General features: G+C 42.1%; 2 protein-coding genes across 3 annotated transcripts in view; both read right to left on the minus strand.

The window, feature by feature from the left end:
* Positions 1 to 3,235: 3,235 nt before the first annotated feature.
* On the minus strand, positions 3,236 to 34,754 carry LOC128829370 (S-adenosylmethionine synthase). The gene is made up of 9 exons (XM_054014741.1): positions 34,438 to 34,754; positions 24,690 to 24,767; positions 20,130 to 20,252; positions 15,953 to 16,065; positions 12,218 to 12,361; positions 11,157 to 11,375; positions 6,369 to 6,551; positions 5,695 to 5,828; positions 3,236 to 5,138 (listed from the first exon to the last, which is right to left on the minus strand). The coding sequence occupies exons 1-9, from the start codon at positions 34,529 to 34,531 to the stop codon at positions 5,030 to 5,032; spliced, it is 1,197 nt and encodes a 398-aa protein (XP_053870716.1). The 5' UTR covers positions 34,532 to 34,754; the 3' UTR covers positions 3,236 to 5,029.
* Positions 34,755 to 68,958: 34,204 nt separating this feature from the next.
* LOC128829371 (DPY30 domain-containing protein 1-like) overlaps positions 68,959 to 72,089 on the minus strand; it is a 15,997-nt gene continuing 12,866 nt past the window's right edge. For both annotated transcript variants that reach the window (XM_054014744.1, XM_054014742.1), the window contains 2 exons: positions 71,867 to 71,968; positions 68,959 to 70,292 (listed from right to left, as the gene is read on the minus strand). In XM_054014744.1, coding sequence (XP_053870719.1) covers positions 70,227 to 70,292; positions 71,867 to 71,968 — 168 coding nt within the window. In that variant the 3' untranslated portion in view covers positions 68,959 to 70,226. The remainder of the gene's footprint in view (positions 70,293 to 71,866; positions 71,969 to 72,089) is intronic.

The following is a 72,089-nucleotide window of genomic DNA, read 5'->3' on the forward strand; positions in this document are numbered from 1 at the left end:
GGAGGGTGGGTAAAACACCTCCCTACTGAAAATGATTGAGGGGAGCCAGTTTTGAGCCCCTGTGTTAACACTCTTTGGCTGCCCCAGAGGAGGTGTAGCCATTACAGCACTTTTAGCTTTCAGATCTCAAACTGGTGGATGTGTGGAAACTAGAAGGCTGGTTGGTGGGATCATCTTAGTTGGTGGTGATGCAGTGACCCAGCAAGGTTGGGGCATCAGTCAGGTTAATGGGAGTTGGGTTGCTTGGTGAGGGGATGTATGTTGGGGATAACATTGGGGTGGGGCTCAGGTTAGGATGTTTGTTTGGGATGTAGCAGGAGAGTTTGGCAACTGAAGAGTGGGAGGCGGAGATGGGGGTGGAAGGATCAAATCTCTTCTGCAGGTGAAGTAGCGGTGTCAACCATTGGAAAAAATGGGGGGAGTTGGGTCAAAGTGCTGGGAATTGTGGGCAGGCTCAGCAGCTGGAAGTTAGGTGTTTGGGCATATGGAAGGGTTTAGCAACAGAGAAAGCAGGCTCGAGTTCGGACCTCGTGACAGGGATACATTATGGACAGTAATGCTTATCTGCCGTACTGGTTACAAGTAAACTCATCTGCAATGTTAATACTAGTATTTCTACAGCACCTTTTACCCACAGTTCTCAAACCACTTCCCAGTAACAAATTCACCCAGTCACCTCATAACACTTCTGTGAGGTAGGAACATATTATCCCATTGCACAGACAGGGAAACTGACACAACTCTGACTTACTAAGGATCACACAGGCAGAGCCAGGAATAGAACCCAGGATTCCTGATGCACACATTCCCCACTCTAACTACTAAACCAGTCAAGAGGAAAGTTTGCAAGATGGAACAAAGGAAAGGTAGATGAAAGAATCACGGTTTTCATGGTTAGTTGTTATTCCCATTCCACATTTAAATAACAGTAAAAAGAAGCATTGGCATACAAAGTAGCCACTATTATAAAGTTTAAGTTCCACAGACGGACAGGAAACCCAAAACTCAATCACAGTCTCCCATTGTGCTGGAAACAATTTTCCCCTGTCTGTACTAGCAGTTTAAACTGGTTTTCTCACTATTTCTGGTGGGACCCCCTGCTGACAAGTGACCTTAGCAACAGGTCAGTTTCCCACAGACTGGACTTCAGTGTGTTCTTGAATCACACATTTAAAAGCAGTAGTGATAGGATATGCAAAAGAACAAAAGGAAATTACTAAATGCAATATAAAATATAAAGACCCATTTTCTAACATGCTTATAAATTTTTTTCATGAAAACCCTGCTAGGTAAAATATATAATTGGCTCAGTGTTTTTATGTATCCAACATAAAATCCTTAGCAATTTTTATTTCTACCTGTAATGGGCTTCCCTGGCAGAGAACTGTTGCTACCATTTCCTATGAAGCAGCTTGAGTCGATCATGATAGGATCATGGCACTTTTATACGAGGATCAGCAATTTTTTTATGTATATTGAGTTCTTTCTAGGATTGGGTGCGGTGTTCTTTTTTGTTGGTGGCTTACTCCCTCTCCCAATAGTGATATAAATCGTTATGGTCCTAAGCCAATGCTCAATGAAGGCAGTGGAAAGATCACGACTGCAGGCGAGGCTGCCTGTGGACTCCTGGTGGAGTTCCTGGCTGAAGAATAGTTGTAGAACTGCAATCTATTTTTGCATAATAATCCTGAGGCAAATAGAACAGGTCACTTGCTTGTTATTAATAACCTCTATCTATTAGTAACTGTCTATCCTTGGGTGCAATATAGGCAGATAAAGGTTCATTAGGTAGTTTTTGAAAAACTATAGCACTTTTTTTTTTTGTAATAACTGAGCAGCAAAGCATGTCTTTTATTTACCAACGAAAGTTACTTTGCAACAATTGGCCTTGTGGGCTCCTGTGTTCCTTGTATGGAAATCAATGAGAGCAGGACCAGACTCTGTAATGCAGTGGATCACCTTGTATTGCACTGCTAGGGTAATCTAGCCTTACAATGGCAAAATCATCCAGGGAAGATCAACCCAGAGTAAAGATGGTCCCCCGTACAGCAGAACCTATGTAGGGGCTCTTATGCCACTCACCCTCAGTGCTCCCAGCATAGCAGGGAAGAGAGGAAGTGGCTGGAGGAAAAGGAACATGGCCAGGGTGCTCCCATGCTACTGTAACGCCAACAGACCCTGGTCGTCTGCAGGCAGGCTCCAACCTTGGGCCTCTGGAGCTTAGTGCATGAGCCTCTACCACATGAGCTAAAACCTCTATGGCTGCTAGCTAAGGCTGTAGAGCAGACGCATTAATCCGTCTCTCTCTAAGTGGTCCCAATGCCACTAGATGGGGCAGAACACCACACCCAGAAGGTGTGTTGGTTATATTACCACAATCCATAGCCTGTTTTTGGACCCTCAGGGCCATTTGCAGATAGCATAAGTTAAAGCAGCCCTTGGGCTGTTCCAACCCAGCACAGGGAGTGGACTTTACAGAGTTACAACATAACCAGCCCTGGCCCCTAACACTCAGTCTGAGTCCTTTTATCCTGGGCATCATACTTAGCCATAGGGCAGCTGAAACTCAAATTATGCCATCAAATTCACTTGTGTGAGCTCATGGTGTTCAAATGATGCCCTTAGGTATACGTACGTAGCCCCATTAGTCCTGAAAGGGTTTTCACAGGTGGCAGTTAGGGTGTAATATGAAGGCAATGGAGCAGCACAGGTGTATTCTAAGGTGTCATTTGGCCTCTATTACTAGTGATGATGATGCATGGGGTTGAAAGAAACCAGCTTGCCTCTCTGAGCCTAGGCAGAATTTTGTGGACTAGCAGTTACCAATAACAATTTAATTTACAAACTGTGCAAATCTGATCTGGAAATCAGTGAGTCAGAATGACTACAGAACCCCACAATGCCTTTTTTGGGCCAAATGACTCTTTTACGTGCAGCTGCACTTTGATATTTTCCTACCAAAGGGCAAGCATTTGTGTGGCTAGAGGACATGGATTAATGTTCCAATTTCTTTTTTCTGGCAATATGGGTTCCAAGCCACACACAGAGAAACAAATAGTTTTTGGTGGGTTTTTTTGTTTTTCATTCTAGCTGGTACACATTGCACAGTCTAGCACAGATGCTGAAGAGGAGAGACTTGTTCCTTGAATAGGAAGGAGGCATATTGAATTTGAGATGCACTGAAAGGGGAGAAGTTTGCACAATACCTGGCTAAATCATACCTACTGTTAGCCAGTGCTATTAGTTCTTTATTTTAATGATCACCAAACTTAAACACACAGCAATGAGTCAGGCATTAGATTATTCCAACTGCTCCCATTTTCAGAACAAGTCAGGAGACAGTGTGCAAAGAAATTGCATTCTCCTGGAGCAAAATTTCTCCAATGCAGAAATTCCATACAAGGGCCACCTTAACCCTTATGTGAACTTTGAGTGGCATTTTCAGTCAACCCCTGCAGCAGCATTAATTTCACTCTTGGTACCTACAACATCAACATGAAATGGTGACAGAAGCCCAGAGCCTGGTTTCATTGAAGTCAATGAGAAAACCTACCCATGTCTCCAATATAACCAAGACTGGCCTGAAGTCCTTTGCAGAAATGGACTAATCCCGTTTCCTTTCACTCACACTTTAAGACAACACAGTATGTGGGTACACAAATGACACGCTCTCCCTCAACCAGCTATTGCCTGGATCACAGAGATTCCCCATCTACAATTTGTAAGTAGAACTGCAAAAGTAAAAAGCAATTGGTTACTTTAAACTTTGGCAGTACCATGTACACAACTCAAGCTATTCTGGAACATTGCCTAGAGCCAAGTGTTTTCTACAGATGTTAGACATATAAACCTAGGGTGGGTAGTACTGCCATCTACAGGATTACTCAATCATTGACTTTCAGTTAAAGATGCTGTCAAATTTGGTAGATCCACATTTTAACATAAGGACCTTTTATTTCCAATGTGTTCTGGTTATTTTTGTGTGCCTATTTTGTCCCCGTATAGTGGTCAACATCAAAAATCAAAGCTTTGAGCCTACCACTAGTAAGCAATGCTCCAAAGCAAACCAGTGTGTGCATAAAAATAACAGATGGCATATTTCAACAAAGAAACAGATTTCAGTGTCATTCTCCCAAAGGGCTGTTGTTATAAACACCAGTGGGAGAAAAATAACTCCACAAATTGTGGATGATACCTTGACACCATGCCTTTAAAAATCTATTAAAATAGGATACTAACAGCACTCTGCTCTACAGTGTTTAAAAGCACTGTCGCTACTAGGCAGTGTTCATATTAGCACAATCCAAGAGACATCAATGGCGCTCTAATGCGCCATACACTTGGACGAGCCACTGACTCCAAAATTTGATGTGCTAATATATAAACACACAGAAAAGCAGCACTTATAAGTACATAGTAGCTAAAAGAAAAAGTTTGAGTCACCAAATCACAGCTGATTGGAACACTGTGGTAAGCAGAGATAACTAGTGAAGGAGGTCTAAGCACCTAACAACATCCTTTAAAGGAGCAGCTATGTTCCTTATCCTACGATAACGAATCCCCTCCAAGCAAAATTCCCCATAGGTGTATGCAATACCAGCTCCTATAAGAAAACTGTCCCCTGCAGATTTCCTAGTGTCCAGTCAGGGTGAAGAAACCTACTGCTCCTTAGCTAGAATGATGAGGGATACCTTTTCTTTTGAATGTAAGATCACACTGTAACAGAGTTAAGGCCCAAACGTTGGTTTGTATGTCCTAGTCAGATTTTGCCTTTGTCCGTGGAACCAACATAGCAGCAGTAAAATAAACTGTATTTTGTCTTCTTGTGATGATAAAAAGACTCTGCCTTTAGTGTTTTTGACAATGAAATAGGATAAGATTGAGAGTAAGAATTAATTCCCATGAGAATATCCTGTCCATTTAAAATCTGAAATTCCTTGAGCTGGATAAAGAGTAGTCAGTGCTGATTTCTGCCAACATCTTATTGACTAGTAGAATCTTCTTCACTTCTGCTTTGCGGATGGACCCATTATTGTTGAAACACAAGTTTCTTAGGCACCTCCCATGAAAATTCATTTCTTCCAAAGTGACCATAACAGGCAGTCTTCTGATAAATTGGCTTCTTTAAATCCAAATCCCTTAGTGTTCAAGAAAAAGAAAAGAAAATAGTTTAGTCTGAAGTGTAACACTATAAATCATTGTTTTAAGCTAGTTCCTCCTTTCAGTCCAGCAAGTGGGCTGAATTTTGGAAGTGCAAATGTACCAATGAACTTGTTTTATGGAATAATGACCATGAAAGTGTCTATAAGGATTAGTCTGAAGCCTTTTTGAGCCAGACTCAAAACCCATTGAAGTTCATGGAAATTTTGACCCAATTTTCAATCAAATATTTATGAAAAATAGTCTCAATTTCTCAAACAGCTCTAGTAAAAATGAGGTAACATTACTGTGAGCCAAAACTATTTCAATGCCACATACTACAGAACACACACATGTAGCTGTAGTAACCCCTATGCAGGGCCAAATTCTGAGAGGGGATGTACTATAGGGACTAATACTATATTAGGACAAGAGGTTGGTCAGGCTGATTTAATAGCTCTTTTTCTTCTGTAACGTCTATACTTCTTTGAGAGGAGTTCCAGGAAGTGTTCACTCTGACTGTTCCATATGCGTGTGCTCCTGCAACATGCTTACCTGACAATGACTCCAGGTCGAAGATCAAAGTTCTTGTGCACAATGTCCAGTAGCTCTTTCTCTGTTTTCTGGGAAGTTCCATAAGTGAACAGTGAAATGGAGAGAGGTTGAGCCACTCCAATGGCATAAGAAACCTTTGGCAGACAAACGCATTAGTTAGAAAACAAGGATGGAGCCTCATATGGCCAGCAGGGCATGTGACAGGACAATGAAGTATCAGAACACCCTCCGCCAGCACAGCAAGAAGAACCCCTAATGGGGATAGTCGATACCAGAAGAATGATGGATCCAGTAAATATCCAGAATAATCTCCAGTAAAATGTAAACTATCCAAAAAGTCCAGGCCTGAGGAAGCTACTATACTGAAAGCCCCCGTGACTCTGATCTTGAACTAAGCAGAACAAGATCTTTCTCCTGATCTTCCTTTTAAACTCAATCCAGCTCCAAGCTAAGCTTCCAGAATTCCATAAACTTCTGATTTCTCTCCACCTGTGCTATCACAGACATAATCAAGCCAAGGATAGCTTGATAAGTGCTGACCACCTCACCAGCTTTCTCCCTCACAAACCCATTTTTCTAAGGCACATTTTTCAGGGAAAAGGTAAAAATTAAGTGTTTTTTAAATAAATAAATTTCAAAAAGCAAAAATCAACAAGATTAAAAATGGAACATACTTGAACCAGAACACGATGACACAGCCCGGCTTTCACCAAAGACTTGGCCACCCAGCGGGCTGCATATGCTGCTGACCGGTCCACCTTTGTATAATCTTTGCCTGAAAAGGCACCACCTCCATGGGCTCCCCATCCTCCATAAGTGTCCACAATGATCTTTCGACCAGTAACGCCAGCATCACCCTGTAATATTCAAACAAGTGTCACTTCTTGTGCTTTTATTAGCTAATAGCTTTTTTGTGAAAAAAGAATTCCACTATTTCACTATCATTTTATTATACTGGCTCCAAGGAATGAACACTTAAAATGTCTGATGAATACAGTAATTGCCTCACAGACAAAGAGACTTCCAGAAAGCAAGATAGTGACTTGTGCACTCTTGAGGTGCAACTGTAGCAATTAACTTATCTAATTGAATTACCATAACAGTGGCTATGTAAGTTCTTTTAGGGCCAGATTCCAAGCACACTAGAATTAATGGAAAACTCCCACTGATTTCACTGCGCTTTGGATCAAGACATTAATGAGGAGCATTTAGCGGTCAGGCAAAGAGGTTGCAAGATGGCTATTTCTGCCAGCACTATTTCCTAATGCCTTTTTCAAAGGCAAATATTATATGCTTTCTTAGCTGCCATCAGATCCCAAGTATCTGCTTTAAAAAAAATGACTTTTATACTGGAACCATACTGAAAAAAGATGCATTTACTTGCAATGCAAAAAGTTCCATTGACATCAATAGGAGTTTTTTCTGTTGATTTAATGGAAGCAGGATCAGGCTCTATTGCTTTGGATAAGATCTAAAGCTGGGTGAATAATTCACAATAAATACTGTATTTGATTTCCTCACACATGTTCACAATTTAAAATGAACCAACTCACTTTCAGGTGGGTTTATTTTTACTCTAGGGATACGTTGATATTGTTAATAATAACACTGGTCTACAATTTTTGAGAAGTCGTCTGCTTCAGAGATAAAATGTGCCATTTATTATGTATTTTGATGTGCTGAATTCAAATATGACAATTAAAACAACTGATTGGCTACTGTTTCTAAGATATTTAAGTTTTTACATTTTATGTCTATGTATATTGTGTAGATAGTAGAGTTTTAATCATAAATTGTAAACCTAAGTCTTTTCATATGTTTATGGTTGCTTTACATGATAATATTTCACCTGTCCTGTTTATGTAACACTTTAAAAATCAGCAAAAGGGTTATATAATATAATTTATTATGAAACAAAAGGCAAAAAACTATTATGTACATAGTTTAGTCCTATTCAGTGTCTACTCGGCGCTTCTTGGCTTGTCTCTTGTATTCATTAAATGGAGCATCTCTTGTCGCTGTCCAGCAATAGTCTGCAAGCATTGATGGGCTCCATTTGCCCTGATAGCGTTTCTCCATTGTTGCAATGGCCTGGTGAAATCGCTCGCCGTGCTCGTCGCTCACTGCTCCGCAGTTCGGTGGAAAAAAATCTAGATGAGAGTGCAAAAAATGTATCTTTAGTGACATGTTGCAACCAAGGCTTGAGGAGGTTTTCCACCAACAACCTGTAGTTGTCTGCCTTGTTGTTTCCGAGAAAATTTATTGCCACTAACTGGAAGGCTTTCCATGCCGTCTTTTCCTTGCCACGCAGTGCATGGTCAAACGCATCATCTCGAAGAAGTTCACGAATCTGAGGACCAACAAAGACACCTTCCTTTATCTTAGCTTCACTTAACCTTGGAAATTTTCCATAGAGGTACTTGAAAGCTGCTTGTGTTTCGTCAATGGCCTTGACAAAGTTCTTCATCAGACCCAGCTTGATGTGTAAGGGTGATAATAAAATCTTCCTTGATTCAACAAGTGGTGGATGCTGAACACTTTTCCTCCCAGGCTCCAATGACTGTCGGAGTGGCCAATCTTTCTTGATGTAGTGGGAATCTCTTGTACGACTATCCCATTCGCAGAGAAAACAGCAGTACTTTGTGTATCCAGTCTGCAGACCAAGCAAGAGAGCAACAACCTTCAAATCGCCACAAAGCTGCCACTGATGTTGGTCATAGTTTATGCACCTCAAAAGTTGTTTCATGTTGTCATAGGTTTCTTTCATATGGACTGCATGACCAACTGGAATTGATGGCAAAACATTGCCATTATGCAGTAAAACAGCTTTAAGACTCGTCTTCGATAAATCAATGAACAGTCTCCACTCATCTGGATCGTGAACGATGTTAAGGGCTGCCATCACACCATCGATGTTGTTGCAGGCTACAAGATCACCTTCCATGAAGAAGAATGGGACAAGATCCTTTTGATGGTCACGGAACATGGAAACCCTAACATCACCTGCCAGGAGATTCCACTGCTGTAGTCTGGAGCCCAACAGCTCTGCCTTACTCTTGGGTAGTTCCAAATCCCTGACAAGGTCATTCAGTTCACCTTGTGTTATGAGGTGTGGTTCGGAGGAGGAGGATGGGAGAAAATGTGGGTCCTGTGACATTGATGGTTCAGGACCAGAAATTTCATCCTCTTCCTCTTCCTCATCTGACTCAAGTGAGAATGATTCTGGTGCATCAGGAACCGGCAGTCCTTCTCCGTGGGGTACTGGGCGTATAGCTGATGGAATGTTTGGATAATGCACAGTCCATTTTTTCTTCTTTGACACACCTTTCCCAACTGGAGGCACCATGCAGAAGTAACAATTGCTGGTATGATCTGTTGGCTCTCTCCAAATCATTGGCACTGCAAAAGGCATAGATTTCCTTTTCCTCTTCAACCACTGGCGAAGATTTGTTGCACAAGTGTTGCAGCATATGTGTGGGGCCCACCTCTTGTCCTGATCTCCAATTTTGCAGCCAAAATAAAGGTGATAGGCTTTCTTAACCATAGTGGGTATACTGCACTTTTGTGATGCAAAAGTCACTTCACCACAAACATAGCAGAAGTTATCTGCACTGTTCACACAAGTACGAGGCATCTCTGCTCACTTTGGCTAAACAGAAATATGTCCCTTTGCAATATCAAACACTGACAAATAAGAGAGCACGACACTGGATGATTTCTAGAGCTGATATAGGGCAATTTGTTCAGCAGAGTGATGTAAGCTTCGTTATGATTGCATCAGCCATGACTTCTAGGAATAACATGATGCAATTCATATCATGTATGACGCAATACCAGCTTCAGATTGCATCATTCATTGTTTTGCCTAAAAAGCAAGTACTGTCCAAACCCAGTCATAGATTTATTCATAGATCCAGTCAAAGATGTATTTTAGTCATTTCTGGTTTAAATTGAGATCCCTTCCCTTTATAACTCACTTATCCTCCGCCATTCCCAAGTCAAGGGTCGTATATACTGACCCAATAGCATATCTTGAAAACTAGAGCCAACCAACAATTTTAAGCATCATTTTCATTCTCAGTGACCCAGAATTAGTAAAGTTTGACTACATTTATTTCAGAAGCATTTTGGCTGTAGAGCAGTGTAATTTGTGCCATGGCAGCACCCATAGGTCTGTCAGGCCTGAGTTTACATTATCCTGGGTGCTGTACAGATATACAGGAAAACCCAGTCCTTGCCCCAAGGAGTTCACAGTCTAATTTAAGATGAGATGCAACAAATGGGTGTAACAGAAATAATTGGGGAAGGAGGAAGACGCTATCTAAACTAGTTATGCACATGACTTGAGGGTTCTTAGTCATTTTAAGTTTATGATTATTATGTATATTAATGACCAAATAAAACAGATATTCCCATTGGCCAATATTTGTCAGTACTGATGGTGCTTGTTAATAAAACAAGCTGTGCAGTATTAACTGACCACTTCTAGTCTACATTTCTAGTATAGGTTATAGTACAATGATGGACTAACTTTAACAACATGCCTTATACCATAATATCCAAGCACCAGTACATTAGGGTAACAGCCACCCTAGAAATACCTGAGATGAAATTCATTAGGTTTCAATAAAATTAACAATGAAGGATAAGTAGGTCTGACCATCTGTTTAGGATAGACAGAAAATTGGCCCTACAGTCAGGAGTGCTCCTGGTAAGAGGATATGGTGCTGGCCTAGTTATGTAAGGAAGCATTGTAGGGGGAAGCGGAACAAACAATGGCCAGGGAGGATGTTTTTCACAAAATCTGGACTAAAGGCCTGGTCCTGCAGCAGTGAAGTCAATGGGAATTTTGCCATTGACTTCGATCAATGCCACATCAAGCTCTAAATCCTGGCTCCTAAGCCTTAACCAGGCAAAACTCTCCCTCCCGTTCTCCTCTTGGACAAACCCGGCTATAGTCTGATTTTCAGAGGTGCTAAGCACCCACAGCTCTCATTGATTTCAACTAGCGTTGTGTGTGCTGAGCACCTCTGAAAAGCAACAGCTTTGAAATGTTTGGCTGTCCCATTTACTTCACTGAGTGTTTTGGCTGAGAAAAGATTGAGGGCCTGATCTTGTGAGATGCTAAACTCAATGGGATTTGAGGATGCCCAGCATCTTACAGAGCTGGACACTGAATATGCAAAGTAGGACTTGACCCAACTTGCTAATATCTATATGACATAACCATGCCTTCAGAGGTTTCTTTAGAATCCAGTGCATTAAGGCCTTGGTCTGGCTCCCATGGAAATTAGTGGTGATACTCCTATTGGCTCCAATGGTGCAGGACTGGTCTCTGAACAGGTGTTTAGTCTGTGCCCTTTTGTTAGAAATACAGGCTGAGGACACAAGTTAATCTGTAGCACACTATGATGGGAAAAGGAAAATTGGCAGAAGGATCAAAAGAATAACTAAACACACACCTGTGGCCCCCCAATGACAAAACGCCCACTGGGCTGAAGGTGGTAAATTGTTTTCTCATCCAAGTATTTGGCAGGAACGACAGGTTTAATCACACAGTCTCTCAGGGTTTTGCGCATGTACTCCAGCGAGATGGTTTCATCATGCTGCACAGATATCACAATGGTGTGAACACGGACTGGGATGACGGCTCCATTTTTCTGGGTATACTGAACAGTGACCTGAATATGAACGAGGGGGTAAAAGAAACAGCTGTATGATACATTACCGTATTGTATAGATACACCACACCAGGCAGTACAATAGCAGATGCACAGGAAGGTGCCTGCGGCAACAAAGTATGAGGAGATAACTGTTTAATGGGTGTGAGGAATGAAGTGTATGGTTTTCACGTTTGCTAAATACATTGGTGACCCAAATTCAGAAGGCTCATGTACAAAGCAAATATTTTACTTCTATGCACCATACACTCTCCAGTGACACCCTTAGCAATACATACTAAGACTGGGATTTTCAAAGGAGCCTAAATCAATTAGACTCTCAAATCCCATTGAAATTTAAATCCTTCAGTGAAAACTACAGCCTTAATTTGTAGGCACTGATGAATCAGATTTGCCCTTTAGATTTCCTAACACGTTTTCAGGCAGCAGGGAACACCCAGCTCCTGGTACTCAAGAGTTAAATATTTCTTCAGTGCTATGCAGTGTCATGTGTCAAACATCCAGGTGCATACTAACAGTTTTTGCGACACTCAGGAGATTGCATATAAAGCAGTTCCTCTGCTCAGCATTATTTAATTCCTAACTGATCAGTAGGAAGCTGAAGTCAGACTGTATGTTATAATGTGGAAATCCTGGATTATCCATTTAAAACGACATTCTGAACTGAACAAATAGTAGTAATTAAATATTGGAAAAAGAAATCCAGGATTTTCTGGGTAAAACAGTGGCTTTACCGAACCAGACAGATAGTTAATAGCCTGCAAGCGATCAGGACTTGAAAGGATTCTTTCCATAGCTCCTGTATTTAGCAGAGGGACACGCTGAGTGAAAGCAATATTTACCTGTGTCTTAGAGTCGGGTCTAAGCCAAGGGAGATCACCACTGTGTCTCAGCTCTGCTAACTTGCTGTTCAATTTGTGAGCGAGGACAATAGTGAGAGGCATACATTCTTCTGTCTCATCTGTTGCATAGCCAAACATCAACCCCTGTAATGGGAGAGGAGGGATAGATTTTAAATCACTGGGGCAAGCAAGGCTTTCAATCCTGTTAAATTATTAATATGAGCATTACAGAAGTGCCTAGAGACCACAAAAATCTCACCTGAGGCAAACAGTGCCCTACAATTACTTTTTATTATTGGTGTTACAGTAGCATCAGATGGTCTACACTGCCAATTTTTTTTTGCCAAAAGGCAACTTTTGGTGATGAAGCAGCAGAGGTGTACATACTGCAAAGCCACTTTTTGTGACGAAACTCCTCAGTTGCAGTGCTGTAATAAAACCACCGTGACAAGTGATAAGGCTTTTTGCGCAAATATTTTATCGCCAAAGTGCCAGTGTAAACACCTTGCTTGCTTTTATCGCTGTAAATGGCCTCCAGAGATGCCCAACAATGCCTCCAGTGACTGTGCCCCTCCCGTTTCAAAGCTCCATTCTGACAGCCTGCATGCTGTGCTGCTCTGAGAAACAGAGCAATCTTTAATGTGGCTGGAATGCTCCTGCTGTCTCCCACACTAAGAACACAGAGGCAGGCAGGGGTGGATGTATGTGTGTTAGAGAGAGAGAAACAGAGACAGAGAGACACAGACAGACAGACACTCTGTGCAGAGCCAGGGATGGAGGTGGGGGCTGATGTCAGGGTTTCCCCCTTCCCCAGGACAGGTTGCTTTCAGCTGGCTGGCTGAATTTAGGAGACAGCATGCCGACACACTCACTCTCCCCCCAACACACACTGTCTGTCTCTTCCCCTCACCCCATACACACACGTGCCCCGTCTCACACTCTCCCCCCTACACTTCAGCTGGAAAGTGGCTGGCAATCTAGTAGGATGCCCATGGAATGATGGGATGGAGAAACCTGCATCATGTGATGCCGTACCTGCCCTATGAGGCATTGCAAACCCTTCCCAAACCACCCTGCAGCCAGTTGCACAGTGGGATAGCTACCCACAGTGCACTGCTCTCGGTCGTTGCAAGAGCTGCTAGTGTGGATGCACTTCATCAACACAAGGAGCAGTGTGGACAGGCAACAGTGGTTTAATTAAAGTGCTTTAATAAAAGTGGTATAACTTTTGGCAAAAAAAAAAAAATTGGCAGTGTAGACATAGCCTTAGAGGCCTCAATTGAGATCAGGCCTCCACTGTGCTAGGCACGCCCTAAACACATAATCAGAGACAGTCCCTGCCCCAATAGTTTTCAGTTTTTATTAAAACATTTTCAATGTTTGGCTGAAAAGTCTGACAGAACCTCAAACTTTTCTGTGGCAATTTGTGTTTTATTGAACAGCTTGGATGGAAAATTTTCAACCCACCCTATTGGCAAGGACTATACCCAGATAATATGAGTGATTTATCTAAATGCAAAAGTGTCCAGGCATATTTTGAACCCAAGCCTTGCTTCTCTTAGGCAGAACTTCACAATGAGTAAGGTGGCCTGGATAGGGTTAGAAATAGGGCTTGGGGTTAGGGCTGACGCTTGTCTGTGTTTTCCCAAGATCACTCCTTTTTTGTGGTAGCGGTCCTCAGAAATCCATAACCGTGCTCAGTATACACTGCCAGCTGCCTGATTCATGGGCTCAGGATCATTCCAGATGTCCCAGTTTTTTGTATATCAGAGGTGACAACCCTGTCTGAAACTTTCATTAGTGAATGTTGTCACACTATGCATGACCAGGCCAATGCTGGGAGTTAGCAAGGATATTTCCTTGGTGTTACCGTTTCCTGTCAGGCAGTTCAGTGGAATGGCAGCTCATAAATGGAATTATTTAAATACTGCAGAGAGGAAGCAAGGCCAAGTGCTTAGGACTTGGGAGACCTGGTACTAGTCATTTTGTCTCTCAGTGCCTCAGTTCCGCACCTGTTACATGGGGACAATAGCACTGCCCTACCTCACAAGGGTGCTGCAAGGATAAATACCTTACAAATTTGTAAGGTGTTCCACTCCTGCAGTAATCAAAGCCATGTAAGATGCATAGATGCATTTCTATTTGGGCCATCTGCTGATAGAAATGCCTATTAATTTAGTCCTCAGGAGGATTTGGGGGTAATATTACTTTGGTTCCAAGGCTCTATGATGGTTCTATTACAATTCTCAACAACATTACCAAAAACTAGATATTACTGCTAATGAGAACTACTGTAAATGTTAAACACGCATTCATATTGGCTTCAGTTGGAGTTGCAGGATTTTTATGTTCTTGGGGAGAAACTGTAATCATCTCCATTTGCTATTCAGCTCACTGAAATAGGACTTGGACAGTCTTAATTATGCGGAACGCCAATTATACTAAAACCGATCCCTGCCCAAGTGAGTTACAAATGTTCAGGCAGAATTGCCTTCATTTTAAAAAACACTGCCATCCTGCTTGTACTTGACAGAACACCCCTTTACAACGTCAAAGCTCCAATGTTATGTAAACATGGCAGGATCTTATATGATTTTGTTTATTATTTATTTACTTAATCTTACTGGGCAAGTCCTGCTGCAAAAGGAAATAGCTGATTAATCTAACCCTACTAAGACAGAACTAGGAAGCATACTTGAAAAAAGCTAACTTTGCTAAGCTTTAGGGCCCAGATCCTTAGCTTCAACAGTCCTTGACTTCAACGAAGCTATGACAATTTAGATTAGCAGAGGATCTGCTGCATGGTCTCCTGTGTGGACAAAAACTGTCCTTGGTGTAACTCCACTGAAGTCAAAGAAGTTACACCAGTGATTAATTTTGCCCTGTGTGTCCCATGGGAGCTCCATCAATGTATTCACACAAATATGCATTTTATTCTGTGTTAGCAAAGGATGAGATTGGGCAAACTCATGAACTGTGACCATGCTGGTTTTCAGGGCCAGCTCCAGGCACCAGCCAACCAAGCACGTGCTTGGGGTGGCACCTTGGAAGGGGCGGCCAATCTTGGGGTGGCGGGGGCGCTCGGGGTTTTTTGGGGTTTTTTTTGGTTTGGTGGGGCGGTGCTCGAGGTTTTTTGTTTGTTTGTTTTCGTTTCAGCGGCGCGGGTGGGGCGGGGGCTTCGGCGGCGCAACGCTGGAGAAGCGAGGGTTTCGGCGATGCGGCGTGGCCCGGCGCTCAGGGTTTGGGTGCGGTGGGACGGGGTGGTCCTCAAGGGGGGGTTGGGGGTTTCAGCGGCCTGGCCCAACCCGACCCAGCGCAGTGCTCGGGGAGGGGCGGGGGTTTTGGCAGCCCGGCGCGGCGCTGGGGGGGGGGGGAGGTTGGCAGCGCAGCACTCGGGGGGCGGGGGGTTCGGCAGTGCAGCGCTGGGGGGGGGTGTTACGGCGGGGTGGTGCTCTTTTTTTTTGCCTGGGGTGGCAAAAAACTTAGAGCCGGCCCTGCTGGTTTTGATTTAGAAAATATGACAATGGGATGGGTAAACCCTCACTTTCTAACCCTGACCTTTTCAGAAGAAAATGTTTTCATTTTAAGGTGATACAGTGATCCTATCTCTCCTAGCACTGGGAGTAAACAGAGCTGGGAGTGTACTAGCGAGCTGCCCTAATGAGCTGATAGGATGATTGTAGAGTATGTTTTATTTTACTATTGTTTTTGTAAACAGGGATGACTTTTGATTACCTGGTCACCAGCACCAACATCCTCTTCATTCCTGTACAGATGAACACCTTGGGCAATATCAGGCGACTGTTGTTCCAGTGCCACCAGAACATTGCAAGTCTTGTAGTCGAAGCCTGTTTAGAAGAAGACACAGGGATAAATTAACTTCCTTTCACAGCGAAGCACAGCTACATGAAACCATATGCCAGAAATTCCAATCCTGGACAACAGTGCCTTCAAAACTCAGAATCTGCCTGCTCTTTGCTTTTACATTTTTGTCAATGCAACAATTCTAATGTGTTCTTCTCCGTTCAACCTCACAGCAAGGTCTCATCTCTCTTAATGCTTGGCCACAAGCATTTAGTCTAAAGCAGAGGTTCCCAAACTTATTTGGCCTACCGCCCCCCTTTCAAAAAAAAATTACTCCGCGCCCCCCTGGAAATCTACCTTCTTTAAAAAGCAACAGAGGGTCCTGTGGCACCTTTGAGACTAACAGAAGTACTGGGAGCATAGTCTCAAAGGTGCCACAGGACCCTCTGTTGCTTTTTACAGATTCAGACGAACACGGCTACCCCTCTGATACCTTCTTTAAGTGAACAAACAGAAAGATGCAGTGACAAATTTGTGTTCTTTTATGTATCTATATTTCTACCTACGTCCTACAATATAGTAAAGAAAGATGTTGTTGTAAATATGACACCTTGAAGCTTGAAATTATAAAATTATTTATTAAAATCAACCATAGTAACGTTCGCATTACACACAGAAAATTAAGATAACGAAGGATAATATTAAAATAAAAATTACGAATAACATTAAAAATAATCCTAATGAGAAGGATGAACCTGGTGCGCTGCTATCAATTTATTAATGTTCTGCTCTATTTTTGTCAGCAGGATTCTTAAATCACCGCGATTAGCTATTTGCAGTCGGTTTCTTTTTTTAGTTAACAGATTTGTGACCGCACTGAACCCACGTTCCACTAAACATGATGAAGGAAATGCAATTAAAAACTTTTGTACTATAGCCCATAATCCAGGATAAAGTGTAGGTATCTGCTTTTGCAGCCAGAACTGTTGGTAGCCGTCTTTGAATTTAAATTTAAATTCCTCATTTGTTGTTACTTCTATCAGTTCTTCTTGTAATTTTGGAGATTCTTCTGTGTTTGTACTTGAAAAAGGGTCCAAAACCCAATCAGGTATGTTCATTTTAAGAATATCTTCAAATCGTTGATTGAAGTCAGAATGGAGAGCCTCCAAGTGTTGACAATAGGTGAGCAAGTCTTCATCATGTTTTTCTACTGTTGATAAATTTGGAAACTGGCTGAATTCTCCTCATCCTAAATTTCGTTTGTACAGAAGAAGTTATTAAATAAATGTTAATAGTTAACAGTTTTTTTACGATTTCATTCCCCTGTTTTCGTTAATATTGTAATAAAAAATATGACAAATATATTGACTGTACACTTCAAATAGTACTGTACCGACACAAGCCTGCTACGATTTTATTATTAGTAAGCACTAGAGACACAGAAACATACGGTAGATATGTAAGAAAATGTATAAAAATATTCACGTGTAAATTGCTGTTTTACTGAAACAACAATAATACAATTTGCTTTGTATGTGATCCATAATCCGTAAAGATCGAAGGTATCGAATATGAATACAAATTTTTAAATACTTACTGCACTATTGTTAACTGCTTTTTACACAATTCAGAAACAATCTAAATTAGATTTCATACATGTCGCCTATTTATAGTATCGTATTGTAAACAAGTCTTTACACGTACATATTCCTGCCGATGCATGCTGGACTTCCCGACAATGCGCGACACGCTCGCCTGCCAACACTTGCTTGTTAAGAGCTGTTGGTGGACTTGACACCTGATCGGTTATAATTTGTGAATTTATTTGGAAAATAAAGTAATCACTTCAACTTTAACTCTATGTTGCACAACAGATGAAACATGTACGAACGGTTTTTCAAAATTTTCTTTTATTCTCTTCTTTCTTTATGCTTCCACCCCCCCCTTATTTTTATTCAACGCCCCCCCAATTGCACCCGAGGCTACTACTGCCCCCCGGATCGTTCCAGTGCCCCCCAGGGGGCGGTATCGCCCACTTTGGGAACCTCTGGTCTAAAGCAATGCTCAGGAAAGTCCCAAACAACATGAAAAATAGGAAATGACAAGAGAGAAAATGTATGACCACAGCTGCTATGGTCCTTGCAGAATTTCTCATTTTCTTCCCCAGTTGTGGTAGAAGATAATCAGCTTTTCTTTATGCTCGCCTCTCCCAAAATTCCAGCTACTGACAGCTGCTTACCAAGTCTAGGATCAAACACCTATACATCAAATATACACATCCAGACAAGTATCCACTTGAAGAACACTCCATGCCCTCTTTCCTTTAAGTAGGCTGTGATGGGAAAGAATTCCCTAAGGGAAAAAGTTGTATGCAATTCTGCCCCTTTTAGCTTTTCTCCTATAGTTTCTGTAGGGCAGGGTTTTTGACTGGGTTCACTACAGGGCCCACACTGCTTTGGTGGTAAGGAGGTAAAAAGAGGAGATTTCTACACTACTGGATCTGGCAGTATTATGTTAGATAATATTCTGCCTTTGGTGCCAACTAGCAGATGTGCTTTTACAGCATTCTCGCACCATTCTCTCTTCAGAAGTCTTGTACCAACAAGATTATATCAATCAGGAAATACCGCTTTAAAAAAAAAAAACTTTTGTAAAACAAACATACTTAATCTTCATGGCAACTGTAAAACATTTGCAATATGTAAAAAATATGATCCAGTTTGCAATCTGTATAAATGTATGTTGAAATGTATCTCGGATATAAAACACTTTTTTGCATCATTAATACACTCCACCGTGCTATGAAATTTACTTTGATTGTAAGCACCTCAGGGTAGGGACTGTCTTTTTGTTCTGTGTTTGTACAGTGCCTAGCACAAGGGGGAGCCTAAGCTATGATTGCAGTCCCTAGGTTCTACAGTAATACATAATAATCATTAAATAATCATAATAAATAATACAAATTCACAAAGTCTTCTATTTCCATTCCATCTGACCAATTTACATTAGTCTGGTTGGCCATTTGAACAACATGCAAGTTGCAAGGAGTTAAACTGAGAAGTAAATTCTATAGCACAAATTATCAGCTACTTTGCCTGTAGTGAAGTGAGACTCACCAGTGCAGCACCTCCTGCTGGTCATCTCAGGAATTAGCTCTTGTCCAGCTCAGAGCACCCTCTGTTGGCCAGTGGCTCACCAGCCTTAGGCCCCCGTGTCCCTCCCAGACTCCAGTGCCCTTTACCTCAGGGTTCTGCCCCAGCAGTACCCCACCATGCTCTGGGTCTCTCCAACCCCCAGCCCTCTCACCCTCAGTGGCTACTGCCAGTCGTCATCTAGCCCCCTCTCACTGGGGCAAACTGCAGTCTGTAAAAGCCACTCATCATTGGCAAGGGGGTCAGACCAGCTGCCTCTGCCTAAGCCCAGGCTGCAGCCTCTGCAGTACCTGTTTTAGCCTTTTAGCAAGGCCCGCAGCTTGGGGATTTACCAGGCTGGAGCTCCTCTTACCTTTCCCCAGTCCTGCTCTGTTTCCTGAGCTCCCAGGCAGCCAGGTCCTTCTTCCTCTAAGGCTGGAGAGAGATAGACTCAGCTCCTGACTCACAGCCCTTTTATAGGGCCAGCTGTGGCCTAATTGGGTGTGGCCCCAGCTGTGGCTGCCTTCCCCATCAGCCTATTCTTATTGGCTCTCAGCCCCAGCCCTCTCCAAGGGTTGGCTTTTAACTCTTTCAGGGCCAGAGCAGGGTGACTGCCCCACTACACAGCCAACAGTATTTGGTCCTGCCATGAGGGCAGGGGACTGGACTCGATGACCTCTCGAGGTCCCTTCCAGTCCTAGAATCTATGAATCTATGAAACATGCTCCAGTTCAAAAAAATATCCTAGCTGCCTTTTCCTGCTGTGTGTGTGTGTGCTTTAACCATACAGTGAATAGTTTCTCCTCGGTATGTGATGGAGTCAGAATGTTTCTCTCATGACAATGTTTGAGCAGCTCCTAGCCAAGAGCTTGCAGAAGCACAAATATGCAAGTGGAGACAGACCTGTTCTGCAGCTACTCACTGACCAGCACACCATGTTGGCAAGAAACAGGATTCCTGGAATTTTTTGCACCAACCTTTAGCTGAATCATCGTAGCCGATTTGCTTAATTGTGTCTCGAACTACTCGCTGATAGTCAACAACGGCGAGGGATGTGATCTCCCCACAGAGCAGCACCATCCCTGTTTTACACACTGTCTCTACAGAGAGCAGAAAGACAGAAAGAAGGAAAAGGGATAAGGGAGGGCTGGATAACTCAACATGCTTTGCAAATAACTCCACTTCTGGCAATGGTGAATTCTGAACAGCCCCTACTGAATACAAATAATATAGGTAGTTATCACTCCCATCTCCATAGTATTAGTTCCTCACACATATGAATCCATTTATCCTCATTACACTCCTTGAGGTGATTTGATGACTTGCTCAAGGTCATACAGGAAGTTTGGGGCAATGTAGGAACTGAACTGAGATTCCAGAGCATCATTCCAGTGCCTTAACCAGAAAAACATCCTTCTACTCTGCTTATGGAGTAAGTTTGGGCCCAACAATCCACACTAATGGCCCACTGGTTTGCAACCTTGCCTCCAGATCTTCAAAGACCCTGTCTCCTATTATTTCCAACAGGAGTTAAGCACCATGGTTGAGGAACTGGGCCAGAGAGACAAAAACTGGTGGCTGTTTTTTCATGAATGCACAAGGCCAAGTTTGCACGAGCCCCAATTAAACTCTGTTTTGAGATCTTAAGTGGGACTTACGTTGAACACAGGCCAAATGCCAAATATCAACCTCAGGTGTAAAGGTTGAGGGGAAAATGGGTCATTTCCATCTTGAAAATGATGGCATTGGCCATTTACAAATCTGAGAATTTGGAGACATTTTGCTGACTTGCTCACTGAGGGTCAAATTTCAGCAGTTTCAACATCTTAATAACAACAAATGGCAGACATAACCAAAACCGGTTAAAACATTTTTCTTTATGATGAGCTGTCAGGAAAACACTTAGAGTTAGCAATGAAAAATTTAAAGTATCTATAAAGCCAAATAAGTGTACTTTGCTACAAATGGTCACGGGTTCTTTGGACGATCGACGGTAGTGGAATTAAATCTCTTTTCCTCTGGAATACTAATTACATTTACAAAGTTATCTCTACCATTGGTTTGGTTATTTTAGGCTCTTGCTACAGTCCTCGAACACAATGTACTTTCAAAATTTCTTTGAGAAACAATGTAGTGACACTGTATAATTGTTTGTTCAGATCTTTTTCGTTTTGCTGTATAGTAACTCCTCGCTTAACGTTGTAGTTATGTTCCTGAAAAATGTGACTTTAAGCTAAACGAAGTTAAGCGAATCCAATTTCCCCATAAGAATTAATGTAAATGTGGGGTTAGGTTCCAGGGAAATTTTTTTCACCAGACAAAAAGACTATATATATATACACACACACACATACACACACACACACAAACAAACACACAGTATAAGTTTTAAACAAACAATGTATACCCCAAATTAAGAAACACACTAAAAGAACTAAAAAAGAGCCACCATGGCTTAACAATCATGTAAAAGAAGCAGTGAGAGATAAAAAGACTTCCTTTAAAAAGTGGAAGTCAAATCCTAGTGAGGCAAATAGAAAAGAGCATAAACGCTGCCAAATTAAGTACAAGAATGTAATAAGAAAAGCCAAAGAGGAGTTTGAAGAACGGCTAGCCAAAAACTCCAAAGGTAATAACAAAATGTTTCTTAAGTACATCAGAAGCAGGAAGCCTGCTAAATAACCAGTGGGGCCTCTTGATGATCAAGATACAAAAAGAGCGCTTAAAGACGATAAAGTCATTGCGGAGAAACTAAATGGATTCTTTGCTTCAGTCTTCACGGCTGAGGATGTTAGGGAGATTCCCAAACCTGAGCTGGCTTTTGTAGGTGACAAATCTGAGGAACTGTCACAGATTGAAGTGTCACTAGGGGAGGTTTTGGAATTAATTGATAAACTTAACATTAACAAGTCACCGGGACCAGATGCATTCACCCAAGAGTTCTGAAAGAACTCAAATGTGAAGTTGCAGAACTATTAACTAAGGTTTGTAATCTGTCCTTTAAATCGGCTTCTGTAGCCAATGACTGGATAATGTAACACCAATATTTAAAAAGGGCTCTAGAGGTGATCCCGGCAATTACAGACTAGTAAGTCTAACGTCGGTACCGGACAAATTAGTCGAAACAATAGTTAAAAATAAAATTGTCAGACACATAGAAAAACATAAACTGTTGAGCAATAGTCAACATGGTTTCTGTAAAGGGAAATCGTGTCTTACTAATCTATTAGAGTTCTTTGAAGGGGTCAACAAACATGTGGACAAGGGGGATCCAGTGGACATAGTGTACTTAGATTTCCAGAAAGCCTTTGACAAGGTCCCTCACCAAAGGCTCTTACATAAATTAAGCTGTCATGGGATAAAAGGGAAGGTCCTTTCATGGATTGAGAACTGGTTAAAATTCCTACAAAGGGTAGGAATTAATGGTAAATTCTCAGAATGGAGAGGGGTAACTAGTGGTGTTCCCCAAGGGTCAGTCCTAGGACCAATCCTATTCAACTTATTCATAAATGATCTGGAGAAAGGGGTAAACAGTGAGGTGGCAAAGTTTGCAGATGATACTAAACTGCTCAAGATAGTTAAGACCAAAGCAGACTGTGAAGAACTTCAAAAAGATCTCACAAAACTAAGGGATTGGGCAACAAAATGGCAAATGAAATTTAATGTGGATAAATGTAAAGTAATGCACATTGGAAAAAATTAGCCCCAACTATACATACAATATGATGGGGGCTAATTTAGCTACAATGAGTCAGGAAAAAGATCTTGGAGTCATCGTGGATAGTTCTCTGAAGATGTCCACGCAGTGTGCAGGGGCGGTCAAAAAAGCAAACAGGATGTTAGGAATCATTAAAAAGGGGATAGAAAATAAGACGGAGAATACATTATTGCCCTTATATAAATCAATGGTACGCTCACATCTCGAATACTGCATACAGATGTGGTCTCCTCATCTCCAAAAAGATATACAGGCACTAGAAAAGGTTCAGAAAAGGGCAACTAAAATGATTAGGGGTTTGGAACAGGTCCCATACGAGGAGAGATTAAAGAGGCTAGGACTCTTCAGCTTGGAAAAGAGGAGACTAAGGGCGGATATGCTAGAGGTATATAAAACCATGAGTGATGTGGAGAAAGTGGATAAGGAAAAGTTATTTACTTATTCCCATAATACAAGAACAAGGGGTCACCAAATGAAATTAATAGGCAGCAGGTTTAAAACAAATAAAAGGAAGTTCTTCTTCACACAGCGCACAGTCAACTTGTGGAACTCCTTACCTGAGGAGGTTGTGAAGGCTAGGACTATAACAGCGTTTAAAAGAAAACTGGATAAATTCATGGTGGTTAATTCATTAATGGCTATTAGCCAGGATGGGTAAGGAATGGTGTCCCTAGCCTCTGTTTGTTAGAGGATGGAGATGGATGGCAGGAGAGAGATCACTTGATCACTGCCTGTTAGGTTCACTCCCTCTGGGGCACCTGGCATTGGCCACTGTCGGTAGACAGGATACTGGGCTAGATGGACCTTTGGTCTGATGCGGTACGGCCATTCTTATGTTCTTATGTAATACTGTACACAGCAATGATGATTGTGAAGCTTGGTTGAGTTGGTGAAGTCATAGGATGGAAGAGGGTGGGATATTTCCCAGGGAATGCCTTACTGCTAAATGATGAACTGGAACAGCTGAGCCCTCAAGGGTTAACACATTGTTGTTAATGTAGCCTCACACTCTACAAGGCAGCACAAATGAAGGGAGAGGAGACAGCATGGCAGAGAGATACAGAGACACACACCCTATGTGTGTGAGAGAGTGATGCACATTTCCCCTTTAAGTACACTGACACCACTCTAAGTACATTGCCTTTTTAAGTAGATCAGCAAGTTCAGACAGCCCCTGCTGCCAGCACGCTCCCTCCGTCCTGAGCCCTGTCGTGTCCCCACCCTGCTCTATGGAAATGGGGTAAGCGAGGGGCAGGAGCAGGGGGGAGGGGGACACCCTAACATTAGTCCCCTTCTTCCCCCACCCCCGCCCCTGCACAGCTAGCAGGAGGCTCCCAGGAGCAGCTCCAAGGCAAAGGACAGGACCAGAACATGGCAGTGCGGGGAGGGACAGCAGAACTGCCAGCAATTGATAGCCTGCTGGGTGGCTGCCACACAGGAAACTTAAGGGAGCAGGGAGCTGATTGGGGGGCTGCCGGTCCACCCTGATTCCAAGCCCCCACCAGCTAGCTCCAATGGGCTGCTCTTTCTGCAAGCAGTGGACAAAGCAGGCGGCTGCCAAACAACTTTATAAGGGAGCATTGCTCAACTTTAAACGAGGATGTTCTCTAATTGATCAGCAATGTAACAACAAAACAACGTTAAGCGGGACAACTTTAAGTGAGGAGTTACTGTACATATATTTTTGAACACAATAATTAGAATAAAAAATGAACAGGCACATGTTGCCATCAACCTCCTACATTTACACATTACAAAGGGAAAATTACAAGCACTTTTCCATCTAGTCTAAGTGCAAGAAGAAAATGTGTGTCCTTACCACAAGCAACCTTGGCATCTGGATCTTGTTGAAGATGGGCATCTAGCACAGCATCACTGATCTGATCACAGATCTTATCTGAAAGAGAACAGATCAATGTGTCTAAAAACTGTGTTCTCTACAGAAATTATGGACTGTTGACATCACAATGAAGAAGAAAATAGTTTGTGGAGCTGTTTTTGGCTTATCACCTATCTGTCTAGCTAGCTAGCTAGCATACTTATATGGCCCCATTACTGTAGTTTCTAAGCTTATATAGATTTTAAAAACCCTATGACACATTGTCCGGGCAAAGAAGATACACAGTGATGGTGCTTCAACCTGTTCAGCATCAGATGCCGTATGGTATTGGTGATGTAAATTAGCACTGAATGCAACTTTACCTGCCAGTTTTGCCTGTGAATTAAGGGTGAAAAATGATGGGGACAGTCTTTCCAACAAGACAATTTTCAGCTTTTAAGATGACCTGCTCCAGTCCTACAGAGAGTATAATACATTTCTAGGTAATACAGCAGTTAAAGCCTAAGAAAGAGACGTTAAAAAATCTTTAAAGAAATTATAAACATCCGTAGATCTCCAAATAAATAAAGCATATTAATAAAAGATGTATCCACAATAGAAAGGGCAGCCTCTGGAACAGCCAGTTTCCCCCAGCCAGAAAATGGTAGTTTGCCTCATCTTACTCAATAGGATTTTATTTTTCCTAACAACCGGTTTATTAATAAGTTCAGTTATTTGATGCAATTGCAGCGGGATCATGCACTACATTTCAGGAGATTCAGCTGCCTATTAGTTTTGGTCTCTCATTTAAAATTCGACATTCCTGATTTTAGCAGTGATTCTGTTTAGCAGGATTTGCATATACTGGATTCTGCCATTTAAGTTTCTGATCTCAGCTGTCCAAGTCTTTTTATTAGCTGCTAAATATGACAGGATATGTCACATCATTATTATGTTATTACTGCTTTACCCATCTCTGGGAATGCATTATCCTCCACAAAGTTAATAAAAATATCACAAACTTTTCTAACAGATAAATAGGGAGTCAGCAGGACCACACACAACGTACAGTCCTTTTCCCTAATTTGAGAATATGGGCAACAGGACAGTGATTTGAAGGTAGAATTGCACTGTTAGTGATTCCCTTCACTGGTCTCATAGGTTTACTAGACCAAATAAATAAATAAAACCACATCCTATCAGAGTGAAAGAACATCTCAGATTGTCCAAAGAGAACTATGTTTGGGAATTCTCATCCAGAAACCCAATCACCATGTAGATGGAGTTCCTTTAGCAGATGTGCTAATTGTGTAGAGAAACAACTTTCCATGGCTACAGAGGGAAAGGAAGTGTCTAAGAGAGTTGATGACAGAATTGTCTTAAAATACCCCACTATTAACTTATCTTCTTTAGTTAGTATTTTAATGAAAAGGCTGATGTCTGCAAATTAGTGGTACACTGTGTGGGTGTGCGTATATATATATATAAAGTGAAGTCTTCTCCAGATACTTGGACATACATTTGTCATACAGACATCAGTTTGTCAAAATAAATGCCTTAATTTTCAGAAATGCTAAGCCCCCACAATTGAACCCCACATCAGCAAAGGTAATGGGAATGTTAGTGCTCAAGACATCTGAAAATCAGCCCACAAGAGTCTTTGGATTCACAAGCTTAACTGACTCACAGAAAAACTCTTCTATGAGCGATAGAGGTAGCCAGTGCATCTCCTCACCCAAAATGAATTTCAAATAGGCAAATATTAAAATTAAAGCAGGCCAGGAAACAATTTTACTGTTCCATGAATTATTTTCAAGATATCGAAAAAATGTCATGTTGTTAATCAGGACAAAAAGCCCAAATCGTAAAAAATTTCATGAAGTAAAAATCCAAAACAAAAAAATAAATGGTTTGGGTCAATTGAAACATTTCATTTGATCTTTTCAAAACCTAACATTCTAATTGTGACCTTTTCATCTACTTTTTTTACTCTGCATTTACTAAAGTTTCTAAACAAAAAGTCATTTAGCCTGGAAACAGAAACTTTTTGTTTTGAAAAAGTTGAAATGGGACATTTTGACAATTTCAAAACTTTTTCTCCGCTCAATATTTTTTTAAGTCATGAGATTTGTTCAAACTGACCTTGTTTTGTGAACAGCTTGGGTTTCAACAAAAACTTACATTTTTTTAATGAAAAAATGAGTTATTGAAAAATTCCTTACCTCTTGTTAAAATATGTTTGTAACCAAGTGAGTAGCCAAATAAATATGGCACTTTCTTACTTCCTGTTGTAGAAAAACAGGTTCTTCAAAAAATATCTCCCTTTCCTCTCCTATGTGTTTTTGTAGCTCATCTACTTCTTTAAGAACATAAGAACAGCCACACTGGGTCAAACCAATGGTCCATCTAGCCCAGAATTCTGTCTTCCGACAGTAATGTCAGGTGCTTCAGAGGGAATGAACAGAACAAGTAATTATCGCATGATTGTTTCATTGAAACAAATTAGATTTTACTGCCATCAGCAGTGCTGCAGAGCCAATATAACTAGGGTAGGGCAAGGTGGACACTATTATGTCTCATGCCTCATCATCAAAACTGCCAGCTAATTGTGAAATGCTGGATGTTTGTTATGATGCAAAAGGCTGCAGAGAACCCAGCTTGGTTTTCCATTGCCAGATAGACAGGGCCGGCTCTAGCTTTTTTGCTGCCCAAGCAAAAAAAAAGGGCGGCCAGACTGCCGAAGCAAAAAACAAACAACAACAAAAAACAGCAGCCGCAGGGAGCGCGTGGAGGGCGGTCAAGGTGGCTCGCAGGGAGGTGAAGGGTGGAGCCTCGCAGCCGGGCGAGAGGGGCTCCCCCCTCTGGCCTTGGGATGTCTCTCCCAGCCAGGCAGGCGGAGCCCCTGGGGGCTGCAGGAGGTACTGGCTCAGCCGCTCCTTTAAAGGCAGCTTGGCTGGGTCGGGCTCAGAGCAGCGCGGGAGGCGGAGGCCAATGCAGGCAGCATGGAGTGACATGTCCCGGGGAGCCCAGCGGCACGGTGAGCGGCGGGGATCGCTAGTTCCTGCCCCCCTGGGCCAGGGTCCATGCCCCTGCAGAGCTGGGCTGGGACTGGCGGAGCGCGGGGAGCCAGACGGGGGGCTCTGGAGCTGAGGACCGGGCTGCCAAAGCAAAAAAAAAAAAAAAAGAACCAAGGCAGGGCGGCCGGAATGTGCAGCCCCAAGATTGGCCGGAATGCCGCCCCTTACAATGTGCCGCCCCAGGCACGTGCTTTCTCGTCTGGTGCCTGGAGCCGGCCCTGCAGATAGAGTTTACAATGCAGGTAGCTGGAAATCTCATTTGATCTGTAAACAAATCTAATATGGAAAACTAATATTAAAACTCTCAATGTTGTTTGTAAAGATTACCCTTTCTGACTACAACTATGCTTCAAATATTATGATTATCTCCATACTTTATTCCATATGAGTAGATTGGATATAATGAATAACCCAGCTGCATATTTTATATTTATCATTAAATACATATTTATGTACAGAGTTCATGACATAAGAGATACACATGCCCAGGATAGCTTATTAATCACAGATTTCTCAGACCATATAGTTTGGAATACTGCATGTTTACTTTATCATTTATTACATATGATACTCCTACAAGGTCAGCTAATATGGCTTCTTACAATATTCTATGATCCAATGGGTACGGATTTCATACTACTATATCTATGGAAAGACTTCCATTTATGTACTTTAATGGACTTTGGATAAGGTCTGAAGCACATTGAGAGACAATATTCAGCTTTTCTGCATTCTACTTAAGGTGCATATATATCATTTTCACACTTCAAGGTGTGTGCCATTCCAAGGAAACCATGTAGTACTTACCAGACTCCCAATTTGAACTGATCGGAAAATGGGACGGGTCCAGACAAGAGTTTGACTTTTCATTTAAAAAAATTAGATGTTTTTGATTTTCAACAACCAAAAACTGAAGAATTTCAACAAAAACTTGAAATTTTCATCTAAAATCTGCCAAAATCTGAAAAAATCAGTTTTCAGCCCAAAAAATGCAGTTTTCTGACAAAATTTTTTTTTTTAAGTTGGGGAAAGCATTTTCCACAACATTTTCATTTTGTCAAAACCCCAACTTTCCATCAGCCCTATACTCATAAAGGTGGCAGTAGAAAGTGTTTCCACCCCCACCCCATGTTTCCTCCTGTTCTATTGTTTATATTTTACAAAATACACAGGATTGTTAAGTTAAAAGACTATGACAATGCAACATTAAGGCTGCACTGTTTAAATGAAAAAAAGTCAAAAGTGTAAAAGTGAGGATACTTACATAAACATTAATTCAGCCACACTGAACATATGCAATACTTTGCATATCTGTTCTCTTTTGTTAAATGTATTGCTTAGTAATATTATTGTATATGTTGTTAAATGCCATCAAATATACAGGAGGTGCACGGTGAATAATTTAAGCCTGCTGTAAGAATTTGCATTTTCTGACTTTTTGTAACATTTTACTTTGCAATATTAAGGTTTTGGTTGGTTGGTTGGTTGGTGTTGTTTTAATATGGTTGAAAACCTTAGGACATTTTTAGTGGAAACTTTTTTTTATTATTATTTTATCTTAAAAGACTTCCTGAAACTTCATGGAAAACTCTGAAAGACATTCTCTTTGGAGGCAATTCTGCTTAAAGTTACATCAGCCATTTTGGGTGAAGAGGAGGGTTTAGTTTTAAGTGCCAAAGGTTTGGGACCTGGTAGGCACTGTGACTCAGGGAGAACAATGCCTTCCAAAGCATAATGCACCATCATCAAAGAGATGCAGCATGGCTTCCCTTTCTTGGCCAGAGGGTTTCTTGCCAGTCAATTCTCCTGTACAATTCAAAGTAGAGCATATCTTAAACGGCTTGGGACCTGGTGACCTGAGAAAACATCTTGCTTCCCATATGCAGTTGTGATTAGTGGAGGTGCTTGAATTGGAATTTGGAATTCACTCTCCTCTTTAGTCTACAAGACCCCAGGTTTGTTAACCTTCTACGAACAAAATACCACTTTTGCATAGCCCACCTTTATTCTGAGATGTTTGTGAAGAGGTTAAGCTGCTGAGGTGGGAGACAGAGAGTTATTATATAATGTTTACTTGGCAGTATTGTGTAACGGCAGTTCATTAATTATTGTCAGATCTCAACAGTTTGTGCTGAATCTGTTTTTTTTAATACATGTGATGCATAGAGCATGCTACAGGAGATCATTACATCTAAATAAATAAATAATGTATTCCCTGTATTTCCCCTCCCTCTCTTGTTAAGAGGGACATTTATATGGGAAAACCGTCCAGTTCACACCAACTAAAGATCTTGTCCAGGAGCTTTACTTCTTTGAGTGTTATCAAGCACAATTTTGTGGAAATTATTCTAATGTCCAGATAGGAGAGGTATAATCACCAGTCACAAATGAAATACCTTTTCAATCAAATGTTTCCACAGTATCCAGCAGAGGAAGAGAAATGTGAACATTTTAGTGCTCTCTGTGTCTAAAGAGAATGTTCTAAAAGTTTTCCATCAAATGTTATCTTATCTGTAACATGAGGACTCTGTCATATTCATTATTATATTAATATCATCATGATAATTTAAAATATCTATTAACACTGTAAAAAGGGCTATAACTCTGTTACAATCCCACCCCTTCAACTAGAGGATCCACCAACAGCAAACCTAGGCTGCTGGATTTATTAATATTGTGCATGTGACATTACCACATGTAGACAGTGCCAGCCTTTTGCTTTTTCTGATTACTCCAATTTCTGTAAAGAGCCCAGGGTATAGAGAACATTGTGGAGATAGTACATAGTATGATTCTGTAAGTGGTAAATTCTAATAGTATATCTATTTAAACGTGTGGAAAGATGGTGTGATCTATACATACACAGCTTCAACTAAAGCCAGTTCATTGAGTGCAATGTCCAAAGAAGATTCCTCTGTCCTCCCTGATGGGGACTTTGGTACAACTGACATAGTAACTTCCCCCAAATAATCCATTCTAGATTTTACATCAAAAACTGGGAGCACTTTTATGAAGCACTGAAATATTTCCCATCAGTCACAGCAGAGAACACACTGATATTCTTAAGCATCTCTTTTTCCAGAAGAAATGTTTCTTTGTGCTACAGAATCTTTATATTCCAAGAGGCACCAAGAGAAACAATGGGCATTTTAGACATTCCCATTGACTGGAGGGGCTAATTACAAATTTAAAAGGGATCACAGAGAAATGTTCACAATTAAACCAGAAACTATGCAAGAGTCAACTGGTGTCAGTTTTAGTTACAAACTCAAAACTCAGGATGAAATCCCAACCCCGTTGAAAACTACTGTTAGCTTCTATATGGGCAGTATTTCAGCCTCTGCCTCAGACCTGGACCTAGTTTTGAGAAAACCTAAGATGATTTATGGTTTTGAGCTGCCACCTAGAGAAATTTGTGGTTTCAGACAATTTTGCAGCTGAATGCCGAGTTTCACCTTATATATTTACAGAACTGATTTAGATTTCTACAATACTTTGACTTATTGGGCTTGTTCTCACTGGAAACTCAAAGCAAAATTCAGGAGTAACTCCACTTTAGACAATAGAGTTCCATCAGTGTAAGTGACAGAAGAATCAGGAATGTAAATCTATGCAAGTGTAAACCAAAGTAAACACTGGCATCAACCCCAGTGGCTCAAACGGTAGATTTTTCACAGTTTTACTATTTAGTTTTAATTTAATGTTTCAAATAAAAATTAGCTTTGGCTGGTTTGTTCAAATCTGGATCCGGATCCAAACGTCTTGAGAGGCTGTGGGCATTCAGAGCTGGGCATTTGGTTTGGCTCATCTTTAATTAAAATTGTGTAACTAATTCCTCTTCTTCCCTAATCACAAAATTAAATGTATTTACAGGTAACAAATGCTCATCTGTTTCAGTGCTTTATAATGTATAAGTGCTCCCCGGACTGCCTCTGACTTCTGTTACGAAGTGCTCTCACTTGCTGTTTGCACAACTCCAACTTGGCAGTATTTGATATTTCCTAACAGTGCCTGGGAATTTTATCATATACATTACTTTCGTCAGTTCTATACAGACACCTAGCTAGAATGAATGCATTCAAGGAAGCTTATTTTTTTAACATTAACACTCAGCAAACTTGAGATCCTGGAGCAAATTCATATTCTTGTAAAAGACTATGTCATGCGTCTATTGCAGTGGATATTACTGTAGTGTAACAAATTCAGTGTTCTTTGAAAACTGGGGAGAAACCTGTATTTTAATACAGGTTCAGTGGGTTGAGCAATTAACAAATGTAAAAAGAACACACTTGCAAAAGGTAGAATTTAAGAATTTAGTCTGATATATTTGATAGTGTTCTCCCATCGGACACCCCTCTACAGACCTTAGAGCAGATCCTTAGCCCTGTTAAGTCTGCTTTGCTCCACTCACGCGTCTGCGTCAAGTCAGTTTGGCTGCACAGTGAAATCTGCAGAAAACAGACTTAAGCCTAGCTTAAATGGCCAGCTGACACAGAGAAATTCTTGGGTAACCTAAGGCTAATGTTGCAGCTCCTACATCACCTCCCCGTGGGCCTGTGTAGTAGCATAACTGGGGAAAAGAGGGTTTTGACTAGGATGCAACTGCATCCTGCTGACCTCCAGCAGCCAGAACAGCCCCAAGAGGCCATTGACAGCTGGAGTATGATAGAGCTCCAGGATCAGGGAGCTGAAAGGGTGTCTTGGTGCCACCCTTGGCTGCCCCAATCTGGAACCTGTTGACTCTTGTTTGGGAGGAATGATTGTTTTTCACACTGTTATATATGAGGATGGGTCTGTTGGTTTGGAAAGAACAAACACTGGCCCATACGTTAGCTCAAACATTGACTTGAACCAAATAAACCCAAATATTTGTATATGGCGGAATTCAGAAAGCCCTGGCATATTGCACCTTCCTGCTCTCTCTTTTTTAAATCTACAACAAGCCTCTTTCTTCACAGAAATGCAAGTTGAAACCTTTGGAGATCTGGCAATCGCTGCTGGGGGAGATGCTGTCCACAAATCTTATAAATCCCTAAGTTTTCCTAAGACCTGAGGAAGTTCCAGTTACCCAGGAAGCCATGAAATGTGGGAGCTTTAAATAGCCAGAGAGTTCAGTGGGGAGAGAGACAAGCCTGAATACTCAATGAAAAATCACCAGTGGTGCAGTTAGTCCTCCTGGTGATCAGAAAGGGAACTGGGGGATTAAAGTGATGCTGGGAACTGCAAGAGGGAGGAGGACATCAGTGAAGCCCTTGGAAGCTGAGAGAGGGACTTTTGGAGATGAGGAAAGGAATTTGAGGGTCAGTTAAGCTTAAAGATGGATCAGGACAAAGAATAGGAGACAGAATAAAAGGTGAAAGGGAAAGAAGCTAAGTGAAGCACTTTCGGGTATTTATCCGAACCAAATCTCCAAATGCTTGGCGGCTCACCATCACTGACTGAGGGAATTAAAAAATAATTAAGAGACATTTTGGACCCATCATCCTTGAGAGTGTTGCTTTAAATTAAAAAGCCTTCTTTAGAATGACATAAGACTCTTGGTGCTATTAATTGCATGTGCTCTATAGTTGCTGAGCAAACACTATGGTGGAACCTACCCTTCAGTTGTGTGTCTTTGTTTCTTGGTCTTGTTACATCAGCCACTGACAATTGGGAAAGATCACCAAACACTGTAAACTGGCATAGCTCCATTGAAGTCAACAGAGATACACCTGTTTGCATCAGCCGAGGATTTGACCTGTAGTAGCCAGTTAATATTATGGAGGTAAGCAAAAATTGGAGAAGCGTAAAAGCAGTTTTGGTTTTGCCACTGATCCTTTTCTTCTTATCAGATAGGTCATCCGCACCCCACCCCCTGTCCAATTTCATTATTCACCCTTATATAATCCAAGTAAGTGCATAGACCTGGAAGGCATTGTCATGGCAAAAGTTAGAGGATGCAAAATGGTTTTCTAAAATACACTTTAAAGGACATCAAATAGGTCATTGTCCTCTAGCATTATTTGTAGGAAACAAACTGCATGTTTATGGCAGATGATCATTTGTTTTCAAATTAAATTAAATTAAAATCTGCTGATAATACATAAAATTTAGCATATAATTGTCCACTGCCTGCTTAAGCAATCCCATATGTTTTAACAAAAAACAGATCATGGGGGAGGGGAATCGGGAGGCTGCCATGCATAGCTGATGGGGCCTTTCATTTTTAACAGTTTTGAAATAGCCTGCTCAGAGATATTCCTGTCATTGTGACTGGCAGTTTTATGGCAGAACTTGTATGCAGGAGAGTTTCACAAAACTTCAAGGTTGTGGAACTCAACGTGTGTGAAACTTGAGGCTATCAGAGATGCAGTATGATCTCAAATGTAATCCGCTGAAAGAAAGATGCAAAATAAACAAGCAGAAACAAGAGCAAATTGCCACATGGAAGGAACACACAGCCAGTTCACAGATATGAATTAGAGTGGCAACTCACCATATCCTGCAGCAGCATCATAACCACCAGCATTTTTAAGTCTAAATGGATAAGCATCCAGTGGAAAAATACTCCACCATCACCACCGCCCCGTATGATAATACTGATATTGACTGGATTCTTCACCAGACTTTCTTAAACAGAATTTAATTGAAAATATTCTGACTTGTCTGTACCCCTGCAGCCAGTTACTTACCTGGATGCCCTTCTCCCACAGACTCTGATGTGAACATGAAAGCACCTTCATCATTTACAGTGTGGTCACATAAGCCATCCACTGGTCCATTCATGATTTTGACACTTTTCCTGATGGGTTGATCAAAATAGTAGTTCAAGAGCTCTGTCTTTAGTGCCTTTCCCTTTCTGAGTGGAAGGACTAAACTTCTTTATCAGCAGGGCTAACACTTCTGTCAATTACTACTTTCCACAAAAACTTGAATTGAGCATGTGAAGTAAGTGTTGTCAGTGTGTGTGTGTGTGTGTGTGTGTGTGTGTGTGTACTGATCAGGCATCTGTCTGAGGTCTGTACCTCTACCTACTTTGGCTGTCACTCTGTGAGTTGCTCCTATATATGGAAAAGTGAAAGTGCCTGGTTAATCATGTGAGGGAACTGGGAGAGCCCATTTCCTGGGAGGGGACCAAGTTAATATTGGGATATTTCACTTATTAACTCACTTTTCAGTAACTCAGTATTCAGCCTGTGCAAGATCGGTAACCATAAAGATTCAATTCAGCAGGAGTTAGTACAGGAGTTCTAGCTTCAGTTCAGTTCAGTGGTTTTTTTGGTTTAGCTCTCCCCTAGTTTGGGGCTGTTTGCTGTGAGTGTTCTCAAGCATGTGTTGTGATCACACAGAAATAGAAGAAAGTTGTGTAAGCTTGTCCCTTTCCTGTCAAAAGAGTCAGGGATATAAAGTTTGTTAAGCACAATATGACTTTGTTTCCTGGTTTTCATTTTCATCTCTAAGTGTGATTCTCCCCTGGAAAGTCTTGTACCTTTGCATTCTTTGTGTGCTGTTCTAAAAGGAAATACTGTACATGAACTAGTACCTGAGTAATATAGATTCTGCTGATCTGATTTTGTAAACAATCTCTATTCAGCCTCCTCCTTCTTTTGCCTTCTCGTCTGCTAATTAGAGTCCATCTTAAAATTTCTGTAATTCCTACTAGTCCCTAGCAATTAGACATGCACTGACTGCCAGACCTTTCATTTAAGGGAGCTGGAAAACACCACCATTTTTCTAAAAAGGCTTTCCCGGTTAAGAAATCTTCATGGTTGTGCCTGAACTGCTTTGGAATGTACCCAACCTCAGCCTAAGCCTTGGGGAAGAAACAAAATATTTATATGTAGCTGAGATGCTGAGATCTAGTTACAAATGGATCAAAGGAAGCTATTGCTCAGGCTGGCTACGGAAAGCTTTTTTTGACATGCAGTGTAGTTGTAGCCATGTTGATCCCAGGATATTAGAGAGGCCAGGTGGATAATATCTTGTATTGGATGAACTTCTGTCGGTCAGAGAGACAAGCTTTCTAGCCACACAGAGCTCTTCTTCAGGTCTGGGAAAGGTACTTCAAGCATCAGGTAGGGTAGTCAGTGTTTGGTGTAGGATGAAAGAGAGAGATTTTACTCTGTGTGTGTGTGTGTGCGTGCGCGTGTGCACACGCATGTTCATAGAAAAAATGTTACCAAACACAACCTAACAATGACTATGTGCAGATACAGAGTCCTCAGCACCTACTGTACCACTGCAAAAAAGAATCATAAAGATTACCTCATTTAAAAAATATCATTATGGGTTCAGTCCAGTGCCAACTGAAGTAAATGGGAAAGTTCCATTGACTTCAGAAAGCATCGGATTAAGCTCTATGATGTATTTTTCAGCCAGTTGCAATGGTGATGTACCTGATTCATGGATCAGTACTGGACATATTGGTTGCTCTGTATACGTTGCAAGTTAGACAGCAGCGAAGCTGTTACTCTTTGTCACTGTCCAATTTGGCATCTGACTATATACTTCTCCTCCACTGATTATTATGATTATTTTACAAGCAGGAGGAGGACTTGATAAGTCACTTCTGCTTCAAATTTTTGCTTTAATACATATTTGCACAAGTACTGTATTCTTGAGACTTTCATTTTCTGCATCCTTTCCCAAGAACTATAATTTACACCAGTAATTTCTTGCATTGTTTGCCCATGTCTAATCACTATGGACAGACAGTGGGGCAGCTCTTCACTTGGTGTCTGTTATCATTGTTCCATTGCCATGGGATCTGCCCGAGTCCATATGCAATGTGGGTAAATGCTGCATTGCTATGATTGAGGAAAAACTGATATGTTGAAAAGAAAAGTTTGTCATTTTTAGAGGACCAAAGAGTAACACCAACCTAATTAGGTAATTATATTAACTCCAGTTAATGAATAACATTTGAAGTTCATATTAACTTTTAACGTTACATAAAACCAAATGACAAACATTCCTCTGTTAAATCCAGACTTTTTTCTGTATGTCAAAACACGGACACAACGGGCGCTGACAAACACCTGGGAGAAAAGCTTTCTGTGTGAACATTTCAGAACCTTTTCCTCTTCAATCAAGGACAAAGAAAGGTTCCACTCTAGTTCTCTAGTCCTCCAAGGAAACCTCCAGCAAAAACAGAACAGACAAGATTTGACATTCTAAATATTTATAAGGTAAAACACAAACAGAAAAATCAAAACACATACACAGACCTACCAGGCCTTCTTAGTTCAATGTAAAGAAACAAGAACTCCAAAACACAAGCCCCAATCCTGCAAACAGTGATGGATGTGAGTAACTAAAGGGGAACTGCCAGTGAGCTTGCAGGGGCCCTGTTTGTTTTGCCTTTGCAGCTCCCCTATAGGAATCCACATTTCTGGAGATGTGAACTAATCTTGCAGATCTTTAGAGAATCACCTATTCTATGGCCTGTGTTAAGTGAGAGGTCAGACCAAATCAGATTGTTCCTTTCTGGCCTTGGAATCTATGAATCATCAAGTATAACAGAAGTGCATATGCTAATAATGTTCTAGAAATGCTGTATAGCTACTGATCCATGTAAAAACAATGAGAAGTACTTATGGCACCTTAGAGACTAATGGTACGTCCAGACTACCCACTGGATCGGCGGGTAGTGATTGATCTATCAGGGATCAATATATTGCGTCTCGTCTAGACGCAATATATCGATCCCCAAACGCACTCCCGTCGACTCCAGAACTCCACCAGGGCGAGCGGCGGTAGCAGAGTCGACGAGGGAGCCGCATCCATCGATCCCGCGCCGTGAGGACAGGAGGTAAGTCGAAATAAGATACGTCAACTTCAGCTACGCTATTCCCGTAGCTGAAGTTGCGTATCTTACATTGACCCCGCCCTCCTAGAATAGAACAGGCCTAAGGTACTACAAGTACTTCTCATTGTTTTTGCTGATACAGACTAACACGGCTACCACTCTGAAACCTGATCCATGTAAGACTTCCAGTTTGAACTGCTTCCAGGTATAGGTTTAATATTGGAAGTGACATAACCAGAAATGTTTGTGCATGGAAATATTGCATGGTCATGGACCCCCTTGACATGCTATTTTTCAGAAACTTTGTTACCAAGCATGAGCCGTTATAAGTTACAAAAATATTTAATTTGGCTTCTCTTCCAAAACTCCTTAATTTGTTAAATATTTGTAAAATGGCAAGACTGAGCTCTACTATCATGTGTAACTGTCAACCCTCTAAGGCAAAAGGAACATAATAAAGTATTGCATGTGCACAATTTTCCCCTTTCCCACTCTAGTGATAGTGGGCTCGATGCTGCAAAACCTACTCAATCTGGCTGACTCCCATGATCTGAAAGTGCAGCCATTGTCAGGAAAGTTATTTTGTAAAAACAGCACCTCCTTACCCATCAGGTCAGGTCCCTGTGTGTATTCATTCAGATCAGCTGACTTTAGTGACTACAAGGCAATATCCAAAGCCAATGAAGCCAGTGTGAATCTTTCCTTTGAGTTCAATGGTCTTTGGATCAGGCCCTATAATGAGCTTTTACTAATTTTTAGCCAACCCAACGATGGAAGAATGTATTGTACTAGCTTCTGTCTCATACATCATTGACAGAATCATTCGTTAATGTCAAAATGTAGGGCCAAATTCTGCTCTCAGTGAGCCTGTGTGATCTCTTTGAAGATAATGTGATGGCACAGATGTTAATGAGGACAGAATGTAATGCACAAAATTTCTATCACCGGTGACAATGCACTAGCCAGAAAGATTTTATGTCCCAGGTTGATCCAGAAAGGTTGGCAGCAAGAAAAACAAATCTGACATAATAAAGAGTCTAAAATATATATCAAGGGGTAGCTGTGTTAGTCTGTATCCACAAAAATAACAAGGAGTCCGGTGGCACCTTAAAGACTAGCAGATTTATTTGGGCATAAGTTTTTGTGGGTAAAAAACCTCACTTCTTCAGATGCATGGAGTGAATGTTACAGATGCTGGCATTATATAATGACACATGAAGAGAAGGGATTACCTCACAAGTGGAGAACCAATGTTGACAGGGCCAATTTGATCAGGGTGGTGTCAATTCCAGGAGAGGCAAAGCTACTCTAGCGACACCATTAGAGGACCCAACCACACAGCCACACCATCAGGGGATCATTCACCTGCACATCAACTAATGTGATATATGCAGGGCCGGCTCCAGGCACCAGCCCACCAAGCTTGTGCTTGAGGCGGCACATGGAGGGGGGCGGTGCGGTGCTCCGGCTCTGGCCGCCGGGGAGAGCGGAGCCGCGGCGGGCTCGCCGCCTTCCCCCCGGCGCTCTGGCCGCCGGGGACAGCGGAGCCCCGGGCAGGCTCGCTGCCCTCCCCCTGGCGCTCTGGCCGCCGAGGACAGCGGAGCCCCGGGCGGGCTCGCCGCCCTCCCCCCGGCACTCTGGCCGCCGGGGACAGTGGAGCCCCAGGCGGGCTCGCCGCCCTTCCCTCAGGGCTCCGGCCGCCCTCCCCTGCCGCGCTGGGGGGGGGGCGGCCGGAGGCTTTTTTGCCTGGGGTGGCAAAAAAGCCAGAGCCGGCCCTGGATATATGCCATCATGTGCCAGCAATGCCCCTCTGCCATGAATATTAGCCAAACCAGACAGTCCCTACGTAAAAGAATAAATGGACACAAATCGGACATCAAGAATGGTAACATACAAAAGCCAGTAGGTGAACACTTCAATCTCCCTGGACATTCTATAACAGATTTAAAGGTAACTATTCTTGAACAAAAAAACTACAGAAACAGACTTCAAAGAGAAACAGCTGAACTAAAATTCATTTGCAAATTTAATACCATTAATTTGGGCTTGAATAGGGACTGGGAGTGGCTGCCTCATTACAAAAGCAGCTTTGCCTCTCCTGGAATTGACACCTCCTCATCTATTATTGGGAATGGACTACATCCACCCTGATCAAATTGGCCCTGTCAACACTGGTTCTCCACTTGTGAGGTACTCCCTTCTCTTCATGTGTCATTATATAATGCCGGCATCTGTAACTTTCACTCCATGCATCTGAAGAAGTGAGGTTTTTTACCCACGAAAGCTTATGTCCAAATAAAATATATAGATAGCAATCGAGAAATCATCCTAGAGCCAAGGAAACTTTATGGCATATTATTTCTGTACAAAATATTCCTCAGAGGCCAAGGAACTTTCATAATTTTCTTAGCTGCTTGATGCTCATGCAAATACTTCCAGCACTGGCTGGAGTGCCAAGCATACATTGTGCACAGCCTACACAGAGCTTTTCCTGTCAATGCACCTCGCTACTGACATGATGCAATAATCTTTTCTCTTGCAGGTTAGGGTAGGGTTTAAGAAAAGTGTCCTTCAGTGTGCACATGTGAACCCTGTTGAAACTCAGGCAGCCTTTCCACACATTGTACTTCATTTCAGAAATCTAACAAGCCCCTATGTTGGTGATTCTTGGTCATTTTTGTCAGAGCCCCGAGAGAATTGTTATTTCTGCTTTTTAATCCCTGGCAGGTGCACAAATACTTGGGGTGTGGAGGGCTGTGTAAGAAAATAGATTAGATATGAGATAGAATTGACACTTTGGCCTGGTCCCAGACCACTCATGCCTTGTTGCCATCACTCACTTTTATTTGCCCATTTTCCCCCTCCCGTTCTCTATGCTGTCCTTATCTGCTCTTTTTGCCCCAGTTTGTCCTGTTTTTCTCCTTTCTGTGTATTTTTCCTTCTGTTGTCCTCTTACCTTTTTTATTTTTGTTTCTCAAACCCATTACTCTCCCCTTTCTCCCATACAACTCACCATAAAGCCACAGACCACCCATGGAGAATCTATTGGTGGTGCTCATGGAGGAAATGGAGCCAGTGGGAATAGAGAAAAGAAGCTTGAGTTAACAGGTTGAAGCCAGGATAGCTTATCGGGAGCTGCTCCAGTGGCCAGCTACACTCAGGGCTTTCATAACAAAGAGGGAGGAAGAGATAGGTGTCTAAGAACTGGTCACCATCATTTTACTGCAGAAGCAGAACCATGTTTGCATGGGAAGTAGATTTGGAGTCATTCAGCTTTCCTCACTATCACTGGTCCTGTATTCTTGGTACCTCATGAGCTATTCTGGTGACTCCTAGAGAAAGAGGGAATTAAACCAGGGCACAGTCAGTTTAGGAAATACTGCACTTCTATGAGCAGATTTTGAGAAGACAGTCACTTAAATCATCTGTAATTTGATTTACTGCAGCTCCTTGTCTCAAGAGAGACAACATTTTGAGCCCTGATTCAGGAAAGCATCCCTATTAAGGACAACACATAAGCCAATTGTTTAACTTTATATATATGTGTAGCTCCACTGAAGTCATGGGATTTAAGCACATGTATAATTTAAAGCATGCTTGTAAGTGCTGTCATGTATAGGAATAGACTTAAGCACATGGTTGAGTGTTTTCCTGGATCAGGGCATTACTCAGGAAAAAAAGAACCCAGCAGTGTACTCTCTCACCTTTTATGTCTGAATAAGATAATGACCATCTTAATGAGTGTATTTACAAACATCTCTTCTCCTCTCCTTCAAATTCAGGTACCCTAAACAATGGTTAGTAATTTAAGTTATTTACCACTTTGCTTTCCTCTGACACTTCAACATTATAAACTATAGGGAATTAGCTCCACACCCAATTTATACATGAAGGTATAAAGCAGTTTTCTACAGTGCTCTGTTACAATGTCTTCCCACTTTCAATACTGGTTTCATTTATACACTCATTTAATGGAAGTAGTTCATATAACAAAGGGATATATAAGGTGTTTAAAGGAGTCATGGGGGTTCTTTTTTTTTCCTGACATGGAAATGTGCACAGAATTATGGGATCCTCCCTAGGTTTTGTTTTAACTTTTTACCTCTTTTGCCTGCAGAATGACAGCGCAGCATAATGCAGTATGGCCTGAGGCTGAGGCATTCAATATAATAATAGTAATTAGCTCTTATTGAGCACTTTTCATCAGTAGATCTCAAAGCACTTTACAAAGGAGGGCCTTATCATTATTCCCATTTTACAGATGGGGAAACTGAGGCAAAGAGAGGTGAAGCAATTCGCCAAGCTCACCGATCAGGCTAGAGGCAGAACCCAGATGTTCCATAATTCTCACTCTATACCTGTGCATCCACTGATAACAAGGGATCTTACTAGCTTCCACATATAGTGTTGAGCTAGGATCAATGATGTAGAAGAAGTGGGAATTTGGCAGGTAAGATCACAAATATATGGGTGTGAGGACACCTGAATAGATGCAGCTGAGTGCTCAGCACTTTTGAAAATCAAGTCACATTGGGCCTGATCCAAAGCAGATTGAAGTCAATGGAAAGACTCCCGTTGACTTCAATGAGCTTTGGATTGGGCCTTTTATTTGGAGTCAGGAGCCCAACTTTAGGCTTCTATTTTTGAAAATCTTGGCCTATGTGTATACCATGGCTGATCTGAATATAGAGTCATAGAGTTTAAGGCCAGAAGGGACCACCAGCTCATCTCATCTGACCTCCTGTATATCACAGGCCACCAACACCACCCAGCACCCACACACTGAACTCACCAGCCAAAATTAGACCAAAATATTACAGCCCACAGCAGACTACTCTATTATGTGCCCCAGGCAGAGACTAGAAGGGTCTGAGATGCACCAGTGCCTGAGGCTCCCACAATGGCAGAGAAATGATTAAGTGAGATATACCCAGATAATTCTGGCAAGTGACCCACACCAACTTTGCTGCAGAGGAAGGTGAAAACCTCCCAAGGTCACTGACCTGGGGGAAAGACCTTCCCGACCCAACTTATGGTGATCAGTTAGCCCTTGGGAATGTGAGCAAGAACCAGCCAACCAAGCACCTGAGAGAGAGAATGCTTGGTGCCACCTCAGAGCACTGGTCCAACCTGTCCAGTCTCCCATCTCTAGCCATGGCCATCTTGATTCTTCAAAGGAAAAAAACAAAAAAAAAAACAGAATACATGGAGGGAGCAACAGCTGGAGTAAAGCCCTTCCTGACCCATGCAGGTGGCTGGCTGAAGCCCTGAAGCATGAGCATTTAGGAACATAAAACATAAACTGCTAGGGACCCCTTGGGATCCTGAGCCCCACCACTCAACTATCACAAGCAATGCCAACATACAATCACCCTTATAAATTTGTCCAGCTCTCTCTCAGAGCTAATTAAGTGGTTTGCCCCCACAACTCCTATAGGGGGGCTGTTCCAGAATCTCATCACTGTGATGGTTAGAAACTTTCTCCTAATTGACAGCCTGAATTTGTTCATGGCCAATTTATATCCCGTTGTTATTGTGCCAATATTATCCTTTAACTTAAATAGCTCTTCACCCTCCCTTGTGTTTCCCCCAATGTATTCATAGAAAGCTGTTGTATCCCCTCTCAGCCTTCATTTTGCTAGGTTAAATAAATCAAGCTCTTCCGGTCTCCTCTCACAAGATAGGCCCTCCATTTCCTTGATCATCCTAGTCGGTCTTCTCTGCACCTGTTCCGGTTTGAATTCATCTTGAATATCAGTGAGCAGAATATTCACTATGGCATGTATTGGTGGAGCAGAAATAGCATCCAACCAGAACCAGGAAATTTCAAACTGAAAACTGAGCTAGGCTAGGCATTAGTTACCAGTAATCGTCTTCATTTCATTAGAGTCTCTTTATTTAAAATTGACTGAACTGACTTGTCACCATCAATGCAAAGAATGTGAAACTAACCCAGGATAAATGGGGCATTTCCTTTTATAAGGGTGAGATTTCTCTTTGGCGTAACTCGAAGTCTCCAGTGGGCTAACCACAGGAGTGATTTTAACTCCAACTGGTAGAATTCTACAGGTGGTGAGTGGCTCTTTGTTTTGGCCTCATAATCCATATTCTGGACCCATGAAATATCTGGTTTTGGTTGCACCTAGGAGTAAATAAGTCAACCCACATTTGGGGCCAAATCTTGATTCCGTTAAAGCCAAAGATGGGAGCAGGATAGTGTACTGATTGGTTCTCACAGAGCAGGGGCACTAGCATGAGCTGCACACTAGCCCCTTATCTGCTGATTATCTTGATAAAACTCTCAGGTGCTGATAGTCAAACCATTCCTGAGCTCATTCCTGGCAGCTCTGTATATTAAACACCACTTTACAAAGACATGAACTGTGACATGCATCAAGGATGGATACCTTAAGTTCACAAACAGTAATGACAAATTAAAGTGTCTCCGTTTACTAAATCAGTTTTTATACATTGGAGTTGAGGAAGACAGAACAATAACAAGATTAGTCACTGAAGCAAAGTTTATAAGGTTTCTTTTACACGGGGATCCATATTGCCTCCAAATCCTATAAACAGCTCAGATCAGGTTGTAGTCCCTTGATATCTGAGTAGTTTATTTCCAAATGCTCTGTTTCCTTTCATTCTTTTTGGTGCTCTTGGCCAATTGGATACATATGCAAGTGTCCCTCTGGATGAGATATAAAGACAAGTATGATCTAGTGGGTAGGACACTAATGTGAGTGTTGGAAACCTGGATTCTATTCTCAGTTCCATACCTCCCAACAGTCCTGGGTTTTGCAGGACTGTCTCACTTTGACTTCCAACCCCTTTGTCACAGTTGAAGTTGGACACAACCCGCATTCAGTGGCACCCACAGCCATATGCACATTACACACGGTGCTTACCATGGGCTGAGGCAAAGCTAGGGAAGGCAGCAGTTTCAGCTGTTCCTTGGCATGTTCAGACCTCTGAGGAATACTCAGTGGCTGCAGGGGAGCTCAGGGTTGGGAAGTGACACTGCACTGGGTAGGCCAAGCTGGAAAGTAGGGGCTGAGCATGGCATGGACTTGGTGCGTCAGGGACTAGGGCCAGTGGCTGCAGCAGCATTGGTTCCACAGGGATTGGCAGTGACCAGCTGCATCCCATTTTAACCACTTGAACTGTTGGCAGGGAAGCAGTTCTGCTGTCTGATCTTCAGCAACTGACTTTGTCTCTCCATACCTCTGGTTTACTGCCTGCCCTTTGTCTGTCTTGTCTATTTGAATCCTAAGGAACAGCGTACAGGAGCCAGCAAACGGAGCTGAAAACAGGGGAGTTTGAGTGGAGATCTGTTGGAGGAGAAGGGAGGCAAACCCCTGTTCCTTAGAGGCAGTGAGTGAGTTCTTGAGAGTGTATCTGCTTGCAGGTTTTTTATGTTTGTTTTCAGTTTGCCTAGGTTGGTGTGGGTAGTGTGTTATTCACAGACAAGCCCTGATTAGGGGACGGGACTTCCCTGATTAGGGGGAAGGGCTTCCCTAATCAGCAGGCCTATAAAGACAGCCAAGCAGCCAGTCAATGGCACAGGAACCAGCAAACAGAGCCTGAGTGTGTAAGGAGAATTTGGGGGGAGGAACTGTGTGGTGTTCAGTTTTTGTGTGTGCATATATGTGTTGGTTTTTTCCTAGACAGGTGCTTAGGAGAGAAGGCTATGGTAGAGCAGGGATAGTGATTCAAGGAATGGAAGAGACAATGAAAATGATTGGATGTGGTAGTTTCAGGAGGTACATTATCCTGGAGAGGGTACCATTTGTATGATATGCTGCCTGATAGATCTGATCGAAGAGAAGATCCAAGGTTTGGAGATGAAGGTAGAAACTATGATTGAGTTTCAAAGGGGATAATGGATGGAAGAAGAGAGGAGACTGAAGGGACAACTCAAGACCTGCAGAAGCAATCTGGACTGGAGAATTCTGAGAGTAGACTGCTGGGTGAGGAAAGTAGTCAGTGGAAGCATGTGACTATGAGAACAAGGCAGATGAAAAGACCAGTGGAGAAATAGAGCTGAAGAACAGGTTTGCTGAGTTGGCAAATGAAGAGGGAGAGGCAGGCAGTAACAGAAGGTGGGATGGCATGGAAGAAGAGATGAGTAGCTAGTCCTACAAGAAGAGGGGAAGAGTCGGTGGAAATAGCCTGAGTTAAGAGCCCCAGGAGGACAGAGGATGACTAGCAGAAGACTGCAAGTGAGAACAAAAGACAAAAGAACTTGCAGCCAGAACTAACAGGATGAAGGCCATAGAATTGCACCAACACCAGGAAGAGGCAGGTCTATGTGACTGGGGAGTCAAGCTGGAGGGAGGTTACTAGTGGAGTTTCTCAGGGATCGGTCTTGGGACCAGTCTTGTTTAACATTTTCATTAATAATCTTGACACAAAAAGTGGGAGTGTGCTAATAAAATTTATGCATGACACAAAGTTGGGAAGTATTGTCAATATAGAGGAGGACTGTGATATCATACAAGAAGAGTTGGATGACTTTGAAAACTGGAGTAATAGAACTGGAAAGAAATTTAACAGTGCAAATTGTAAGATTATGTACTTAAGGACTAACCACAAGAATGATTGCTATAAGCTGAGGACATATCAGTCAGAAGTGACAGAGGAGGAGAAAGACCTGGGTGTATTAGTCAATCACAGGATGAATATAAGCAGCCAATGTGATGCAGATCTGAAAAGAGCTAATGTATCCTGGGATTGCATCAGGAGAGGCATCTCCAGTAGAGATAGGGAAATATTATTACTGTTATAGAAGGCACTGGTGAGACCTCATTTGGAATAGTGTGTGCTATTCTGGTCTCCCATGTTTAAGAAAGATTAATTCAAACTGGAACAGGTGCAGAGCAGGGCTACTAGGATGATCAGATGAATGGAGAACTTACCATCTGAGAGGAGACTTAAGGAGCTTGGCTTTTTCAGCCTAACAAAACGACGGATGAGGGGAGGTATGATTGCGGTCTATAAATACAGAGAGAGAAACATTAGGGAGGGAAAGGAGTTATTCAAGTTAAGGACTAATGTTGGTACATGAGCAAATGGGTATAAACTGGTCGTCAACAAGTTTAGGCTTGAAATTAGACAAAGGTTTCTAAGCATCAGAGGAGTGAAGTTCTGGAACAGCCTTCCAAGGGGAGCAGTGTGGGTAAAAACATTAACTGGTTTCAAGACTGAGCTTGATAAGTTTATAGAGTGGATGGTAAGATGAGACTGCCTACTATGGCAGGTAACTGATCTGCAACTGCTAGCAGCAAATATGTCCAATGGCTGAAGAAGGGACACAAGATGGGGAGGACTCTGAGGTACACAGTGAATTCTTTCCCAGGTATCTGGCTGGCAGGTCTCGCTGACATGCTCAGGGTCTAACTAATGGCCATATTTGCGATCAGGAAGGATTTTTTCCCCCAGGTCAGATTGGTAGAGACCCTGGGTTTTTTTTTTTTTTGCCTTCCACTGCAGCGTGGGGCATGGGTCAATTGCTGGTTTGCATTAGGGTAAGTGGTGGATCCTCTGTAACTTTAAGGCTTTAAATCATGATTTGAGAACTTCAGAAACTCAACCAGAGGTTATTGGCCTGTTACAGGAGTGGGTAGGTAAGGTTCTATGGCATGTAAAAGGTCAGATTAGATTATCACAATGGTCCCTTCTGACTTTAAAGTCTTTGAGTCTATAAATAAGCTCTTTGTGTCTGCTTCTTATTGTGTGCTTATACAGTGCCTACCACAATGGATCATGCTCTTAGATGGGTCCTCTAGGTGCTACTGTAATAAAATAATTAATAATAATAAATCAAGTATAACCCAGACCCCATTCAGGCTTTGCCTCCAATCACAACAGAGGGATTACTTTATAAACATGAAACTATATAACTGTGTTGCCTGAGCTGAACATATATTTGCCTGAGTTCACAATTAATATATTATTTCATTCATTATTAAAGATATTCATTGGACTAAAATGGAAAAGCTTTTTGATCAGAAGTGGGCTTCCTCTAAATTCACAGTCATGCATGCTTTCCCCACAGGATAATTGTCTTTGAAATGTGGATTAAAGCATTGTCATTCATTTCAATAACATTGGGACAGATTATACCTAAAATGCACACACATACACAACTCCCACTGAGTATCAGAGGGAAGAATCTTGAATTTAAGAATCCTTGTTGGTACTAATCTATTTTTAATGGTAATTCTGCCAGGTCACCTGCCCATGTTGTCCCATACCTAATTAGATCAGTGGATTTCAATCCAGAACAGAATTTTGTCTTGAGAACCTTGGCATCCTTCCAAGAGCTTAGAATCTGTACAATCTCATCCGTTCACATTGCTGGATATATTATTAGCATAAATAAATAAGATGTTCTGACCTCCTAACTACCTTAGAAAACAGAGCCTTTTATCGGGGGTTCTCAAACTGGGGGTTGTGACTCCTCAAGGGGTTGCAAGATGGTTACATGGGGATCATGAGCTGTCAGCTCCATAGGGCTGACAGCCCTAACCCCCATTAAATTAAATTACCCCCCCCTTTTTTTTTTTAATTTATAAGGGGGTTCACTCAGAGGCTTGCTATGTGAAAGGGGTCACCAGTACAAAAAGTTTGAAAACCAGGGATAGTGTATATAATACTGTAAATTAGACTTTGAACTGTGAAACAAATATTGACTCTAGCACATGAAGTCAGTATTTTGTGAACATCCAAAACCTACCCACAGTAACAGAGTTGTGGAGAGACAGCTTCTGTGAATCTAGGCAGGCTGGCTTCCTGACAAGGAACATTAGGTTAATTTCAGATACTTTGGACTTTGTCCAGGATATGAAACACCAGCAGACTCTTTCTTTCATGTGGTGCACAACTGTAATTGCATTACTTGATACATACTTAATTACCTACCAGTCAAAAAACATATATGAGTTTCTCTGCAAAAGTGCCCACAGTATTTGCAGTTGTACCCCATTTGCACATACAAAAACTCAAATTTCTGCTCGCCAGATAAATACTAACAATTGCCTGATATGAGCATGTAAATGTCCATTTGTACACACAGATGTGGGGTCCTGGATTTGCACATACACGTAACAGGTCTCATAAAGAAGTATTTGGAGGCAGCTTGAAAAATTCGTTCCATTACATGAAGAGGATCATAGGTCTGGTCTACACTACAGGGTTAGGTCAACATAAATTGCCTTGTGTCAACCTAGCTGTGGAAGTGTCTTCACTTACATTTGGCTCCCGCTGACGTAAGTGCCTTTCTATCCCAATTTAATAACATCACCTCCTCGAGCGGCATAGAGTCAGTCGATGTAATTAGGCCAATGCAGTCTCAGTGTAGACACTGTGGTACTTACGTAGACTGCTACTAGCTTTCAGGAGCCATCCCACAATTTCCCACACCGGCAATACAATCAGTACAAGCATTCCTGATGAAGATGCACACCACCGACACAGGGAGCCAAGTGTGCACACACACACGGGTGATTTTATAACTGTGGTGGTTGTATGCTGATGTAAGTTAGGTTGACATAATTTTGTAGTGTAGACATGGCCATAGGATTTTAGATCACATGCATTGTGGTGTAAAATGACCCATTTTAGATTGAAAAAAATAGCAGGAAAGTTTATTGTGGGCTTGCAAGATTCACCCTTTAGCAAAAAGAGGAAACATGGATATTTTTGAACTGGATAGCCTGGATCCAAATAATTGATTAAGGAAAATCTCTAAAATGTCACATACATGGAATCCTGGGAGAAGCTAATGAATTATTGATGCCTTTTTATATGAATTTTTAATCCTTTCCTTCTGTTCCTGTTCTGGCAAAAGATTTCAACCCTCTGATGTGGACTTGCCAATTCTCACTTGATTGGAATGAGTCTCAGACATTCGGGACAAATTTAAAGGCCATTTTTACAGCAGAGTCCCTCATATTCATGATGAAGGATTTTATGGAGTTTTTCAACAAGACATTTAATAATTCACTTATTTTTTTAGGTAGACTTGATGGCTTGGCGCACATTGGTAAAAAGTTCCAGAGCCTTTCAAGTTCCCCATTGCCTTAAATAACTAATGAATTCCCTCTCTCCCCCTCCCCCATGTTTGCAGCATTGCTGAAGTATTCCCTGTGGTAAATATAGGGAATATTATACTCTGTGAGCAATAGTGGCAAGTTCTTAAGGGAGATTATTGCAACAGTTGTTAATTCCAATGCAGACCAGGTACTAGTGAATGAAAATTCTCTTCAGACTTCGCTTCAGAGACCTATATGAAATGAGTTTGATGGTCTTGGTCCACTTTCCAGTGGACAGGTGACTACACCACAAAAACAACACTATAGTTGTTACTAACATCCTTATTGGCAGACTGAACAGAAAGGCTAGGCCTGAAAGAACAGAGATATTAAACTATCTTTGGATTCCTAGAGGCAGACCCTCCTGAGCAACAATGCGGCACATTGGTGGAGCAGTGTGGGGAAGCTGACGAGCTGCTGTGCTAGTTTGTTAGACAGTATTTAGTAGCATTTTATACTCACTTTGCACAGGTGTAATGCGCAACAACAACTCTTGCTCAGTGCAGAAGAGATTTTGTTTTGACTAGATGAAATGGCAAAGCCTGTAGCATTTAATATATCTGGATTGTTCTGCTATCCTGGATGGCAGATGAAATACATATCATGCATCCATATCAACCATTATTCCTAGTCCATGGCTCCTTCCGCCTTGCTGCAGGACTTATCCAGATCCTTGACAATGTAAGGCTGCAATAAACTGGCAAGATCATGACCTTATTGGCCAACTCTATCTCCCTGCCATCCTTGCCACCAAAGCAGAGCCTGTCAGGGAGTAGCAGCAGGCAGGTAGTATATCTAATTACTTGTTCCAGGCAAATATATTGGCAAACAACATTATCTTTCACTTGTGTTTGAAGGATTTTGTTGAAATCCAACGGCTTAGCACAATGGTTCTCAAACTTTTTTTTTCGTGGACCACTTGAAAATTGCTGAGGGTCTTGGCGGACCACTTAATGATCTTTCCAAATGTTGTTTGTACCATTAGCTAACTATTGTAAAGCACTTTGGATAAAAGCGCTATATAAAAAAACCCCTTAATAATCATTAACTTTTTTTGTTCTACAAATAAAAGCACACAACTCATATTTTAATATCAGTAGTCTTACCCTTCTAATGCAATGGATGTGCCCTCTCCCCTGCCACAGCAGCCCCCGAGCTGGGCCTGGGAAGGAGCAGGGGATCTGCCTCTCTCCCCCACTGCAGCAGCCCCTGAGCTGGGGCTGGGAAGGAGGGCTCTCTCTCCCCGGCAGCCACAGCCATGGAGCTGGGGAAAGTCACCTCTTTCTCTGGCCACCGGAGCCCTGCACGTCCCAAATTCTCCCCACCCCATCTTCTCACCCTACTGCCCCCTCCCACCTATCCCCTATTCCTCCCAAGGCCATCACCTCACCTTACATGTGTGTCTTCTCCAGGGTCCAGCCACATCTATGTGGCGCCACTAATTAGGTAGGTGGCCCTTCATTCTTTCATGTGCGGCTGCCCAGGGATGCACCTTAGAGGGAACTATCCATGTGTAAGACCTATGGCCTGAAGCCTATGAGAAAAGGAAGGTAATTGAGTGAGCTCTCTGATGGCATCTGCTGGAAAGCCAGGGGACTTGACTGAGTGAGGCAGAATCTCATTTAAATATCACTGTATTCTCTGCTGTCATCTGCTGGAGAGCAAGGGGAGCCAACTAAAAGGGCAGTTCCTCAGGTGCACCTTAACGAAGGGTAGTTTGGGGACATTGGAGTATAAGTCAACTAAATTTTGAACTTGAGGCCCGTATTTATGAGATTAGCCTGTTGGGAGCCCATTGGGGCAAAGCCTGAACAATGACTGGGTCTGGGGTCATCCTGATGAAAACTGATATTTGCCTAGGTGGGGCAAGATGCCATGGACAGAGCTAAAGAGTGTGGAGGAGAGAGACTGCACTTTCCTGGCTTGCTGCTGGGAATAGCTTTCTGGGTGGTAGGGGCTTTGATGGGTTCCTAAGCCCCCTGATCACCATGCATCTTCAAGTGTAGGGCTAAACGCTATAATTGCCTTTTGTGAGTAGAGCTCACCAGAGATCCCAGTTGTCTAGCTGGTGGTGAGCAGAGAACAAAGCCCAGCCACAATTCCAGTCACCTGAGCCGTGGGTAGAATAAGGCAGCAGTTGGGCCCAGCCACAACACCCAGCAGGTGGGGCAAAGCAGCAGCTGGAGGCTTCCAGCAGGAGAGCTGCAGAGTGAGCACAGTTGTGTGTCCTACAATGGGAGCAGAAGAATTCACAGCAACTATCTACGTCAGCCTAGCTACTCTGGTGAGGCCTCCCTGTCCTAGCGGCTGAAATCACTATAACAGGACAGGTGATATTGTCCCAGAGCTTCTTACAGAACAGGGACCCTAATTTCCTGGACTCCTGGAACCACAAACTCTGACTGAAGAAGGAGGCAGAACAAACTGTATCAGCCATTCAGGGTCTATGTGTTTGGAATTTATCCACCTTGAGGTAAATGTGGTGGAAGGTGTTAATATTTGTCCCCATTCAACCTGGTCTTTCCCTTTTATCCACGCCCCCACCCAATACAGTTTGCTTGTTTAAACTTCTGTGCTTGCAAGTGGGTCCAGATTTGCATAGCAAAGGCCCCAGAGGGATTATAGGTTCCCAGATTACTGGATGTGGGCTCGAGCCAAAATTAAAGAGAATCCCCTAAAATAAGGACATGGCCCTTGTTACTGCCAGTGCATTCATTGGCAGAAGGGTTACACAGCCTAAGGAACCTCATTCTTGGGATGATGAGGGATCATGGTTTCAAATGGGTATAGTTTTCACTGTGTTTCATTAGTCACTGAGAGCTTTCCATGGCCTCAGGCCAGGTCCGTGTTCAGTATTGCCAGCTCTTGCAGTTTTATCATGTCTCATGATATTTGCTCTTTTTATACATAAACTACTTTCAGAAGTGTGAAACAAATCTTTTCCATTACTTTTTGTTCAACTTCCATCAAATACAAATGTTGTTTCATTATCATAGGGCTGCTTGGAAGAGTTGGCCAGCACACAACTGATTTTTTGTCGGGTTCTGTATTTTATACCTTGATCCTTCAGTGGTCTGCTGTGCCCACATGAAGCCCCATTTAACCAGGTGCAGCGGTCTGCCTGTGCATTGTACATTGCAGGGGCAGGGCCCTCCACTGTGTCCTCCCTCACACAGCTGTTGCAATACAGTTTTGTGGCAATTATGTTGTAATGTTTCATCACCATATTGCATCTGCCTTGGAGATATGTCGGGACTGTTTCAATGCCCTGTGAACTGTAGGATAGCCCCATCAAAATTGTGACGGTACCTGGAAAAAGAATAATGGCGGGGGGCGGGGGAGTGGGAGGGGATGAGAGATAGAATTGATAAGATTGGCTGGGCTGTGAACTCTGGTTTTGTTGTTGTAGGTATTGCTCATCATAAAGGCTACCTGCAAGTAGTGTCTGTGGTTTTCAGTCATCAGTCGATGCTTAAGGTGCTTTAAGAGCTGATTTATTCTGTGTCCATTTCCAACAGTATCTGCATAACTGTGACCCTGGGAGCCCCTTAATGCCAACTGGCAAAGGGCCCATCATACTGTAACTCATACCAGGCCTAACACACTCATTATCCCCAACACACTGTTGTCATAATATGTATCTGAAAGGTGTCATGTCAGGTATTATATGTAAACTGGTACCATGCTGGTCCTGCAAATCATTCTGTGGTGTATGTACAGGTTGTGTAACAAGGGTTATATATGTCTGCTGGAATAGGTGCATAAAACATGTTTGGGAGGCACAAACCCAACTTGCCCCAGACAAAGAAATGTGCATTTACCTGTCTGACCAGCTTGATTACAGGTAGAGGACAAAGAAAGTAAATTTACATACAAGGCAAACAAAGCCATCAAACTAACAAGCAACAGACGAAGAACCTTAGTGAACTCACTGGACGTTGGAGTCTGCACACCAGGAAGACTTTCTGGCTCTCAAATCTATTGATTTTGGTTAATTTAAGTGGCACAAATCCATCACTTAGGGGACATAAGATACAGAACCCTCTGAACCTGTGATAGTTGGATCCCCTGGCTTGCAGGACTAGAGATGCTGGTAACGAGGAAAGTAAGAAAACTTCTTAGGCAATCCGAAGAAGTGAGGTTTTTACTCACAAAAGCTTATGCCCAAATAAATCTGTTAGTCTTTAAAGTGCCACCAGACTCCTTGTTGTTTTTGTAGATACAGACTAACACGGCTACCCCCTGATATTAGGCAAAGATTGTTACTTGGTAAAATTTAATTTTAGTCACTAGAAAGCATGTTTTAGTTTTGTTTGTAACCATACCTGTATTTTTTTCTCTTGCTTAGTATCACTTAAATCTCTGTTCTTTGTTAATAGACTTAATCATGTTTTATTACAAAACTATCACAGTGCTATGTATTCAAGTGAAGTGTGCGTCTTCTGCTAATTTAATAGGCTGATGTGTGCACTGTCTCTTTGGAGGCAGCAAACTTAATAATTCCTGTGAGTGTCACAGGGAGAGGGACTGAACATTGCAGAGAGGCATCTCTGGGGAAATTGGGGACTGGTGTTCACTGATTGTTACCTGCAAGGCAAGGTTTAGACTGGCAGGGTCTCAAGACATTTGCTGGTAAAGTAGACAAGAGGAGTGTGTCAGGGAGCTGACAGTCTAATCGCCAGCAAAGCTCTCACTTCCTGAAGCAGAGGGGTAACGCAGTGGCTTACGGTTCTGGTTGTTCTGAGCAGAAGATCACAATAAGAACAAGAGCTTCACATCATCTTACCTAGATTCTCTGTCTAGGAAGCTCCACCCTTAAAGACACAGTGCCCAGTGCCCATTTAAAAAAAAAATCTCTTGCTTTGGTAAAAAAAAAAATCACTGGATGCAGAGTTGCTGAAATTTCACAAACAAATACGAAAAAAAAGAGAGACAAAAGCAGATCAACTCTTTGTTTTAATCAACCTTCCCAATGTCCCTTCAAAATGATGAGTAATAAAAATAACTGGTTCAAGCTTATCATTTCCCATGTTGTTTGTTGCTCTCCTGGAGTGAGTACTTAGTGGTTTACACATCAAGAGTTCATGATTTTAATATTGGAAAATAAATTAGAACTATCACACAACCCTAGATTGACCTACATGCTTCCACTAGAAATAGCATATCACAACTTGGTCTAGTCTTTGTAAATAAAAGTCACTCCTAGGCAAGTATCCACTAAGCCTATTTTGAGAATTTAAGTAGGACGTAAGTGGTGCACTCACCTTATTCTGGCCTTCATCACAGGGGGCAATTTCACCCAAAGAAGAGCCACATATGGAGGATGCCCCTACTGACACGGTCCTGGGGAAATGTATGAAAAGATTAGTAAAAACCTGAAGATGCCCTGGTATCATTCCCTGCAATATGAGTTAAGAATGAATATGGTTTTTGTTAGCTGATTTGGAATTAGCTTAAAATACAGTATGGCTCACATACTGCTTCGACTCACACTCTGTGCAACTCAATTGACATCAATGGGATTGCATGAGTTGAACGGTGGGCTGCATTTGTCCCGGTGTTATTAAGTGTTTGTGATGTTTTCAGAGAAGCTGTAATATGTACTCCTCTATTTCCACTGACAGCAAGTTAAATGCAATGAGAAGAGGCAAATTGACATAGGATTCACAGTAATTAAGGGAAATAAAAATGCTTATTCCTTTCTATTCATTTTTTTAAAATAACAGTATAACTTGTTATTAAATTCTTTGAAGATGAGAATTTTACAGAGTAGGGCCATCTGCATGTAGCAACATGGAAAGCCAAAGTCTATTTAACTAGCCCATGTGTGATTAAACAGAAGAGAACAGATTAGCAGAGGGCATGTCACATTTCAGTGTATCAGCATGTTCACAAAGGTACATGTTCATTTTCTCAACACCCTGCAAAAAGGTCAATATTTTCCTACAGATGAAGAGATCTGGCTGTATTTTAAAGAATCCTTATTGCGGTTGCAGGAACAAACCATCCCGATGTGTAGAAAGAATAGTAAATACGACAGGCGACCAGCTTGGCTAAACAGTGAAATCCTTGCTGATCTTAAACGCAAAAAAGAAGCTTACAAGAAGTGGAAGATTGGACAAAGGACCAGGGAGGAGTATAAAAATATTGCTCAGGCATACAGGAGTGAAATCAGGAAGGCCAAATCACACTTGGAGTTGCAGCTAGCAAGAGATGTTAAGAGTAACAAGAAGGGTTTCTTCAGGTATGTTAGCAACAAGAAGAAAGTCAAGGAAAGTGTGGGCCCCTAACTGAATGAGGGAGGCAACCTAGTGACAGAGGATGTGGAAAAAGCTAATGTACTCAATGATTTTTTTGCCTCTGTCTTCATGAACAAGGTCAGCTCCCAGACTGCTGCACTGGGCAGCACAATATGGGGAGAAGGAGACCAGCCCTCTGTGGAGAAAGAAGTGGTTCGGGACTATTTAGAAAAACTGGAAGTGCACAAGTCCATGGGGTCGGATGCGCTGAATCTGAGGGTGCTAAAGGAGTTGGCGGATGAGATTGCAGAGCCATTGGCAATTATTTTTGAAAACTCATGGCAATCGGGGGAGGTCCCAGATGACTGGAAAAAAGCTAATAGTAGAATAAGGGCCCTACCGTCAATCAAACCATAACCCCGCCCTTGACCCCGTAAGCCCCGCCCCTTGACCCCTTGGTCCCTTCCCACCTGTCACCGGAAGTCCCACCCCATGTGGGTATTACTTCCGGGGTCAAGGTGCCACCTGACCGGAAGCAAGGTGTGTCATGTGACCCGTCTAAGAACTCCCCCCAACACTCTCTACCAATCAGGAGGGGTTTTGTGCTGAAAGGACCGCCCTGAGAAGAGATGTTGACCAATCAGGGTGACTTCTGGATTGGGGTGACCCCTCCGGAAGTGAGTCATGTGACCCCACTAAGAACTCCTCCCAAGGCCCTCCGCCAATCAGAGTGCAGCACCATTACCCCATAAGTCCCAGCGCCAGACAGAGGAGGCGGCCATCTCTTACCAAGGACACGTGTTTTTGAAAGCGCGGAAAGGCTGCTGAGAGGAAACATGGACTCCTTCACCACCCCCACGAGAACTTCGGACTTTGTTTTAGGCCCAACCACCTTTGACCTTGTGTGGAGCAGGCATTACATCAGCGACAGTTCCGAGGAGGACCCTTTGACCCAGCCATTGATGCATACGTCGGAACCCGACCCCGAAACCCTCGTGAGACAGCCCGATGAACGTGACGGCCTCTCTTTGTCCACCCCCTCAGAGGTGGAAGGTGATCACAGCTCGGGGGAGGCACCGGCGGACAAAGCGAACGGAAAAGACGGCGCTCAGGTAAAATGAATGATTAAAAAGCGGCGGTCAAGGAGGGGTGGGTAATGGGGTAGGAACCGGGGGTTGCGTGAATTAAAAAAAACAAGCAGTGGGGGTGCTTACGCGGTTTCTTTTCTGAAAATCTCTCAACAGGTCGACGATGCCTTTTTAGAGGCCTTTAAGAACTTACACATTGGAAGCCCTGTGGGAGTAAACATATCGTGCGTCAGCTGCTTTTGCTCATGTCTGAGACACAGATCTCAAGCCGAAAAGCAGATTTGTGGATATGCACCGGTTCTCCAAACACAACAGCGGTTTTAAGTACATCTTAATAGTGATAGACATTCTATCCAAATATGCCTGGGCCTTAGGCCTAAAAGACAAGACGAGTGGTGAGATATCCACGGCCTTTAAAGCTATTTTCAGTGAAGGTCGCGTGCCTCAAAAATTACAAACCGATCGGGGGAAAGAATTTTTAAACAAAACTTTAAGCGAATTGTTAAACCGGCATGGAGTTCACCATTTTGTTTCCGATAATGAAGTCAAAGCAGGGGTTGTGGAGCAATTTAACAGAACTTTAAAAACTAGGATGTGGAGATATTTTACAGCCCATAACACCTTTCGCTACATTGACATCTTACCTGACTTTATAAAGAGTTACAACCAGAGCTTTCACAGAACTATACGTACCAGACCCGTTGATGTTAACCCTTCAAATTCTCTGAAGGTATGGAAAACGGTTTACGGAGATGGTTTTAAAATAAAACCGGTTGTTGCCCCTTTTAGAAAAGGTGACCACGTGAGACTAAAACCAAAGGCGCTTTTGAAAAAGGTTATGAACAGACATTTATCGATGAGATATTCATAGTGGATGAAGCCTTAACCAGGGGCCAGAGACCTGTATACTGCTTAAAAGATTACGAGGGTGAGGCAGTTACTGGATCTTTTTACCCTGAAGAATTACAAAAAGTAAACCCCAAACGAGACAGGATTTACAGGATTGAAAAAGTTCTAGCAGAGAAAGGAAAAGGGAGAAAAAAGCAGCTACTGGTGAAATGGTTGGGGTGGCCTGATAAGTTTAACAGCTGGGTGGAAGCTTCTCAACTCTGTGACATCTAGACACGAACAAACAAACAAACAAAAAGATTCCTTCTGCAAGGACAGAGAGAGAGAGAAAAATGAGTGACGGCGGGTTTTACATTACTTTGCCCAGCAATGCCAGCTCTGCAGTTTTTCCCCAAAACACCATCTCGAACTTTACAATACGGCTAATTAAGCCCTTGGATCTCCCGGGTGCCTGGGAGGTGGGGTTAGTGGAAATACAATACCCACACAGCTGGAATACTATCAACGAAGACACCCCTTTCGAAATCACCTTTGGAGCTACAACGTGGAATTTCATCCTACGACGAGGTTATTACTCGACCATACCCAAATTACTGGAGCATATGAACAGCAATGTGGCTCGTCATTCCAGACCGCCTGAGGTGGTCATGAACTACGACCCTGTGGGTAGAAAAGTGAAACTTAAATCTACCGATTTTATGTACGTGTTTTCTACTGACGGGGAGCTAGCTAACATTCTGGGTTTGGGCCACAAACGCAACGTCCAAAAATTCCCCTTCTCGGCAGACATCACAGGAGGTTTTAACTCCTTGTATGTATACACGGATATCGTAGAACACCAGTTTGTGGGGGATTTTTCTGTTCCCCTGTTACGCTGCGTCCCTGTCCGAGGAAGGAACAACGAGTTTGTTACCATCACCTACGACAAACCTCATTATGTCCCTGTCAGTAAACACCACATCGACACCATCACCATTGAAATAAAGACAGATCAGAACAGACATGTCTCATTTCGCTTCGGCAAGGTGATCGTCAAGCTGCATTTGCGGCCGCGGAGAGAGCGAGGTTTCTAAAAAAGCAAAACCCTATTATGGCGATCCCAAAAAGTTATGGCGACCCCACCATCTACAGGAACTATTACAAAGCCCAGGCTGGATACGCCTTTCCTGGATATCATGGGGCCCCCGTGATGTATGGGGCGGGTGTGGGTGGAATATTTTGTAGCCTCTTTCGAAAAGCCGTACCGCTTTTGAGGAGGGGGCTAGAGATTATTAAACCCCACGTAAAAACCACCGCTCAAAACATAGCTAAAGATGTGGTAGGTCACATCTCCCATGCTGTTCTGGAGAAGGTGGGGAATACAGCTTCACAGGAAGGATCGGGGCTGATGTACATTAAAAGGAGGAAGAGAAAGAGAAATACGTCATACCCGCGATGCACAGGTCCCCCGAAACCCTTTAAAAGAAGGGCTTTGACACGCAGTGCCGCATGGAGGAAGTCCAAGAGGAAGCCTGGGCGAAAGAGGAGACACACTCTGCCTGGTAAAAGAGACATATTTAATCAACATGGCTTTTGTTCACTGCGGGTCTGAAGAGTGCACCAAATCCAAACTAGACTTGTTTCAAATAGCCCCTACGCAGACCAGCATCGAGAAAAGCATCTACATCGAGGTGCCGCCTCTATTGGCCATTACGGAGTCTGCTCCCATTGACTTTTTTATAGCAGGGAATGGCATAGATTATATGGATTTAAACAACACCCTGCTGTACCTGTGTTGCAAGATTGTAAAAGGAGACGGAACTGAACTCGCCGTGGACGCCAAAGTGGGTCTGGTGAATTACCCCGTGGCCTCTATTTTCAGTCAGTCAGATGTCACGCTGGGAGACCGCCTCATAAGCCAAAGCAACAACTGCTACCCTTACAGGGCCTTTATAGAATCAGTGCTCAATTACAGCGACGACACCCTCACCACGCAATTTTCCGCTGGCCTGTTTTGCAAAGACACTGCTGGACAACATGAAGAAACAGAGTTGGATGGAGGGAATCTAGGGTTTGTGAGGCGTGCAAAGCTGACGGCCGAAAGCAGAACGGTAGAGCTGCTGGGCCATTTACACAGCGACCTGTTTTTTCAAGAAAAACTTTTGTTAAACGGAGTGGATGTGAAAATTAAACTGATGCACAGTAAAGACGCTTTCTGTTTAATGGGCAGTTTCACAATAGAAAATTACAAGACCCCCGTCAGCTTTGCACGCCTCACAAACCCTAGATTCCCTCCATCCAACTCTGTTTCTTCATGTTGTCCAGCAGTGTCTTTGCAAAACAGGAAAGCGGAAAATTGCATGGTGAGGGTGTCGTCGCTGTAATTGAGCACCGATTCTATAAAGGGCGGTCCTGTTGGCACGAAACCCCTCCTGATTGGTAGAGAGTGGTGGGGGGAGTTCTTAGAGGGGTCATATGACACACCTTGCTTCCGGTCAGGTGGCACCTTGACCCTGGGATTAATACCTCCATGGGGCGGGACTTCCGGTGACAAGTGGGATGGACCAGGGGGTCAAGGGGCGGGGTTAGTATTTGATTGACGGTAGGGCCCTTATACTACTGCTAATGTAGTGCCCATCTTTAAAAAAGGGAAGAAGGAGGATCCAGGGAACTACAGGCCAGTCAGCCTCACCTCAATCCCTGGAAAAATCATGGAGCAGGTCCTCAAGGAATCAATTATGAAACACTTAGAGGAGAGGAAATTAATCAGGAACAGTCAGCATGGATTCACCAAGGGGAAGTCGTGCCTGACTAACCTAATTGCCTTCTATAATGAGATAACTGGCTCTGAGGATGAGGGGAAAGCAGTGGATGTGTTATTCCTTGACTTTAGCAAAACTTTTGATACAGTCTCCCACAGTATTCTTGCCAGCAAGTTAAAGAAGTATGGGTTGGATGAATGGACTGTAAAGTGGATAGAAAGCTGGCTAGATCGTCGGGCTCAACGGGTAGTGATCAATGGCTCCATGTCTAGTTGGCAGCCGGTTTCAAGCGGAGTGCCCCAAGGGTCGGTCTTGGGGCCGGTTTTGTTTAATATCTTTATTAATGATCTGGAAGCTGGTGTGGACTACACTCTCAGGAAGTTTGCAGAGGACACTAAACTAGGAGGCGTGGTAGATACACTAGAGGGTAGGGATCGGATACAGAGGGACCTAGACAAATTAGAGGATTGGGCCAAAAAAAACCTGATGAGGTTCAACAAGGACAAGTGCAGAGTCCTGCACTTAGGACGGAAGAATCCCATGCACTGCTACAGACTAGGGACCGAATGGCTAGGTAGCAGTTCTGCAGAAAAGGACCTAGGGGTCACAGTGGACAAGAAGCTGGATATGAGTCAACAGTGTGCTCTTGTTGCCAAGAAGGCTAACGGCATTTTGAGCTGTATAAGTAGGGGCATTGCCAGTAGATCAAGGAACGTGATCATTCCCCTTTATTCGACATTGGTGAGGCCTCATCTGGAGTACTGTGTCCAGTTTTGGGCCCCACACTACAAGAAGGATGTGGAAAAATTGGAAAGAGTCCAGCGGAGGGCAACAAAAATAATTAGGGGTCTGGGATTGTTTAGTCTCCAGAAGAGAAGAATGAGGGGGGATTTGATAGCAGCCTTCAACTACCTGAAGGGGGTTCCAAAGAGGATGGAGCTCGGCTGTTCTCAGTGGTGGCAGATGACAGAACAAGGAGCAATGGTCTCAAGTTACAGTGGGGGAGGTCTAGGTTGGATATTAGGAAACACTATTTCACTAGAAGGGTGATGAAGCACTGGAATGCGTTACCTAGGGAGGTGGTAGAGTCTCCTTCCTTAGAGGTTTTTAAGGCCCGGCTTGACAAAGCCCTGGCTGGGATGATTTAGTTGGGAATTGGTCCTGCTTTGAGCAGGGGGTTGGACTAGATGACCTCCTGAGGTCCCTTCCAACCCTGATATTCTATGATTCTATGATCTGCAGTAATGCCAACTCCAACTGTTCAAAAATCATGAGTGAGGCTCCAAAAATCATGAGATTGGCTTACAAATCATGAGATTTTTTTTTAAAGTGTTGGGGTCTTCTAGTTTTTGATCCTTTAGGGTTCATGTTTTCAAGTTTTTCTGTGCAATTGTGAGGGCTAGAAACGTACATGTTTCCTTAAACATTAAAGCTAATATTTGCACTAAAGTATTGCTATATTTATGGTTGATGATGTTTATTAGGGTAGTGCTGAGGGGCACTAGAGCAAAGTGCAAACACAGAGTAATAGCTTCTCATGCAATCACATCACTCCAGGAGCTGGGGTTTTAAGAAGCTTACTAACAATCATGAGACCCACAATAAAATTGTGAGTTGGCAACTCTGCATATAGGCTTTGATTGTGCCTTTAACACATTGGCCCATGTTGGGGGCTCTGCAGAGCTGCACTGCCCCAGGGGAGTTCCAGAAATCAGTGCTTCAAGAAGGAACAATGCCTCCCTGGACAATTAGTGCACCAGGAAGCAGACTCACTCCCACTGCCTTTAAAGGGGCATTTCCCATCACAGCTGGCAGCTCTGTCTTCCTGTCTCTCCCTGAACTTAAGTCTAGCCCCTTCCCTTCCTCGTGCTGATGTATTCCCACTCCCAGGCTGATGTATTCCTTCTCCCTCTTTTGTTGTTTGACATTTTTGCTTTCTCAGCCCTCCCCACTAGTGTATTGTTGCTGAGAGTGTGCCTCAGTTTCCCCCCATATTACCTCCTCTTTTTCTCCCCACCAGGGTTTCTGAGGATGGTGAGCTAGGTTCACACTCCTTCTTCCCACTGCCTAACATGTATGTTGCCAGCAAATGAAGTATCTATTCCATTGTAATGCCCCCACCCCAAGTGGCCAGAGGCCTCACTAGCAGCTCAGCAGGGGAGCAAAAGTCAGATAGGAGAAAGCACTCAGCAGTTTGAGCACTGCCACAGCTGCAGATTGATCCTTGGACCTTTCAAAAAGCCAGTACATGGGGCCCATGACTCTGCCTCCAAGGCTGGCCCAGGACAAAGGAGCCATGACAAACTTTCAGTCCCAGCAGCAGATTTCCATTTCAAAGTATAGCTCAGCAATGGAAAAGGCTTGTAACTTACTATTTCTAAAAAGGAATGTTGACATTAGCGCTGGGCCATAAAACCAGCAGGCCTGTGGCCCTAGCCCTCTGGCACATCCTGGCTGTCCGTGCGTTTACATTCCTGAAGGAGAATCAGAACTAAGGCTGTGTCTACACCAGGATTTGTTGGCAAACATTTCCCACCATTGATCCCACTGCTGAAGCAACACAATTATTAGCAATGGTGGAAACACAAATTTGAATAGGGTGACATGGCTGCTAGGGTTTTCAGCAGCATCACTCCATTTTGATGCCTCTGTGTCACTCTGATAGCACAAAGGGTCTGTAAAGTCAGTGGAAATGGCTTCTAGGCAATACCTCCAACATAAAGGGGTTCTCCAGACATAGGGAGCGCCTTGGAGATGTGGTCAGAATGTACTGAGGCAACAGCTGTAGCTGTTGGAATGGCCATTCGAGGTCATTGCTATATGTAAAATAGAGCAGTTCTGATTTATGCCAAAAACCTGGCTAAAATACAGGGAGACGTAAAGGTGGTTTAATTCCAGCTTTGACCCTACTCTATTTTTGTGCCAAGCACAGCTTGGGTGGGGTGCAGTATCAGGCCCCACAACATCTAACCCTGCTTAGAGCAGATCTAAGTGACATGATGGTAAAAATGCTGGCAGACACAGGCACCTGGACTACACTAGTGTTCTCACGATTACTATCACTTGTGAAGCTGTCCTGGTGTTAGCAGCAGTGGGAAACTTTTGCCAAAAATCCTGTGTAGACTGGTCAATGTCTATAAAAGCACAGAGTGTGTGCCTACTGTGAGGATAAAGCAGTGGCAATGAGGTGTAATTTGATTATGTTTTTATTAAGGAACCTGTTTTAAATGTCTTAAAAAATAAAACAAAAATGCATGGATGCCTTGCTCAACAGCAGGAGAGAAAATGAGCAGGAACAGTGCCTTTTTCCATAGGCTACTCTCCTCTCCCCCCCCCCCCACAAAAAAAAATAAAAATAAAAAATGCTGCAACACAACTTCAGTGCAAAAAGCCTGAGCCATGGAAATTTTCAGCTGTCTGTCAGTGCCCATAGTAAATGTACAGTGCAGTTAGGGGTTAAGGTGAAACAAACAACTGAAGGGCATTGTTTCCAGGGTTACACTTATCAGCTAAATAAATACTGGGTTTTTTTAAATTACTGTATCTACTAAATACACCATTGGCAAAAACAAAACTGTTTGAGGCAATAGTGAATCAAATATAGGTGTGTTTGAATGCAGCCAGTAGCTTCTGCAAGAAGGTCTGAACAGGAGGTGGGGTGGAAATGAAAGATAATGATTGGACAGTCCCTCAGTACATTCCCAGAAATGCTACTTGAGACCAGCAGGCTACTCAGAGGCCAGGCACTGAAAAAAGTGCATTAGCTGAACTCTCTTTCTCTCCCCATCCCCCTGCAACAACTAATCTCATTTTTCTCCTACAGAGTTTCTTCCCACACGTAGCCTGAGTCAATCAAGGCACCTAAGTTTATAAAGGCATAGAGAGACTAGTCTTAAGGGACAGAAGACCTGCTTGTCATATGGGCAGAGCCCAGAGCTGCTCCCCTTTTTGACTATGGGGGTTTTGCCTTTGACATCTGTGTGAGCAAGGTCAGGCTCCTGAGATGTTAACATATCCTCTGTGTAGAGAGGAGATTGAAACACAAAATTCAGATCCAGATTTTGAACACATCAAAGTTCAGGTCTGTTCAGAGCTATGTTTTGATTCAGCCCACTATAAAGGTAAAGACAAACCGTGATATTTAGGTCTAGGTCCAGACTCAGACGCCATCCTTTCTCCCTCAGAAAGTTTCTCCATCTCTAGTTTTAAAGAACCAGTTTGACTATAGTACTTCCCCCACCCACACCAGAACCTTTATCAATTTCTCAAACCAAATTCAAAATGAACCTTATTCAAAATTCCAAAATGTGCATAAAAGATTTTTCACTTCCACTTTCCAGCTACAATGGAAAATACTGAAGTACCATGAGAATGGCTGTTCTTGCAGTATCTCTGCCCATGAATGAAAGCAGGAAGATGGGATCTCACAAGAAAGTCTGTTCTCAGGATTTCCCAGTCTTATAGTCTCTAAAGACCTGGATAAATCAGATAAGCTTGGTATGATACCCGAAACTATTGGAGCCTGAGCTCCAAGCCTTTTCAAATTCACCTATTGCTAGTTTTAAGTTTGCTAGATGCATAACGATGGGAGAGGGTGTATTTCAATTTATAGTTAATCATTTATATAATTACAGACTGCAGTGAGACTTTTTATTTGTTGCTTCGCACTCAATTGCTCAGATAAGATGCAACATCTGTTTTCCCCCTGTAGTTAAGACTTGATTCTTTTTTCATAATTCGAATATGTACCTGAACTAGTTGAAGTATACAGAGCTAAAGTTACATGCCCATGGTCACACAATAAGTTGATGATTTTGATGGCTATTGGAATAGAAGTTCCTTTTCTGATCAGGAATCAAGTCCTTTGTCAAAGCCACAACTAATTTATAGGAGCCCCCATCAGAGATATTCCCAAAAGCAAAAGGCCAGTTATGGTTAGTCTGCCTGTAAACTTTGGTTACGCAACTAATTCTATGGAATAATTAAGTTAGCAGAAAAAATTACCACTGCTGTCCTCCCCTAACTTCTTTCTGTGCCTCTTGTTTCTTCCTTGACTTTCCACCTTTTCACTTGCTGGCCTGAAATTAGAGTTAGTACGCTGCATTCCTGCAGCACTGATATGCTTTACTCAGATTCCCTACGGAGTGAAGTTGACTAATCATCATGCTAGTCAATTTCACTAACAATTGGTACATATAACTCCCAGTTCTAACTCTCCCACTTCCAAGTTTATTTGCTCCAAGACATGAAAAAATAATTCTGTTCATTATGAGAGAGACAAGGGTGGTGAGGTAGTATCTTTTATGTGATGAAATTCTGTTGGTGGAAGAGACAAGCTTTCAAACTTCACAGAGCTCCTCTTCAGGTCTGGAGAAAGTAACCAGAGTATCCATTTTGTTCATGACAGTCTTCTTACCCATGCCACAGACCCACCGGGGATTTACAAGCAGCTAGCAGGTTGAGATCTATTGAATCAGAAGACAATAATCCAGGAAACAACTTTGTCCCAAACCTTTTGATATAACCATGGCATCACATGTCCTAATGGGCTCTGTCCACTTTTGTAATGGTGGAACATTATACTACAATGGTAAAACATTATAATCTAAGTTATTTGACAAGTTTCAGAGTAACAGCCGTGTTAGTCTGTATCCGCAAAAAGAAGAACAGGAGTACTTGTGGCACCTTAGAGACTAAATTTGTTAGTCTCTAAGGTGCCACAAGTACTCCTGTTCTTCTTTTTAAGTTATTTGAGTTATTTCTTTCAGCCCAATTTTTTAGTGGGAGGGCTCACATGCATCAGTTCACTTCTGGCACTACTCTTGTTGAAACTGCAGAATTAGCCACCTGTTTGCAAGAGGTTTAAGCATACATTAACAAGCCACTTTAGGCCAATGTGTTTGAAGCTGCAAAGGAAATGACTGAATCTTTCCTTTAGAGATGTATATTTCTCTGATGCCATCACAAAAGGGTACAGAATTCATTTTCTGTTATTAACAAAATGAATTAAGGCTGAGGGATTGAGTCTAATTGCAGAATTCTGTACTACTAAGCATGACAGCTGAGTACAATTTTGGATGTATCTTTTCATTTTCCAGGACATCAGACACTCAGGGATCTATGGGGAAAGGTGAGTTTTGCATTCCCACCCTTTAACAAGAAGTAACAATGAGCCTCCTCCCCTTATTTTGCTGTACATTCCTTTTCTCCTGAAAGGTAAGCATTTCACACTGTGTGCGACTGAGCATCCCTCCCCCTTTTTTTTTTTTTTTTTTTTGGAGGTCTGGTTAGCTAAACTAATTCATTTAGACCTTATTCTGGTCTTCATATCTGCTTTCCTCCTTACACTTGCTTCAGCTCTGGAGGAATGGCAACAGCTGTGAGGAGCACACTACTATCAGCACATTCTTTGGATGGTCTCTATATAGGGTCTCATTTTAGCCTAAATAAACCTGCAGGCATTCTGAGGAAAGGAAGAGAGAACATGTTAATGATTCTTCTATCAATATTTTGGCAGTATATTTTTCCCAACATTTTCTAACACCTGCTCCCAAATTTAACCTTTCCCCACAAATATATTTTAAGGGTAAATCATATTACAGCTTAAGTTTCACTTACTGATTGCAGTTCTCAATACAGTGCCTTCCATTTTATTCAATCAATGGTCAAATTTCATCCTCTATTTAATTGGATTACAATTTCTCAAATCAAATTGTGTGTATTAAGAACAAACACAAATGCCACTCCGTGGGCCTCACAGGACGCACAGCCAGGAATAGGGGAGGGCAAAGGTGATTTTAAGCCACCTTTGCACCCCTGGATTCCAGGACTCACTGGGGACAGGAGTGGTCTCTTCTGTAATTTGCAAAAGCCCTGCCCAGACCATCTGTGGACTACTCTGCACCCCAGAGTAGTGTTGAGCTATGGCTGCTCCTTCTCTCACCCCGTCCTCACACAGGAATGTCTCTACGAAAGGCCACAAACGTCAGCTCTGTTCTATTCCTGAAGGGGTGGGGGCAGAATTCCCCCAGGAGCCATTTGAGACCTTTTATGAGCCCTCTAGGCTACTGCAGCAGTATTCATGAATTGCAGGGTGTAAAGGTGTCAGAATCTGGCCCTCTATTTGATCCACTTTAATCACTTCTAAGCAGGTAGTATTGGAAAATAAGTCACTGCCTATTTGCTACTTAATAAGAGGGCTCATTCAGAATTTGTTCTAAGCAGAAAGAATCCAAAGAAAACCCACAATTATAAAACAAAACAAAAAAACTGTTACAAGATTGTTACGGACATTACAAATACTGCCATGTGATGCCAAGATATAATATGCACCCTGGTGGACATATGTGTAACAAGATCAACAGTTTATTTCAAACCAAGTGATTGGAATGGGACTGAATGAAATAACAAGTAGGTACTGTGTTTCTATTGGTGTGATAGGGAATTAATGGCTGAAATCATTAACTAATATGTTAAGGGCCACAGTCTTGTGTTTTAGTTGTATTTCCTAATTACATATCAAGGCTGAGATTTTCAAAGCTGACTAAGGGATAGGATATGGAGACACAGCTGCCATTAAAATTAGACAAATATGCATCAATTCAGAATAAATGTATGCACTGCAACATTGGAACCCAAATCTCTAAACACTTATTCACACAAATAGTCCCATTCACTTTGATGAGACTATTTACATAATTAAGGATAGCTACATGAATCAAAGTTTGTAGGAATGCATCCCAGACTATTGTTGCTCTACTGTTGTGTTTTTATAGCAAAGTTCTCTCTAAAACAGGCAGATGCCAATAAACAGCATAAAACTATCAACATGCATGGGCAATAGTATAGCTCTGGGTTTTCAATATTTATTTGCCAACAGAAATCCAAGGCTATTTTACATATTTTTGTACTTGTTGCTACAATGCAGCATTTTTAGCACTTTGCAAAGATGCATTTAACCTATCAGCCCCATGCCACTTTCCAGCATGTAATTAAAGCATGATTCAAAGTCACTGGGAATCTTTCTGTTGACTTTAAGGGATGGAACCAAAGACACTAATGCACTGAAGTGAGGAATCAATAGCAGAGTGCACAAGGAGCAAAGATTTTCTTGGAGAATTTCATTATGAATTGATAGTGTTAAAAGCACAACATTTTGACAGGTTTCTGCTCAGTGCCAGCTTTGCCATATGAACAGAGCAAGTCAAACTAGGACAGGAAAGTATTTATTGCATGACTGACCTTTGCCTGTAGGGCCTACATATTTTCTATCTTATAAAGGGCAGAAGAAATCCGAGAACGAGCTTTAGCACAGATTAATTATCAAACTGCTAAGCTATCCCAAAATCTCTCTTTCATCCCCAAACACAAAAATATCAATTAAAGAAACCATATACTGAATTTGTAATGGAGTAATATTTTATTATATATTGTTGATCTTAACTGAATGTTGATTGCCCAACTAATCTGTACTGCTACAAGATGCTGAGGTGGAAAGAAACCTTTTTATTTTATAACCAAGAGGCATCCAGTTTCTCAATTCTGGTATCCTTTCCAGACAAGTCAGTGTCTATTTAGAGCAGGCAAGTTAATACCCTTGACAATCAGCAACAACGCACCATCATTTGCTTGTTAAAAGTAATCTGATTAAGAACAGAAGAAGCCATTTGGATAAAACTTGAACAATCAAATATCCAGCTCAAACTCAAAACAAATTTGAATTTTGTAAAGGTTTTATAGTTTGTTTTTTAAATGGACACATCAGCACTTGCTCGGTTCAACTGGGAATATAAGTAATGAAATATAGAAAAAAAATACCACAATTGTGCAATTTTTGGCCAGGAGAAAACCAGAGAATTTTGGAAATCTCTTTGATCAGGAAATCAGGCTAAGTTCAGATATGATGATTATCTGATGCCTATTTGAAGTGAACTTCAAAACCTTTTGAAGTTTGCCCATTACTAACAAGAATTCATCAGATAACAACTCTCATTTAATATTCTAGATAGCACCTTTCATTTGAAAGCATTTTGGACTCTATCCTACATGGTACTGAGCATTGTAGCCCACATAAAGCAAAGCACTTAAGCAGCTGTAAAATTTTCAATACATGAGTAACCCCATTGATCCTAGAGAACTCAGATCAAGACCTTTATTATAAACAGTGTACATCCAGGAATCACTTCTTCCACTAATGAAATGCAACTAGTTCTGGATGGAAGCAGTAACCAATCTAATAAATGAGAAGAGGAGAATTTTTGGACAACGACATCAGGATGAATCCCTAAGATTACTTCTAGAGCATTAATATTTAATATTCATGAAGGCCAGTCAGGATATTAGGTTTTGGGATACTTGTCTGAAAGTGTCTTATTTAGTGAACTACGTGGAATTCAGTGTATCAGCTTTAGAAGAGATTGTCTCTCCTGGTTCCATTGAATCTAGGTACAGTATTTACAACCTGATGCATAGAACACTAAATGAATTAGTAATCAGTAGCAAGTCAAATCAGTTTTTCCCAGAATTTGAATGATTTTTATTTTTATGATATTTGCCTTAAATTAGCTGCCTTAAAACATTTTGTTATCTAACTCTCAAACCCCCAGGTATCACTGATAAATTCATTCCATATATTAAATACACAATTACAGTAAGTCACTAAACTTCAGGAATCAACTTTCATGTCAGTTGGGTTTTCTTCTTCTGATTCAGCCGTGAGATTCAGTGCAGCCTAAGAGCAAAAAAAAAAAAAAAAAGATAGGAAAAAGAAGAATTACTCACCAGCATTAACAGAAATTGGTAAAAAAATGCTACAAACCAAAGCAAACAGAAACCGTGTTTAGATAACCTTCAGCATGACTATGCATTCTCCTATTCAGTGAAATAACACTTTAGTTTTTATTCCCCTCTACCATCAACAAGTAAGACTGTACAGAGACAAATATCTCTGATTCCCAAGCTAACAAAGGGTACTAAAGGGTGAAAGTGGATACAATACTGTAAGAATATTGATCTGGTCCCACCGTTTTTATGTAAACTCACTGACAATATCTTTCCAGAATGCAAAAAGAATGTGTCATCACCAGACTAATACTTATACAATTGTGAACCTATTTTATATGCCCTAACACTGGGTAATTACATAGGTGAAATGGCTACACACATAATTATTACTTATTTGTATATTTCATTACCCAATTTGCATGTGCAAATGCAGTAATAACTACATACCAAATATGCCTGCAATTGCATACATATGATTACATAAGCTTAATTGTGAAAACCTGACTTCAAATGTATTCTTAGATTCATTAAAAATAAGAGCCACCTGTAAAACATTTGTAAAATAAACAGGCTGTTATTACATCCAAAACATGTTAACAAACATTCCTCATGCAATGTAAAATCAAAGCTGAAATTACATTACTGACAATAAAATAAGAAGGGCAAGACAATTTAATGAAATTCAAAGAAAAAAAATTCTGGCAACAGCATACTAGAACTACAAACAGTCTTTACCAGTATCTTGAGTTACACAATCATTTAAAAAATATATATATTTGTTACTTGAAAACTTATTTAAAAAATGTCAAATTGAAAAGTGGGATCTAACACATTCTTTTGACCAGCAAGATATATGTAACTGGATACATTTCAGTTCTAGTAGCTGACCCAAGAGATATTGTTATACATGCTGCAATTCTTGCACAAGTCAAAATCTGATTCACGTTCCCTCACTTCCCTATAGTGACAGATTCAAGGAGTATTGTGAGGACTGTGTGCTTTAGCACACCAGGAAAGAAAGAGCCTCTAATTACTCTCAAGATTCACCTCCAGCTGATTAAATTAGCACTTATTGTAGCCATATGATCACAGGGGCAAAGGGAGGTAGCTGCTCCCCTGGGAATATTGAAACTTTCATTTGGAAAACACGTTGAATGTACAAAGTTAGAAATTTAAGGATAAGCTCCATCACCGTTTTTCTCAACTGCTGAAACAGGGGCACAGCTGGGGGAAAATGAGGCAGGGCAAGAGAGTTCCTATAATCAACTCATCCTTGATTGTGGGAATGGCCTGTGGGGGCCACTGGCAGTCAACAACTAGAGAGAACATTCCAAAGGCTGTTTTAACATGTACTGGGGATCAAGCTCTCTTCAGAAGGTCTGGAGAATATGGCCCAAATACTCTCTTTTAGGCCATAATGGAAGTGCTGACACAGCCTTAACTGTATAGCATTAGTGGGGACAGAAAAATCTCTATACAGGGATTACTTAGACTTTTTTTTTTTTTTTTTTTGGTACTTACGTCAGATTGCCCACTCTCATCTATCTCCTCAACTCGGGCCAAATTAGGGGCTCCATATTTATCTGTAAGCTCAGCTAATGTCCTTGATTTATCCCCCGATTCCTACAATTGAATTACAAAGCTTACTGTGAGTTACATTTGTGACAAAATTACTAATATTTAAGAACTCTGAAGATATGTTAAAGAATCTTAGTTTGCACTAAACTAATGAAAATAAACAGAT

This window comes from Malaclemys terrapin, assembly GCF_027887155.1.
Source record: "Malaclemys terrapin pileata isolate rMalTer1 chromosome 7 unlocalized genomic scaffold, rMalTer1.hap1 SUPER_7_unloc_1, whole genome shotgun sequence".
In the NCBI taxonomy this organism is placed as follows: Eukaryota; Metazoa; Chordata; order Testudines; family Emydidae; genus Malaclemys; species Malaclemys terrapin.

Bases quoted from the DNA above. Each gene is read 5' to 3' on its own strand.
- LOC128829370 (XM_054014741.1), bottom strand. From the start codon at position 34,531: ATGAATGGACCAGTGGATGGCTTATGTGACCACACTGTAAATGATGAA. The intron at 24,768-34,437 runs GTAAGTAACTGG...GTTCTCTTTCAG, and splicing joins TGTGGGAGAAGGGCATCCAG to ATAAGATCTGTGATCAGATC. The intron at 11,376-12,217 runs GTAAATATTGCT...GTTCATATTCAG, and splicing joins GACCCGACTCTAAGACACAG to GTCACTGTTCAGTATACCCA.